Source organism: Phascolarctos cinereus, unplaced genomic scaffold (genome assembly GCF_003287225.1).
Source record: "Phascolarctos cinereus isolate Bilbo 61053 unplaced genomic scaffold, phaCin_HiC Scaffold_5;HRSCAF=322, whole genome shotgun sequence".
NCBI lineage: Eukaryota > Metazoa > Chordata > Mammalia > Diprotodontia > Phascolarctidae > Phascolarctos > Phascolarctos cinereus.
Genome location: NW_027555958.1, coordinates 260,055,772 through 260,127,860, shown reverse-complemented (window position 1 = coordinate 260,127,860; position 72,089 = coordinate 260,055,772). Strand labels below are relative to the sequence as shown.

Here is a 72,089-nt window from a genome sequence, read left to right as displayed (position 1 = left end):
GAGCCTTAGAAATCATGTTGTTCAAAGCCAAGTTTATAAATAAAGACAAGGATGCCAGAAGAGCTTGGGTAATCAGCTGGTGGTCACACACACAGTGGCAGAGTTGGGACTAGAAACTTGGTCTTGACATCTAGTCCAATGTTCTTTTTACTTACTAGACCATACTGTTTCTCATCATTATTATCACCATGGAATGGAAGAGCATTCATTAAGCATTTACCCTGTGATAAATGTTATTGAGACAAAGCCAGACAATCACTTCTCTTAAAGAGCTCACATTCTATTTGGGAGATGATGCAGGATGAATGGCCTAAAGGTCCTTAGGGTACATCAGTAGGACTCATGGCAAAGCCCAGATCCTTAGAGTACATTTCTGGGAAAGGGAGGTCCTGGTAGAAATCTGGGTGAGTAGAGCTATTAGAGGTTCTCTCATGTTTCAATGGGTTCTTCCCTCCATCACCCAAGGGTGGTTAATTGGGGAAAGTTCACTATTTCTGCACTTATTAGAAAGATAAGCTCTTTGGTGTGTTGCTTCTAGTATCTGTTCAATGCTTTCTTACATTTATTACACAAATAAGAATTACTTTCTATTGTGAATCCTCTGATGATGAGTAAGAATGGCCGCTCTGAACAAAGACTGCCACACTCAGTGCTCCCACTAAAGCCTTTCCTACATTCTTTGTATTTATAGGGTCTCTCTCTGGTGTGGATTCTCCAATGTTCAATAATATTTGAGATTCTCCTAAAGGAAATGCAAGAAAAATGATGATATATCTCTGACAAAACACCTATACTATTCCAGGATGGTTTTACTCCTGTTTTCACAGGTTTATTTCAAATTCGGGACACTGGGAACAATAGGAGACAAAGACCAGAAGCTAGAAGGCATCACATTTTGCCTACTTGGAAGTGTTTGTCTTAGAGAGTAAACTTGAGTAAATATCAGGAACCAAATTCAGCTTTTTTCATTTTTTTTGGGGGGGAGGCACCCCACACACCCATAGCAATATGTATTTATCATTCCACAGTCCATATACCAAATGACATATAGATAACATATAGATGGACTAAAGAATACCAGTAATAGTTGTGACTTTAGTAAAAGATATCATACAAGATTAAATAGATATATTTCTAGGTATTTTAGGCCCATTAAAAAAAAAAAGATGTTAGTTCCTATGTCCTGCAAATAATCTGGCTTTTGAGTCTTTATGGCAAACATTCAGATGGAGAGAGGACAGCACTGTCTTTCAAGCATATATTTAGTTTATGTAGAGAATTAATATAGTTGGTATGGATAACCTGAAGTCAAAGGAAGTTGTCTTGGCATCTCAATATAGCTTGATTATCTTTTTTCTTACTAAAAATCTCTTTAATGAGAATGACTTAAAAGCTTGTCCCACTTATTTCACATACTTTAAAATTCCACTAATTATTTTTCTCAGAACTAATTTAATTAAATTTTCATTGTTTCATTAATACTTGGAGCTCAATTCTCTATATCCCTTTCTCAGTATCTTTCTTATTTATTTTCTCCAATTTTATTTTGTTTCTTTTATTTACTATTGAAATTTGTACCTTATTAACTTAAGAATATAATGCTTTACTGTTGACCTTAGTTATTGGATTTATTCTTGGGGTTTTCCCTTTAACTCTGATAGCTCTGATCTGATTTGTCATCTTACCAAACATGGGGGAAACATCTCTTACCGAATTCTTATACCACAACAAAGTAGAAAGCTGTTCTCCCTTCCCAAACCAGCCCTGAAAAACACTGCCACACTCATTCTGATCTTTTTTTCTCCATCTGGGTAACAAATAAAAGAAACTGCTTCTTTCAGGCAGGATCCTTTCTTCTAGAGTCTCTAACAGAAGACAGGGTTTCAAGTTCTAATATTCACCATTCTCTTATAATGTGTGGGGCTTGGCTCTCTGTAATAATCATATACCATTTCCTTGCAAACGGTTTCCTACCTCTGGAATCTGAGGAAAATTAAATATATTTGGACTTGTTAATAACCACACCTACCTCACGAGGTTGTTGTGAGGACAAAAAAGATAACTGTAAAAGTGCTTAGCACAGTGCCTGATACATAGTAGGTGCTATATAAATAACTAAAGCCAACAGTAAGTTCTCTAATGCAGATACAATCTCTTCACCACTGGAGGGGAAAAGGGTGGATGGGAGGAGGGCATAGTCCTGCAATCAAGTCTGAAGTTCTTTACTATAGTTCTAGCATAGCTCTAGAACAGCTCCAAAAATTGTTCCTTTGTGTGCATCTCTGGCCTCAGCCATTGATGGCAAAGGTCCTGGAGTTGGCTTCGCAAGATTCAAGTGTCTCCTGGTATTAGAATTGCCTGGAGTCTTGAAGAATTTTCTGGGATCCAAGAAGTATCATTTGCCAGTTTGACTATCAGAAGCCCCTTCTGCTCATCTGGACAGTGACTAGCTAAGGCTAGTAGTATTTTGCCCTGGAATTTTTTCCATTCACCTGTGGTCTGTGGTTGGGATATAGATCCTTTGAATCATTCTTCTTTAGGCGTATTCCTAAGAGAAATAAATTCTCCATTTACTCAGAGCAGTATGAAAGATACAATTAAAGAGGAAAAACAAATGCATTTTAATTAGACAGTGACAGTATGAAAGTGACAGCATAAGAGAACAGATCTCAACTGGTCCTTTTAGAAGGAATCTTTGTGCTCCACATATCAAGGTGAGTACCATGAGATAATGGTACTGTTGCAGGGGTCTTCAGTATGAGTGCTGTGTCTATACTGCTAGGAAGGTGTATTGGAGCAAGGAGGAAAATTAATTTTGGGACAGAAAAGATTAAGAGTAGAAAAGCAAGGATAAAAGGAAAACTTGTTCTCTGTTGCTCCTCTGTTGCCCCTAAAGATGTTTGCATTGCTTCTTTTTAGAATAAATTTTAGGATTTATGGCAGCATCAGATTGGGGCCAGGTTATCAGTGCACCTATGATGTCTCTTATTTATTCAAACACTTTTCTGTCTGTGAGTATGTAACTCTTAACTAGTCGCAGCACATGAATTCCAGAGAGAGAGAGAGCAAGGGAGCAAAACTACAGATTGAATTGTATGGAATATAGTTTTGGGCCAGGAAGCTCTGCAGAGAGACAAGTCTTGATACCATGCGAAAAGCTCTCTGAATATGAGGGCCAGAGACTGCCCACGTCTGTAGAAGGAGAGAAGCAGGGAAGCGCCATCCCGGTGCAGTGCAGTCAGGTCACTGCCCCGCTCTCCGAGAGACTATGGAGCTCTGGAGGAGATCCAGAACGACCTAGTTGTCCTTCGTTCTTGAAAAGGACCAAAATGACATCATTATGCTAGAGTCAAGTTTCACCTCCTATCCTAGAGGGCCGGCAGTGGACTGGGGAGCTGCACTCCACAAGACAGGAATACATAGGGAATCCACGGTCCAACAGCATGAAAGCCTGAGGTCAAGCCTAAGCTTAAGGTCAAGATGAACCAGAAAACCCCTCCTTATACTTTTTTCTAGGCTTCCTAGGGGCTTCTTAGGCTTCTGAGCTCTCTGCCTTTCCCTACCACTGCCTGGGTCTTGCAGCCTGTAGACGAGAGGGAGAAGCGGCTTCCCAGGCGGCTGGTCTCCTGCATTGAAATGTAAACTCTTCAGGACCGGAACGGTTTAATTTTTGCCTATATCTCCAGCGTGCAACATCATGTCTGTGACATAGCACTTAATATGACCGAGGGAAGCTGATAAAAAAACCAAACCAAAACAAAAAAACACTGCTTCCTCCCCATTTCCACAGTGTTATTTTGCTCAGTACCACCTGCTCCCCGAGTTTCAGCTAAAGTTGATTAAAAATTTTTTAAAAAATATTTTCAATGCTGAGGTTTTGCCTTATGCCCCTGCCTATTGCCTCCAGGCAGTAGTGTGTGCTGAAGCCAGCTCAGATCAGGGTCTCGTTTGCTAAATTTTCGACGTGAGCATTTACACCTCAGAAATCTGCAAACTACAAATCACGGCTTGATTTATCGTTTTGTCTAGAAAGTGGAGAAAATTTTAGTTCATACTAAACTTAAAAGTGTGTCGTGGTTAGTCATCAATGTCTCCTCACCCCTACCCTCCCACTACTAAGTTGGTTGTTAAACATTTTATCAGCACACCTATGCCTCCAGCATCAGAATAAATTCCTGTTTGGCTTTCAAAGTTCTTAATAACTTGTTTCCTTCCTACCTTTCCAGCCTTCTCACACTCGACTCTTCTCAAGGCACTCTAGGTTCCAGCCAACACTGGCCCTCTTGCAATTCCTCCAACATGACATTCCATCTCCAGGCTTCATGATTGGACACTGTAGTTCCCCCTACACCTAGAATCTAGAATGTTCCACCCCCTTCACATCTGCTTCTTGGTTTGCCTTTCCTTCAAAACTCAGCTCAAATCCCACCTACTCCAGCAGGTCTTTCTGCCTCACCCCCACCACCCTTCGGGATAATGTCTTCTCAGCTTTCCATTTACTCTTTATATATCTTGTATGTACCTAATTGTATATTTGTTGTCTCCACCCCCACCCACTCCCTTAGAATGTAAGCTCCAGGAAGGCAAATTTTATTTTTGCTTATCATTCTATCCCCTAGCACTTACTAGTGTCATGAACACATGCACTTAACACTTAACTTAATCTCCCTAGGAATACTACAGATTTATCCAATAATTTAAGTGACATGCCCATATGAAAATGGAGTTAGGTGCCAAAAACAAGGCTGGAGCTGTAAAATTGTCACACTGTATTGGTAGATTTTATATCTTCTACCACTCAAAGATGGAAGTAGCCTTCTCATGCTATGTGATTCTTCTTTCAGCGTTCCCTAAATTCTCCATAAGGGATACCATGCAAGAGACTGAAAGTTCTCTAGCATTTTTTCCCTTCTTTACCCTATAACTGGACTTGGGATTTTCAGTGGTACAGGAACAATGCAGGTCCACAGCCACTCTAAAATCATATAGCCTTAGACAGTTGCCTGGAGCAATGAAAAGGTTAAGTGACTTGTCCAGGGTGTAGCAACCAAGTGCTGTTCAGTTGTGTCTGACTCTTCATGACCCCATGGACCATACTGTCCATGGGTTTTCTTGGCAAAGATACTAGAGTGGTTTGCCATTTCCTTCTCCACTGGAATAAAGCAAAGGTTAAGTGACTTGTCCAAGGTCACACAGCTAGTGTCTGAGCTCAGATTTGAACTCAGGTTTTTCTCACTCTATCCACTGAGCCATCTAGCTGCCTCCTAACAGCTAGGAGGACTAAAAATAAGGCTTTCCTGTATGGAAAGGCATCTCTCTCTACCTACTATGGTCCTGCTATCCCATCTTGCCTCTCATTTTCTCTGAAAGTCCCCACAATCCCCATCTTTTATGCTATTTCTTGCACTAGTCATTCTTAATGTGTCGTTTGTTTATACCCATGAGCCTTTATACTGTCCCTAATATAATTTGAATTTCAAGCTTTTATAATTTGTAACCATGTAGCATCAAGAGAATATTAACTTTACATATAGAAGAGCTTTTGTGGAAGTATGCAGTTTGGGATAAGTGAAAGCAGTGCCCATGTAATCAGCACAACCTCCTTATCCTCCTCCTGCTCAGTTTTGGGCCTAGCTCACTGATCATTGGAAGTTCTACAAGGCACGTACACTGATTGTCTATTTATTTATTTCTTGGTGAGGCAATTGGGGTTAAGTGACTTGCCTAGGGTCACACACCTAGTTCACTGATTGATTATTCAGCTGGTCCCAATCAGCTCCATGTTTGCCTCTGGATAAGATGCATTTTTTGCTTACTCTTTAGGGATATGGATGGTTAGACTCGGTCATTACTATGTATTTTATCAAGAAAGCAGTTCAGAAACTTTGGTACAATTAAGACAATGTCATCTGGGAAGAGAAAACAGAGAACCTTGGTAATAATGAATCTTTTCATGTGGACAGTATTTTCATAATGGCAGACACCATCTTTTGGTGTCAACTAATAGGGGATTGCTGAACTAACATATCTCAGTTAAATCTGTCAAATTCTTGAAGGATTTTTTTTTCCTTTTCACCCCCCCACATTTCTTTAATGATTTTGATGTGCACCTAGGAGGAAAAAAAAAAAACAAACCTTAGAACCTTTAAGATGACATTTTGCTCTGATTTAAATATTTTATTCAAATCAGTAAAAAATGGAGGATCTTGTATTCTCTACACAGCTCAGCTGTTTGTGTGAAAGTCATTATGTTGGTTCAAACCCATTCTGACTAGAAGTTTCTGAAATGTTTTCATTTTCTGAAATGAAACACTATAGGTCTTGTGAAGCTTGAATTTAACTCTGTATGTACTGTATATGTAAAAGACCATCGTGAAGTCATGTCTTCATGAGCCTCCAAAATAAGAGGACTAAATGTAGCTATTTTTTATCAGTATACTAAAACTTACACCAAAGCCCTACTCTAATGCTTCAATAAAAGGTGGAGGTAACTCTTGGTTCCCAAGGCTTTAACAACAAAATGCAAGCTCTGTCATGTCTTTATCAAAGAAAGGTTTTGAGTATGGGCCTCATAGTGTACTGCCCATTGTCTGGAGTCCAATCAGATTACGTTTAGAGAGGCGTCACAACCAGGTGATTTTTTTTTTCCTGTAATAGCAACTTAGGCTTCAAGGTAAAATCCAAGAAAAAAGATCCTAAGAAGCAGAATGGCAGTGAGAGATGAAAAATGTAATAGAAGAAAGACAGACTACCAAACACTTTGAGCTGTGTGGTAAGTATTATTTAGGCTCTTTGCACAGACTGGAAAGATGGATGCTCTGAAGAAGCAACTGTCAGCACTCCAATAAGTGATAATGAGGTTCCACAAGAAGATTATCCATTGAGAGTAAGGGAAAAAAGATGAGTACCAATGGTTTGTAATCTGAGTGTCAAGGCAGTTATTTGTCCACTTAACACTAAAAATAGTGAGATCTACTCTTTTAGTAAGGCAAGTAAATGGTGTATGAGGTGAGCACTTCCCAAGATTTGTGATTCATGAGGACAAATAACAGTATTAGAAGGAAGTTATATAAAAAAGCATTGCTAGGGAGTATTAAGTACAGAGCATGAAAGTGTTAGGAGCAGATATGGTATTATCTACTACTAACTAATGCCAGAAGCTTTGGAAGGAAAGGCATGTTTGGAAAGAGAGTTGGTTTGGTAAATGATGTCTAAAAACAGGATTTGGGTTTTTTACATCACAGCTTAAAACACAGGAATCATAAATTTAGAACTAGAAGAGCCCTGAGAGTCCATCTAGTCTCCCCTACCTTATTTTATAAACAAGGAGGTTGAGACTTGCCCAAGGTCACATAGGTAATAAGGAGAACACAGATTCAAACCAAGATTTTCCTACTCCAAATACAACACTCTTTCCATCACACCATGCTGCCTCTTTGATGGACTCTTAGGCAGTGACTGATGTAATGAATAAGGGCTGGTTAAAAAAAAAAAAAAAGAAAGCTTTTGCCTAGGATCTTACAATTCCTATCAAGAGCTGAATAAGCTCTTCAATAAGCTGGAAAAGAGGAAAAAGGACAAAACTTCCTACAGCTATCCAGCAAGCCAGATAGCACTAAGGACTGTATCTACTAAATAGAAAGGATAGAAATACTTGGTAATTAACAGGAGACAAAAATCTATAAATACCCTAGAAATAAAATCCTTGTCTTTGACACAACAAAATCCATGGTACAAAGTACAAGCAAACTAGAGAAATTTTACTTCATTAGATATCCCTGAGATTTTGTGAAACAGGACTTATGACTGGAACATAGTTCTAAAAGGGTATACTTTAGTGAAAAGATAAAGGAAAGTGGCATAGAAATATGATATTAAAGAAATACATTCATAAGAAAAAATCCAGGAATCATATTAGGGAAATATAATGGAAAAGCATTTGGCTGAAGATGAGCAGAGGGAAAACCAGAAGCAATATTGTTATAGTTGTACACTACAGGCCACCAGGACAGATGAAGGAAACAGATAAGCTTTTTAGGAACAAATCAGAATTCTGTTACAGATACACGATTAAGTAGTGAGAGAGGATACCTGCTAAAGAGTTCTCTCTGCCAAAAAAAAAAAAGCAGTCATTTTAATATTTTCATCCTTTTGAAGCTAGAATAAGAAGAACTGCTGTTCTTGAATTAATTCTGGCCAGTGAAAAGGAATTGGTCTTGAAATAGAAGTAATAACAATAGCCAGCATTTACACAGTACTTCAAAGACTGCATAGTGCTGTACATGTTACCTCATTTGATCCTCATGAACAACCCTATGAAGTAGGTACTATCCTTTTCTCTACTTTTTCCAGTGAGAAAAATGAGGCTGAAAAGTTAAGTGACCTGCCCAGGATCACACAGCTAGTGTCTGAGGTAAAATTTGAACTCCGGTCTTCATGACTCCAAATCCAACACTTTAGCCTACTGTACCATCTACCTGCTTACAATAAAAAAAAAATGGGATTCTTAGAGTGGTCACTTCTCTATCAGAATCTGTGATAGAGAATAAAGTTGGGCAACACCTGGCATATACCTTATATTCTGAGAGAGCAGCTTTCAGAGGATTCAGGGAAAGGATATATAAGATTTTCTGGGCCTAAAAGTCTTTACGGTGAATTTGTCCAGGAGGGATACTTATCTCAGGCAGCAAACCCCCTATTAGTTGTTTAGGGTTTTTTAAAATTTATTTTAAAAAATTATATTGGGAGAAAAAGGATGATCAAAATGGAATGGGACCTCTGCTTGGGGTGGGTGGGATGATAAGTTGCAACAGAGAAAAAACAGAGCTTCCCAATTCTTATAATGCATCTGTTTTCTCACCCAAAAAAGATGGCCTTTATCCTGGATTTAACAGAACAAAAATGGCTAACAGGGTGTTGCTACCTGAGATAAGTAAAGAAGAGTAAGAAAAAGGCTTTCTTCGATGAATTAAAATCATCTGGCCTAGATGAATTACATCCTCAGCTCCTGAAAGTATTGGGAGATGTGACTACTGAGCCATTATCAGTGATAAGGAGCTTGGAAAACAGAAGAGGTACCACAAGATTGGAAAAAGGGCAAATGCACCCATTTTCTTTCTTTTTTTTTTTTTGGTGAGGCAATTGGGGCTAAGTGACTTGCTGTGGGTCACACAGCTAGTGAGTGTCAAGTGTCTGGTCTGAGACTGGATTTGAACTCAGGTCCTCCTGACTCCAGGGCCAGTGCTCTATCCACTGAGCCACCTCGCTGCCCCAAATACACCCATTTTCAAAAAAAGGAAAGAGACTAGAATCTACAAACTATAGGTCAGTAATACTGAATTCCTGAAGAAATCCCAAAGGAGATCATTTAAGAGATAATCAGCAAACATAGAAATAGAAGGGGTGATTTCATGAACAGGCCATGTCAGATTAACCTCATTTCCTTTCTTGACAAGATTAATACTAAACTATCAGCTAAGGGGAATGTTGTAAATATTATTTACTTAGATTGTATTAAAATTATTGATAAAAAAAATCTCCTATTATTCTTGTAAAGAGGAAAGAGAGATGTAGACTGGATGGCCAGACTCAAAGAGTCTATCATTAACATGACAGAAGGCCTCTAGGTAGAATATGCTAGGGATTTGACCTTGGCTATCTGCTGTTTGACAATTAAATCAATGACTCCAATAAAGTATAGATGGCATATTCATTAACTTTGCTGACAGAAAGCAAGGAGGGCTAGTTGACATTAATAAAATGGATGACAAAACTGGTATCCAAAAAAATCCTGACAGGCTAAAACAGGGGTCTTCAAACTCCAGCCTGCAGCCTGTTTTTTAAAAACTGAAGCTAAGAATGGTTTAAAAAGTTTAAATATAATCAAACTTCATTCAAAAATGTAAAAACCATTTTTAGCTCCCCCTTTACAAATAGCTGACCCCTGGGCTATAGCACTGAACTGAATCTAATAAGATGAAATTTAACAGGGGACTAAAAGTTGCAAAGAGGCCAGTTTTTTATTTGTGTGAGGAAAAACTTCTAACAATTAAAGCTTACCGAAAGTGGAACAGACTACCCATAGAGTGGTGTGTTCCTCCTCCTTGGAAGTTCTTAAGCAGAGTATAGATGACTACTTGTCAGGTAAGCTACAGTAGGGATTCCTTTCATGTACAGGTCCCTTTCAACTCTCAAAGTGTGTGGTACTCTAAATGGAAACCTAAGTAGGGTAAGACTAACTTGATTCCTAGAAAAATCATAGATTCGTCTATACACATTTATTATCTCTCCCTCCCATTCCCCCTATCTCCACTGAACAAAAAATTAAACTGTCTTAACAAATTTGCATAGTTCAGCACAAGAAATTTCTGTGTTGGCTATGTTCAAAAATATATGCATAGATCATACTGTTAAAGAGATTTATGAACATCTAGAAAATGAAGTAGCAATCACCAAGAACCAACATGGCTTCATCAAAAAGAGACCATGCTTTAGATAGAGGTGGGCATGGGGTAAGTTGAAGATGTAGGGATGATATATGGAGAATAAAATTAAGGGGTGAGAGAGAATTATACTGGAAGAAGAAGAAAGGGAGAGGTAGAACGGGGTAAATTATCTCACATAAAATGGACAAGAAAAGGCTTTTACATTGGAGGGGAAATGGTGGAAGGCGAGAGTGAATGAGTGAATTTTGTTCTCATCAGATTTGCCTTAAGGAGGGAATACTATACACACTCAATTGGGTACGGAAATCTATCTTACGCTACAGGAAAATAAGGGGAAAGGGGATAAGAGAGCAGAAGGATGATAGAGGGGAGGGCAGACTAGGGGTGGGGGTAATCAGAAGCAAACACTTCTAAGGAGGGACAGGGTCAAAACAGAGAATAGAATTAATGTGGGGGGGGCACCCTGGGATAGGATGAAGGGAAATATAGCTAATTTTTTACATGATTATTAATGGAAGTGTTTTGCATGACTACACATGAATAACTTGTATCAAGTTGCTTGCCTTCTCAATGAGGGTGGGTGGGGAGGGAGAAAATTTGGAACCCAAAGTTTTAAGAACAAATGTCAAAAATTGTTTTCACATGCAACTGGGAAATAAGATATAAAGGCAAAGGGGTACAGAAATCTATCCGGCCCTAGAGGAAAACAGAATAGGAAGGGGATAAGAGAAGGGGGGGAGACAGAAAAGAGGGCAGATAAGGATAAGGGGTATTCAGAATGCACGCCATCTTGGAGGGGGGGAAGGACGAGATGGGGAGAAAATTTGGAACTCAAAATCTTGTGGAAGTGAATGTTGAAAACTAAAAATAAGTAACTTAATTTTTAAAAAGAGACCATGCTTGACTAACCTCATATTTTTTTTGATAGGTCTGCCAGACTGGGAAGATCAGGAGAATCTCCAGGCTTTAATAATGTCTGTGGCAAAAGAGTCTCACACTATCCTTGTAGAAGGGATGGAAAGATGTAGGATAGAGGGATGAAGAACTCATTGAATGACAAGATGGAAAGTTCAGTCATTGATGGCTCGATGTGAACTTGGTCTTTAGGGCAAGGCTCTAAGAATCACTGCTGTCCCTGGCTGCTGATATGCCTATCAGATTTGTATGTAATTAACCTGGCAGAGACAACTAACAGACAAATAACATAATGGACAAGAATTAAAATCCCCAACAATATTAATAGGCTATAACAATGGTTTGAATCTGAGAGAGAGAAAAACCTTAAAAACTGACTTAAGTATGGAACAGAGGTATGACTAAACGGCAATTTACGAAAATGTCTGGAGGGGTTTAAGTACAGTTTAGTTGCAAAGAACAATATAAGTCCACAGTGTTAACAAAGCAGTCCCCAAAACATTATTTTAAGCTGTACTGATACAGTGTCCAGAATTTGAGAGTTGTTAGTTTCACTGTGTTCTGCCCTGGTCAAAACTACATCTGTGTCTAATTCTAGATGTCCCATTGTAGGATGGATCTGGATAAGTTGGGAGTATAATCTGGTTAATAAGGGCTTCATTCCATTTGAGGGATCACATGAAGGATTTAGTATTGTTTATCCATGACAGAGAGAAGTCTTAGGGGTGATATATAAGTCTTCAGTATTTGAAGGGCTTTATAGAGAAGAGGAATTAGATTTGTTTTGCGGAGGCTTAAAGAGAAATGGATGGAAAGCTGCAGTGGAAAGTTTAGACTTGACACAAGGAAAATTTCTTAATAGAGGTGTCCAAAAGTGAAATGGGAGTCCACAGGAGGTACTGAGTTTACTATTACTATAAGTTTTCAAACAGAATGTGGATGAACAATTACTGAGGTTACTGTAGAGGAAATTCTTGGTCAAGTGTGTGTCTCAGATGCTTTCTGTTTGCCCCTGCAAACTCTCGGATTCTGTGATTCTGGAAAAGGAAAAGAGTCTTTTATAGCATTAATTTTTATAACATTTAATACAGTAATTTTTTTTCTGAAGATTTTCCTTATGGCTGACAGAAGATGAAGAAAAAATAGTTGTTAAGATTAAAATGGGTGTTACTTGGAAATACCCGTTCCCTTGCTGAGTTGGAGATACAACCCCAACTTCTAATTGCCACCCATCAGACTTTTTCTACTAAGGAGAATGTGGGTCTGGGGATGTCTCATTCTTAGCCTATGTCAGCTTTCGTGTTGGCAGTTAGAGTGATGAGGAGCACCCTGTGCCACTGACCTACTGGTAATAGACCTCTAGGGTGAAAATCATCAAGATAAATACTGATTCTGATGGTTTAACCAGAAGCTTATCTCATTTATGCAGTGAGGTACACCTGAGATGTAGGTGATGTTAGACAGACTTAGGGCTGAAAGATACTTCAGGATAAAAGAAAAATCAACTTTATTATACCTAGTTCCATTGTTACCTTGACATACACACTACTGAGTGAACTCAAACAAAAGGCTGTTCAATCTCAAAATCTTACAGACCACATGCATATGTAATACACCATTAAAACCAAGAATATGTACTTTTTCTAAAAGCAAACTACAACTGATTCTACTTTTCTTCTGACTTTTACTGATTTTGTATATATCCAGCCTAAGGCCTAACAACCCTATATTCCCAAGTCCCTTAGCATTCCTAATTTAAGCAGAAGTGAACAAGCAATTACTAAGGGATTAGAGAGATTCCTTTTTCTTTTCTTAACCCCTAAATAATCCTTGAGGGTTGATAAATTCTTCACAGATAGGAAGCTTGTGATTTTATATTCTTTTAATCCTTCCTTTCTTATATTGCAGACTGGCTGATTATTTGATCTTATTAGTAAAAACGGATATTGTCTTATGCAGCCAGGCCTTAAAAAATTAGCTTGTATGTATTCCCTAAACACATAATAAGTGGCAGGAACTAATATTGAAGGGGGTAAGAAGAAGCCAAAGATAGCTTAAAAATTCATTGTGGATAATCCATACAGTGAACAATACATGCTTTCATTTAACAAACATTTATTAAATTCCTACGATGTGCTTAGCACTGTACTAGGCACTATAGGATACAAAAGTAAAAGATATTGTCCCCTGCCCACAAAGAGCTTACAATCTAGCTGTAAGACAACACATACAAAGTGAATCTATAGTACTTGCTAGCTCTTATCATTTAGGAAGTATAAGATAATAAAATATAAAGTATGAGTAATCAGTGTAAATAATGTGAGATTAGTTATGGAAAGCTGAGAACAGATGATTTGAGTTCCATCTTAAAATAAGTAATAGACATGGAATGATTTTAGGCTACAGCAATTCCTAAAGCAAGGAAAACAGGATGAACAAAGTATTAATAAAAAAGGCAAATGAACATATGAAAAATGGTCTAAAAAGTCTGAACAAGGTGGAAGCAAAGAGTAACAAGAAATGAGATTAGCTACTTCTGAATAGCAAACTGATAGAGGACTTGGAGGGCAGGCTAAGTTTAAATTAAATCTGATAAATAAGGAATCACTATAGTTCTTTTGGGAAAAGATGCCATGAAAGTAATGTTTAATAATGTGTGCAGAATACATTGGAGGAGGTATAGAAGAGATGGGGAGAGCAACCAAGTGACTTAAAATAATTCATGTATATGATAACGGGCCAATTTGGTGGGAAGAGTGGCTATGGAAATGTAGACTTAAGGTCTGAGACATAATGCTAAATAAGAATCTAAGTAGGTGGCATTGCAGAAGGAGAACAATTCAAAAGAATTACAAGGTTGAGGTATTAGTAGATTTAGAAGATAATGATGCTGTATAGGGTAATGGGGAAATTGAGATGATGCCTTTTTGGGAACAGGGAGAAGAAAGGGAGAGGAACAATGATCATTTAGTTTTCTTTCCAATATATCAAATTTCAGGTGTTGATGTTAGGTATATCCCCTTGAGTCTATGCAGTAGGCAACTAGAAAAGTAATACTGGAAGGAGATGATATCCCTGAAGAAATGGGTATAGAGGGAAAAGAACAGAAGCTTAAAAATTAAGCCCTGATAACCAGAGTTCAAAGGTTGAGGAAAAGACCCACAAAAAAAAAGTGGAACATGTTAGAAGAACCATGGAAATATAGTCATAGAAGAAATTTTAAGGAAGAGGTGGTCATACTTGTTAAGTGGAGTTGTGGCAAAGAAATATGAAAAATGAAAGAGACCTTTTGGTTCAGTCAGGGCATTAGTGATCATTTTTAATGACTATACCTACATAGCAAGAACAGAAGCAAAGTTATAGTTCATGGATTTAGTAAGAAAATGGAAAGAGGAACAGATAACTCATTTGAGAAGGCAGAAAAGGTAGCAAAGAAATGAGGTTATTACCAATTTAAGAAACTAGGAGGCAACTAGGTGGCACAGCAGAAAGAATGCTGGGGCTGATGTCAGGAAGACTTGTTTTCAAAATTGGTCTCAGACATTTACTGCCTATATGACCTTAAGCAGGTCACTTAACCTCTGTCCAACACAGGTTCAGGTTCTTCAACTGTAAAATGTGAATAATAGCACCTACCTCCCAGAATTGTTGTGAAAATCAAGTAAGATATTTGTAAAGCACTTAGCACAGTATCTGACATATAGAAGGCATTTACAAATGTCTGTTTCCTCCATTCCAAGAAGAGTAGAAGAGAAATAGGACTGTAGTTGGAAGAAGTATCTGGATTAAGAGAAAGTTCTTCCTATTTCAGCCAATGGGTAAGCTAGAACTTTTGGCTATTCTTTTTTTTCTCTCTCTCATACTGAGGGACAAAACCTCTACTTTCATTCACTTTGCTCAACATATCTCACTTCCCCTTAACTAAGAGGAACATTAGATGTTTTAAGGTAATTGCTTTATTTATGCAGAGTAACTCTCCTAAACTTCATGTACTATGAGCACAGTATTTTATGCTCTGCATATTTCCCCTTAACGGAGAAAAACAAAATGACAGATTTTTTTTTTCACTTCATCTCCAAATAGACACAAGACTTACCCTAAAAGTAAAACAGAGAAATGTAATTTTTGTTGGGTGGCAAGGCACTTAACCTTTGTGGATCTCAGATTCCTCACTTGTAAAATGAGTAATCCATCCCTTACAGCTTCAAAATATTATGATTTTAATATACTGTAATAAAAAAAAAGTGGTTTTGGAAAAGCAGTTGTACCTCACGAGTATTGGTGGTTGACTGGGGAGGAGAATTGACTTTAAAATTAAAAAGGGAGGGAGAAAACTGCTTAAGTCCTTTTACAAAGCAAAATACCAAAGAGAGCAGCAATTATAACACAAGAAGAATAATTCACAGAAAGCAACATTTAAGCAAAACCCATGGTCTCAAGGTAGGGTTAGGGTCAACTAGAGACCTGAATGAAAGATTTTGTGGCCTGAGACCCATGCCTGGATTATAGTTCTAGAACACTTTACTGAAAAAGAACAGAAGAGATTAAAAGGGTGCAGAGTGGTATTAAACATGAAGAAGATACATTTGTATTAGGAACTCCAAAAACCACAGTGGGAAAAGTTGAGAGCATCTGGGTGAAGATCAGCAGAGGGAGAAACAGCAGTAATCCTGTCATGAGACTATATTACAGACCTGCCTGGACAGGATGAGAACTAGATAAAGAGTTCAAGAAAGAGAACACAGGAACATAATACAGTGATTCAGGATTCTGATTATCCATGTATCTGCTGGAGCTCTCTCACTGCCCAAATAAATTTTTGCTTTGGCATTCATCCTTCTAGAAGCAGGTAGGGGGGGTAAGGAGAGAAGGATACAGAGAGAATGGGACACTATTGGTTTGGACCTGATTCTTATCAACAAAGAAACAATGAGAAGCATTTTAGAATTCATGACAGCAAAGAAGATTGCCAAGTTTAAAATGCACTTTAGATTTTGGCAGATTTTGAAAGGTTCAAAGCAAGAACAGAAAGTGTCCCATGGCCCAAACTGACAGGGTAAGCCCAAAAAGGATGGAAAGGTCTCAAAGAATAAAACTCTGAAGACAGACAGACACAAATTTCAAGGAGTAAGGTGAGTCTAAAGAGGCAAATGTGGACTAGCTTTGGTAGAAAACAGGATGAATAAAAAACATGGCATGATGCTATAAAGTATATAGTCTAGAGGACTAAAGCTCAGAATAAGCTACTAGCTAAACAAGAAATGAAATTTTTGTTTTAGGTTCTGTTGGAGTATCAAAGAAGGGACAGGCCTAGTCTTGGAGTGGATTAGATGACGATGAAAAGGATGGAAAGGATAAATTCATTAATTCTTACTTTGATTTTATTTTCTCTGCCAAGGTGAATAAAGGCTGAATGTCTAATAAGGATTTGACATCCTAAGTAAGAACACAATAAGAAAGCTCCCTAACGTTATGACTTCAAGTCATCTGTTCCAAATATCAGTATCAAAGATACTGGAAAAAACTGCCAGATATGGGTGATGAGTCACTGTTAGTAATCTTTCAAAGATCATGATAACTATCATGAAGTATCTGAAGGGCTGTTAAGTAGAAGAGTCATTAGGCATTTTCTGCTTGGTCTCAGTAGGAAGAACTATGACAATGGTCAGAATCTGCAGATTTAGGCTTGTAACAAGAAAAAGCTTCCAACCAATTAAACCTATCTAAAAGTGGAGTGCCTGTCCAAGAAGGTAGATTACTCATTAGTGGATATCAGTATAGACTGTACAATCTCTTGTTGGGAATGTTTTAAAAAGCACTCTTGGTCAAGAATGTATTGAGGATGGCCCCTGGGTCTTTTCCAACTTTGAAATCCCCTAACTACAACTGTAACATTTTAGAATGTAAGCTCCATGAAGGCAAGTACTGTTTTCTAAATTTTTTTTAATCTCCCCTAGAACCTAGTAAAGAGGTCTCCTTACAGAAGGCACATAATTAATGTCTGCTGAATAAATGAAAAGGGGAGGGATAAGAGACATAACAGAGCCCCCATCAAAGATGTTTATATTGTCCATCAGAAATCTCACCCTAAGGAACAGAACATGTTGGTACACAAAATATGTCCTAAGCAAAGTCTGTATCTTAAGGAAACCAAGGAAGAATAAGAATAAGAAGAACAAAAATCTATAGGTTAGTTAGTAGGCTTGGTTCTGGAATTTTCTAAATCATTACTTAACAAGTATATATGTAAAAGGAGTTTTCTATGGGATTATCTATGGATGGGGATTACAATGGACTAAGAAAAAGGAAGTGAGGAAGGGGGAAGGGCCAAAGTTTTTGATGAGGTATTGGGTGACTACTGGAGAAGGGCCAGTGTAGAAAGCAAGCAATATGAGCTGAAACTAAATATAATATTCAAACACAGTTTGGTGAGGGGAAATTTAATTACGGAAAGGTACCATAAGATGTCACATGGGAGATTTTAGTAGGGGGCAAGGTAAAAAGAGGAGGTTTGATCTACTAAAACATATGACGTATAAAGTGATGAGATTTAAAAAACAAATATATATGAGAATCTGATTTTGTCAGTGTTAAGTAGGGAACTCCTGCTTTGGAAGGGAAAACTCCCTTCCACTACCATAGTTTACAACCCATCTATGATGTAGATAAGTCCAAGGGAACTGATTAAGTCACATATAATTGTTTGTGACTTACCCAGCATCACAAAATTATTGTCAGAAGCAAGATCTGAAGCTAAGTTTTCCTGATTCCAAGTCCAGCATTCTATCTACTATCCTATACTGCTTCTCTTATACCTCTAAATGACTGCTATCCTTTGAAAGTAGTTACATTAGAAGACCTTATAATCATTCCAATCAAGTAATTACTCAAAGCATTCCTTGAGCTTCCTTTGGAACTACATTCAGATACATTCACATGCTTTTTAATATCCTTACAAGTGGAAAATCTTTTGATTGATGGTATCTGGTTTTCAAAGACAACCCAGGAGTCTGTATCCAAGCTACTAATAAAGGGATTATCGAATTGGAAAATACAATTTTAGAAAAAATTTTGAGTTAAAACTATTAGTAATGGGCATGAGTTTCTTGAATGACTTTTAAATTGGCTCTGAAGCTAACTACAAATAAGGAGTTCCAAGGAAATTTTGAGGAGTAACAGCATCACTGGAAAAAGTGTATCGCTTTCTGGTTTCTGGTATGGTAATTTAAAATATCAACCTCATCACTTTATAGTCACACCTCATATTCTGGAAACTTCTGTGAGCAAAGAATTATGATCATCAAGTTCATGGTGTATCCCTGGTGGTTAGTCTGCCTGATGTAGAGTAAAGATGGAGGTCAATATAGTCCAGGAAAGACAGGACCTTTAAAACTGAGGTTATGCCTGGGTTATCAAAATAGATGTCAAAAGCACTGAAGTTAATAGCCAGAAACAAAGCAAAAAACAACAGTATGTACCAGCCGCTTATGTCATCTATAGAGGTTAAATCCAAGGTAGTGACAAACAACCCAGTTAACAAGTTGGATAATAGAGAACATGAGAGACAGCAGAAAAATAATGGTCCAGAAGAAATGTATATTCTTTAGACATATTTTATCTTGAGCCTCTGTTTTTTCCCAATCTGTGGCATCCTTAGTGTTATATGGCACGGGTTTAGCAGGGGGAGCTATAAAATACAGTTATCTGAACTTTGACAGAAAAACTTGGCAAAGTTTCTGCTCACCTATTTTTCTAAATTACTCTTATCATCATTACTTTGCTTTCACTTCCTTTGATGACTTCATCAAAAGTAACAGATATAATATTGTTTGTGTATCCAAAGGAGTCAATAAATAACATGACAAAAAGAAAGACCCTTTGGGTATGGTTTTTAAAATATAGCATTCTGAATTCAAATAGCAATAAAGAATTCACAAACAGTGGAGACCATCACAGAAGCATTTACAATAAAATATGGCTACATTAGCATGATAGGATTAAGTATTTTTCCAAAGTTTTCCTATGTCTTATAAAGCTTGAAGTTTTTCATGAAGCCTCATGATATTCTAAAGTAGTACTATACATCCAATTAGGGACATGACAGTCATTTCAACAAAGAATACATAAAGGAAAACTATGAGAAAGACAAAATGCAGTGGTGAAAGAAGCAGTAGCGGCTCTCAAATCCATAGCCACTTGGCTAAAACCACAGTTAAATTCCTTAGGTGGTAAATAAGCAGCTAACTGAAACACATTTTTCAATTTCAGAGAATAAACAGGCAACTTAGAAGCTCTGTCCCATTACATAAAGGAACAAAATATCAGTAAATTTTGCCCAACTTGTTCTGAAGAGCTAGTATAATGTGGCTATACCATGTGGAACCTACGATACTAGATAATAGATACGGTTATAACAGTGACTAACTTTTCACTCATTTACTACAATGATAGGGACTCTCTCCAGTGTAGTTTCAATTCAAATTCAACAAACATTTATTAAGCACCCTACTAGTTGCAAAGCACTCTTCTAGGCTCTGAGGGATGGCATCTAATTCTCTAATGGCTGAATAATGCCTGAATTGTGATTGAAAGCTTTCATACATATTATGTAGATTCAGATTTTTCTGCACTGTGTATTCTCTGATGTCGAATAAGACTCGACCTTTGAATAAAGGCCTTTCCACATGCACCACACTGATAAGGTTTCTCCCCAGTATGGATTCTTAGATGTTGAATAAGGCCTGTGTTTCCATTGAAAGCTTTCCCACATTCTTTACATTTATAGGGTCTCTCTCCTGTGTGGATTCTTTGATGTTCAATAAGGCCTGACTTCTGACTGAATGCTCTCCCACATTCACCACACTTGTAGGGTTTCTCCCCAGTGTGGCTTCTCTGATGGCCAATGAGGTGTGAGCTCCTCCTGAAAGTTTTTCCACACTCATCACATTCATAGGGTTTCTCCCCAGTGTGGATTCTCTGATGTCCAATAAGGTGAGAACTATGACTAAAAGCTTTTCCACATTCATTACATTCATAGGGTTTTTCCCCACTGTGGATTCTCTGATGTAGAATTAGGCCTGCACTCTGACTAAAAGCCTTCCCACACTGATTACATTCATAGGGCTTTTCCCCAGTATGGATTCTCTGATGTAGAATAAGTCCTGTGTTCTGACTAAAGGCTTTCCCACACTCCTTACAATGATAGCGTTTTACTTTGTTGTGGATATCCTGATGTGAAAGAAGGGCTGACCTGTAACTGAAGGCTTTACCACACACATTACACTGATATGGTTTTTCCCCAGTGTGGATTCTCCAATGTCGTACGAGGCCTGAGCTCTGGGCAAAGCTCTTCCCACATTCCTCACATTTATGTCGTCTTTCTCCGGTGGTGGGGTTTCCTCGGCGTCGGTCTAACCTGCCTGCATATTCACTAGCTTGTCCATGGTCTCTCTCAGGAACATTCCCATTGCGTTTGGCAGTTCTCTCTCCATTTGGTTCCATTTCAGCAGATATTACCTGTTTTTGAGTTAAATCCCTGTTCTCACTCCTGGTCTCACCACCTGAAACAAACCACAGAAAGCAAATAACATCTATCCCCTTAGACGGCAGAGAAGAGATTATTAGAAGATAAATAGGAAAATCTGAATGGCACATATATTAGGAGTCCAGGGCTTCACAGCAAAATGGTAACACAATACAGGAAACGAAGTACCAGGGTTCAAGTAAAAATACAGGAGACAACAGTGATGTAGAGTTAGCAGACAGAGAGGACAAAGCTCCCAGTCAGAGTTAATCAAAGAAAATGACAAAAGTAATTCTTTGTATTTACCCACTCCTAATGCTTCATCTAGATGTTATCTCTCTCATCTTAGCATGAAAGGGATAGGGGACAATGGGAAAAGCCTAGAAGAATGAAAGATGCTCTGTTAATGTGTACTGTTTAAGAATGTTTTCTAACTGTAAGTTGGAATCTAATAAACCACTCCCTTGAAAAGAACAGGGGATAGATGGTGGCAAAAGGTATATTCAGTATGCTCGGAGCAATGTAGCCAGTTGTGGTCTGAAGTCTTTAAGTATCAGGTGTTCAAAGGCTCTTGGAAGAATCTACCATCTGATTCTTGCCAATAAGCAGGGAGCTAGGGTCAGGCCACCAAAAAAGGTATATGATCAGACTAATAGAGATCATCAGTCTAGGAGGAAAGCTCAAAGTGGAAGCCCAGAAAGGGAATGGAGGTTTTCCCTTGTGACTCTGACTTCTGGAAGCACAGCGACTGGTGCCAAACTAGTGCAAAAGGTATAAAGTCAATATAACTATGTAGGACAAAACCAGTTACTACAATGCAACTTGGTAAGTCTAATGTGAGAAAAACCTGGGCCCATGAAGATAAGCTGAACTGGGGAGACTAGTCCTTGGTTTCTATTCTCACACCTGAAGGTTGAAAGAAGCAGATTGGAGAGGCTGACCTATAAACCAGACCTGCAAGATCAAACCCACAAACAAAGAGAACTAGAATTAACTTTTCATTAAGAACAAGGCCTGACACATGCCATTCCATAAGGAAGAGGAAGAAAAGGGAAACTAAAAGAAGATCCTATTTCTCATAGCTGGCATATAGGGGAAGGATTCATTCATTCTTAAGAGCTCTGTGAGTTTCCTCTTTAAAGTAGTATTGTATGTCTCCTCTAGTGTCTAATCATAAACTCTTTTAAAATAATAAACCCTGAAGAAATGTTGGGTGCTATTTTCCAAAAGCAACACAAAGGAGTAAGGAAAATGGCTGTTATAAAGAAAAGATACTTGGATTTGAGTCACTTGAGTTATGTGACTCTGGGTAATTCACTTCATTTCCTTGGACCTCAGTTTCCTTAACCTATAAAATGAGGGAATAAGCTAGACAATCTCAGAGATCCTTTTCAGAACCCACAATTAAGCTGAACAATGAGAAAAGGTACTAGGTAGTACCAGTGAGCCAAATAATGGAACTTGGGCACAGAATCAACAGAGGTTGAATGGATTGTAAAGGTAATCAGAGTCATCTAGGCCAAGCCCTTAGTTTTATAGATAAGGTGAGGAAAGGAAGAAATTATTTAATCCAAGGTTAGGTGATGCAGTGGTTAGAGCACTGGAGGTGCAATCAGAAAGATCTGAATTCAAATCCAGCCTCAGACACGTACCAGCTGTGTGACCCTGGTCAAGTCAATCAACCTGCCTGCCTCACCTTTTACAGATGAAAAAGGAATATAACAGCACCTTCCTCACAGGCTTATTGTGAGAACCAAAGTGAATGGTTCATTGTCTGACACATAGTAGGCACTTAATAAGTGCTTATTTCCTTGCTTCAATGTCACACAGGTAATTTAGCAGAGCCAGAATTCAAACCCAGGTCACCTGACTCAAAATGCAGCATCTTTTTTACTCCATCATCTTACAATTTTTTTTTTTTACCCCATAAGCTTATGGAGTGACTTGGCTTCCCTATTTTCCAGTCTTTCTTAACCCTGATCCCAATGGGAGGCAGAATGTTGTAGAAAAAAGAAAATTATTTTTGTAGTAAAATTCCAGCTATTATTTGTGTGACCTTGGGCAAGTCATTTAACTTCTCTTGGCCTCAGTTTCCTCATCTATAAAATTATAGAATTAAATTAGATTACCTCAAGCCCCTCTTCATTTTAAATCTATGATCTTCACACTTGTAAAAGGCTCAAGAGAGAAAAAGTGTAAGTTGGACTTTGGTATGAATAATGAATGGAGGAAGAGTATCAAGGAGAATTAAAGGAATGAAAGGAGAGTTGCTAAGTGAAATCCTATGGGTTATTTATGGTAAGAAGATCTAGCAAAGGTAGTAAGAATGGGAAAATGTCAAGACTGGTTAAAAAAAAGTTAAAAAGGACAAACAACAGTAAATAAAATTTGAAATCTGCATATCAGATATCTATCAGGGAACTGGGAAGATGGGTAAGGTGAGAACTAAGGAAAAAACAGAAATTTATTTGTTTCCAACCAAAAGTAACAAAATATCCTTTGGAATAAGAGAACAAGAACATGTTGCAGGAGCTCTTTTTATGGTGGCCAAGAACTGGAAAATGAGGGGATGCCCACCAATTAGGGAATGGCTGAACAAGTTGTTGCATATGAATGTAATGGAATAGTATTGTTCCATAAGAAATAATAAGCAGAAAGACTTCAGGAAAACCTGAAAAGACTTACATGAACTGATGCTGAGTGAAGTGAGCAGAACCAGCACACAGTACACAGTAATAGCAGCACTGTGCGATAACTAATTTTCATAAGCTTACCTCTTCTTAGCAATGCAAGGATCTAAGAAAATTCCAAAAGACTCATGATGGAAAATGCTATCCACACCCAGAAAAAGAACTATGGAGTCTGAATGCAGATTGAAGCATATTATCTGCTCTCTCTCTTTTTTCTGTTTCTTCTTTGTCGTGGTTCCTCCCATTGGTTCTAATTCTTTTTTACAACATGACTATTGTGAAAATATGTTTAATATGAATGTATATGTAAAGCCTATATCAGATTGCACACTATCTTGTTGTGGGGAGAGTGGAGGGAGGGGGAGAAAATTTAAAACTCAAAATCTTATGAAAGTGAATGTTGAAAATTAAAAATAAATTAATTAAAAAAAAAAACAAACATGTTGCAGGCAAGGTAGGCAGTGACTAAAAGTACTGGACTTGAGATTCAGAAAAACCTGAGTTCAAATCCTGCTTCAAACTCTTACTAGCTATGTGACTCATGGCAAGTCTCTTAATCTTCTTAACTTGCTTCTTTATCTGTAAAATGGGAATAATACCACCTACTTCAAAAGCTGTTGTGAATAACAAATGAGATAACATATTATTTCAAGGTCTTAACATTTTAGTTACCTGAGCCTAAACTCAATGGAGTCATTCTAACACTTCATGGCTACTATCCTATGAATAAGTCAATAAATTTTTAAAAAATGCTAATCCTCTATTGGCACTTACCCAAGGAGTACATGTGGCCATAACTGTCCGGCCTGCCATCGCTACAGAGGTCCTTCTGTGCTGGATCAAGAAGTCCCCACTCCTCCTGGATAAGAGACACTGCCATGTCCTCGATCTTCACCAAAGTCTGGAACAACACAAAATCCCCACTGAGGCCTGCTGCCCCAAAAGGTATAGTCCCACTACTATAACCCAGAGTAAGGAAATGAACCAGCAGAATCAGTGTAGAACAAAAAGGAAGACAGTATATTTGATGAAATGGGTAGAGTGTTAGGTTGAAATGGGGAGAAAAACAGAAAAAGTGATCAACAGAAAACCAGAATGGATCTCTCCGGGAATAAGTATTTAGGGTAAATACTCTAGGTAGAATCCACTAGAAGCTTCACGATGAAGACAAAGAATCAAGTAGCAGCTACACTGTCTTAATGAGGAGTACAGCAGACCACAGCTCACCTGGAACCCAGCTGTAAGAAGTGCAGCTGCCATCTCCTGGTCTCGTGGGTTTCCCTTCTGAGACGAAGCAGGAACCTGGGGAATGGGCAGAACTAAGAGAAAAGAAAAGAAGGCATGAATAGTATTAGCCTTGTCCTCAGGCCTCTCCTCATTAGGAGCTTGTGGGATTTTGAATTAACTACCCATCAATTTCAAACCTGTCTCTTATATTTCTAAAATGTACAATGAAGTTTTATATTTCAGGCTTCTTCCATTCTATACTTATTACAGAACTTACTTTATACTTTAAATGAGACTCTCTTTTCAATTTCTCCATTACTATTAATAGCATGACCAAGTGTGAAAAGTATCCCCCTACTGCTTGTGTCTCAATGTAATATCTCTTGGATCCAGATCTTTGATCAACTGTCCAATTGACCAGGGAACCTACCTGCAGAACTAATTTAATTAATGCTTTCTCTGATGTCTCCTTTAACCTCCAGTGCCCACTTTCTATCAATCAACACAGATCTACCCAGTTTAGAGTTTCAAGCTTCAGAGCTTTTGCTATGAAAGTTCACATTTAGTAGTCTGAGTAGGAATGAAAGCGTAAACTAAGTGAAATCACACGGTTCCATGGTGAAAAGATCTAACAAAAGTAATGCATAAATGGTAAACATGCTCTACTGTAGAAGCAGAGGAACGTGAACAGATGAGGTGAGATCCTTGTGGTATTCTTACTGCCTTTTTGAACTCAGTGGGTTACTAACCTTCCCTAATACATGTGATTTTATTTACATACATACACACACACACGCGCACACACACACACACACACACACACACACACACACACACACGACTGTCGGTAGGCTAGACAGAGATGCAATGTATTTATCTTCAGGTTCTTCTTCACTGCAATCTTCTCAGAAGTATGAAAGAAAGGTACTGGGCTCCTCTCTGTGGCATAAAAAAAACATTAGGAGTTTATTATTATATCTGTCAGGGTTAGAACTCTTCAGTTCTACTTCCTTTTCCCACAAATTATTCAAATAAAAGCTGTCATGTTTCCTTTGTTCTTAGTAAACTAAATAGTTTAAGCTCATCTAGGAAATGAAGTGGTGATCACAAAGATGGACTAAATGACAGTATAATGAGAAAACTTCAGAACTAGTTGAATAGCTTGACTCAAAGAGTTGGTTCCATGTCAATCCAGAAGAGTTCTGGCTTGGTTCTGTGCTGCTGAACGTTTTCATAAGTAATTTTGGTAAAGTTATAGATAATAAATATCATAGATTTGGAGGTAGGATCCAACATCTCCATTTTATAGAAAAGGAAACTGGGACCTAAAAATGTTAAGTGAATTGTCTGAGGTCACATAAGTAGCAAGTGGCAGAGCCAGGATTTGTATCAAGGTCTCAGACTCCAAATCCAGTGCTCTCTTATCCAATGAGCAGACAATGTAAAGCTGGAAAGAATACCTAATAGATTGGATGATATTTAGGATCTAAAAAGATCTTGACAGATAAACTTTGAAATCTAAAACAAATTAAATTAAGATAAATCTTAAGTTAAAAAAAACCTTCAAAAATGTATGCTTGGGGAGGCATGATTAGACAACAGTCTATCTAAATAAGATCCAGGGGTTTTAGTGGACTATTGTTGTTTCTCGTCCTTTGGGGACCATAAGATCAGGGAGGTGATGCCATGACACCCAAGTGAATTGGATTTAAATGAGGGAGGGCTCTACAAAGTCACCAGCTTCTCTTTCTCCTCAGGAGCCATCTGGACAATGAAGGACAAACAACCTGTTTGAGTAGTAGGAGCTGCCCCACTGCAGACCCAGCTGGAACTTCCTAACTTCCTTCCTTCCTTCCCTGGGGGTGCTTTGCCCAAAGGAATTAAATTTTGATCTCTGAAATCTCACAAGATTTTACCAGCTAGATTTCTTTCTTAAGGTCCAAGCCTTAAACCCAAATCACTGGCTCTCATTGATTGGTCAACAATAGGCCCCAAGCCAAGCCCCACTTGGCCATTGTCTGGGCCTGGATTGGCTCTGAGTGAATGTAAATAGCAATTGTTTCTATTTTGGCCAGAAACTCTGAGGGTCTTCCCCTCCCAGACTGATTTTTTTTTTTTTGGAACTAGGTAAAAGAGGCCATTTTTTGCATCCTTTCTTACCTAGCCTTAATCACTGAACGGGCACTGTCTCAGTCAAACTGAGATCTATTAAAGATCTAAGCTTAAAAAGGCGAAGGTCTCCCACTGTATCCAGGGCCATCTCCAGTCATCCTGATCTAGAGGACTATAAGCTGAATATGACCCAACAATATGACAGGGCAGTCAAAAAAGTCACTACGATCATGGACTGCATTGTTAGACACTGCTTCTAGGAATAAGGAAATGATGCTCTGATTTAGTCAGACTATATTCGGTTTTGGGAACATCAGTTAAGGAAGAACATGGACAAGCTGGTGAGCATGCAGTGGAAACCAGTAAGAATAGTGAAGGGCCTTGAGTTCATTCCATATTGGTTAAAGGAACTGAGAATGTTTTGCCTAGAGATAACATGATCTATGACTTCAACTACATGAAAAAGGAATATGACTTATTCTAGGAGAAACGGGAAGTTACAAAAAAGCAAATTTAGGCTTGGCATAATGAAAAACTTCCCCAAAATGCAAAAATGGAATAGCTAACTAGGCAGGAAGTAGGGTTCCCCTCATCAAAGGTCCTGAAGCAAAGGTCAAATGGCAAGTATTTATGCTGTGGTGGGCATTCTTTTTCAGGATAGGGTTGGGCTAGATGGTCACTCAATTTCTCTCCAATTCTGAAATTCTGTAATTATGATTTCATACCTTATCAATAAGGTCTGTACCTGATAAGTTACTGTTTAATCAAAGTATTTCCGGTTCTTCAATTGAATCAACTCTTTCCACCAAGTTAATGTAGTACCTTTCTACCGGTCTCAAGGTATAGACAGAAAGCAACAGTTCAATGTTATTTGTTTCAGGTACTAGATGCTTGTTTTATTCCATAAATTAAAAAATAAAAAAAGAATGCTTTTCTTAAGATAGGACTTAAAAAAAAAACTATCTAAAGAGCTTCCCTGCCACCACTATTCCTGTGTCAGGCCTTAGTTACAATAGCTCCTCAAAAAGTCTATATTATAGTCTAATTCCAGTCTTATTTATACCCCAGTTTTAGGCTGAGCTGTCCCAGTATGCTCCTGTTGCTCAAGAGAGTCTTCTAATTTTTCAGTTTCTGTTGCTGGCTTAGTCTGAGCTGATATTCCTGTTCTTTCAAGGAGTAGTTTTATTATGACCCCAGCTTCTACTCAACTCCCTAATTCGTTCCTCTTCTCTTTACTATTTAAATCAGGATGTAGCATGTGTTCAGGGAAGATTTGTACCTCTGGTGTGAGAGCTGCTGAGCCCTTTTCATAGCTACTTTCCACCTTTGGTGTCAACCTGATCCACATAACTCTCACAAGGGGCTCCAAGAAGCTGTAGCACGTACAGCAGCCATGCCCTGGTAAACTGTTTCAGCAAATGGGTTAAACAAAGTTGAGGATAACCAAGGGGTCTTCAAATCAGTAAGTGAATTAGTCTACCCCAATGTGAAGACTACTCTTGGTGGAATGGGCAGATGGAAACAATTTGTTCCAACGGCCATGAATACAGCTGAAGCTGGTGCTGTGAAGTGCTTAGAGCCTGGTTAGATATCAAAGACACCAAGGTCATCTACTGTAGCTTGAGCCCTCACTAGTTGTCTTGACTTTGTCATGCCACTGGACTGTGATGATTCTGTATCAGAGAGTGAGGCCAATGACTTCATGCAACTCTGCCTCACTTAAATCCAATTTATGCACAAACCAAAAGACATAACCCATATAATTTTACCACTGTTAGCTATTTCAAAGTCTTGTGGTGACAGGCCAGTGACTAGCAGCAGGTGTGGATACATTGGGAGTTGTACTCACAACTCTGCACACAGGTGGCCCAGGCCATAGGGTCTTCTTCTCATGGAAGCAGCAATGGGATTTGGCAGTCCCCTTGGGTGTCTGAGCATCCTTTTAAGGATCACACTGCTCACCTTCTAATATGAGGAAAGGGTGCCCTAAAAATTGTCTTTTTACCCAACCCTGGTTTGATTACCAAGACAGGTGGGGATTTCACCCTGAGGTCAAAACACAAAACTTCTACAAAGATGACTCCACTCACCATCAGTATATGGAATGTGTGCACACTTACAGACAACACAAAATCCAGTAGACCTGAAAGACAAACAGCTCCTGTTGCAAGGGAATTCAGCAGGTATCACATCCAAATAGCAGCTCTAAGTGAAACAAGGCTGGCAAATGAAGGCCAGATTACTGAAGACGGAGCTGGATATATGTTTTTCTGGAGTGGCTACAGTAAGAGGGAGCACTGTGAAGTTGGTGTAGGTTTTGCGATCAAAACTAATCTAGTCAACAAGCTTGCATGTCCTACTGAAAGGAATGAACGACAGGCTCATGACAATGTGATTGCCACTTGCAGGAAAACTACATGCCACTATCATTAGTGCCTATGCTCCCTGATGACGTCAAAGAAAAATTTTATGAAGACCCAGAGACCGTTATCATCAATGTGACAAAAGAGGACAAGCTTATAATTCTGGATGACTTTAATGCTAGAGTAGGCTTAGACTACCAGACATGGCAGGGAGTCTTTAGGAGGAATGGAGTTAGAAGCAGCAACAGCAATGGTCATTTACTACTGAAGACTTGTACATCTCATAACCTTCTCATCATCGGTACTGTCTTCCATTTACCTAAATGCAATAAAACTGCACGGACGCATCCTCGCAGCAAACATTGGCATTTAATAGACTATGTGATTGTAAGGAGAAGAGACAGACAGGATGTGAGAGTGACAAAGGCAATGTGCGGCACAGAGTACTGGACTGATCACAGACTTATGCTCTCCAAGCTAAATATTCACATTCAACAAAAGCAGTGGACCCAAGGCAAAATGATTACCAGAAGAATTAATGTCAATATATATTAGAGCATTTCTGAGCAGGAACAGTTTGTTTCTAACTTGGAGGGAAAGTTGAGCTAACCCTCAGTTGGCAACAGTGGAGCAAAATAGGAGTGGGCAGCTTTCAGAGATTTGGTGTAGAGCACTGTATTTGATCATCTGGGTCAGAACACTCACGTACTTCAAAACTGGTTTGACAAAAATGATGGGGAAATTCAGAAGCTTCAAAGTGAAAAACGGACTCCACAGAGTTTACCAGCAGGATACTTCATCCATCTCTAAGAAGGCAGCATTTAATTCCATCAAAAATAAATTACAAGTAAAGGTTAGAGACATGCAAGATTCTTAGCTCAATAAGACAGATGAAATTGTTTTATGCTAACAGTAACAATTGGAAGTGCTTTTATGATGCCCTGAAGGCTATTTATAGGCCAAAGACCTATGGTACTGATGGAGCACTACTCAGCACTGATGGAGCCACATTGATTAGTGATTAGAACATGATCCTAGACAGACGGGCTGAACAATTCCATAGTGTTCTCAACACACCAGAGATCAATGCTGAAGCCATTGATGTTTACTTCAGGTTGAAGTCAATCTCTACCTAGCTGAAGTTCCAATTGAAAAAGAGGTTTTGAATGCCATTAGGCTCCTTTCGTGTTGCAAAGCCCCTCGTGCTGATTCTATTCCAGCTGAGATTGACAAGGTAGGGGACCACTGCTCATACAAAAGCTGACTGAAATTTTCTGGATTATACGGCAAGAGGAGAGACTGTCCCCGAGAAGTTTACTGTCCATCGCTATAAAGGTAAAGGAAATAGACTGTCCTGTGACAATCACAGGGGGACCTCTCTCTCAGTCACTACAGGCAAGATTCTTGCCAGAGTCCTCCTTCACTTGGAAGATGGTCATCTACCTGAGAGCCAGTGTGGCTTCAGAAATGGTTTGTTGCCTGACAACTCCAGGAAAAATGCCAAGAGCAGAACAGAAGTCTGTATACAATGTTTGTAAATCTGATCAAAGCCTGTCAGTCACAAGAGCTTATGGAAAATTGTCAAAATTTGGTTGCATGGAGAAGTTCATCAGTATTGTACATCAATTTCATGATGGCATGCTTGCCTGAGTTCTTCATAATGGACAATGCTCTTGAACCTTCCTGGTCATCCATGCAGTGAAACAAGGCTGTGTGCCTGCTCTCAAGCTTTTTAGCATGATGTTTTCAACCATGTTATCAAATGCCTTCAATGAGGATAAACCTAGCATTAAGGTCAGCTACCACATTGATGATAAATTCTTCAACTTGAGATGGCAACAAGCCAAGACCAGAGTGGAGGGAGTGTTGGTGCATGATTTTTTGTTTGCAGATGACTGTGTACTCAATGCAGCCTCTGAAGCTGAGATGCAATAAAGTATTTCTCTGCTGCCTGTGCTAATTTTGGCCTAACAATTAACACCAAGAAAACACAGGTGCTCCATCAGCCAGCACCACACCATCCATACTGGAACCATTAGTTACAGCAAATGGAGAAGTACTGAATACTGTGGATAAGTTCACTTACCTTGGCAGTATACTTTCTAGGGATGTACACATTGATAATGAGGTTGACACAACCCATTGCCAAAACTAGCTCAGTGTTTGGGAGGCTCTGAAGGAAAGTGTGAGAGAGAAGAGGCATTAGACTGACTACCAACTGAAGGTCTACAGATCCACTGTGCTGACCTCATTGTTGTAAGCCTGTGAAATCTGGAGAGTCTACCAGATCCATGGCCAGGAAACTGAATCACTTCCATTTGAATTGTCTTAGGAAGATTCTGAAGATCACCTAGTGGGATAAGATACTAGACACTGAGGTCCTTTCTGGAACTAAATTGCCAAGCATTCAAACTCTATTTCAGAGAGCACAACTCCAATGGGCTGGCCACGTTGTTTGAATGCCAAATGTACACTTGCCAAAAAGACTATTTTATAGAGAACTGACACAGGGCACTCACATGGTGGTCAGAAAAACTGATACAAGGTCACTCTAAAGGTCTCTCTTAAGAACTCTGGAACTGACTGTGTAATATGGGAGACACTGGCATAGGCCTCCCCAGCATAGTGTGCCCTCATCAGAGAAGGTGCTGTGCTCTATGAGCTAAGTAGAATTGAAATAACTCAAAAGAAATCCAAGATGCACAAATTTAGAGAACCCATCCCAAATATTCATGTGGACTATTTGTGCCCAACCTGTGCTAGAGCATTCTGAGATTGTATTGGTCTGATCAGCCAGTCGGACGCACTGTAACTTGATTCTAACATAGCAATGTTGTTTTGGTTCTCTTCAAAAATGAAGGACAACAAACAAGCAACCAATTATTTAAGTCACAGTTGTCAGAACATCTCTTTCTTACTCCAATGAACATTAATTTATTTTTCAGCATTCATTTTAGTTTTGCTTATTTTTTAAAAAAATGTTTCACATATAGCTTTTTAAAACATTACAGTCATTTCTAGATATAACTCCTTGCCCCAAACAAAATGCACTGAGCACTCTCTTATAAAGAACAAAAAAGTTGAGCAAAACTAACTGACAGGAACTGATTAGATAGTATATACAAGTTTCTGCTTCTATTCTGAAAGGAGGGACATGCATTTCATTGTCTTCAATGTTCATTTCAAAGAATTTAGATTTCTGAGAGGAAATTATACAACAGAATGTGACTGGTTTTCAGTAATCAAGTAACTTTTCAATATGTTAGACAGCACAGCTATTCAAAGAGTAACACATCAAAAAGTTATCACACATACAAAGGACTTAGTTATATTGATCCCAGCTTTGTAACTTCACAGTAGCATTCAATTCTTCTCCTTATCTCTACCCCACAATACTCAATTTCAAAGATTTTTCCTTTAAGATGATCATATGAATTGAGTCTTTCATTTTCATATCCACAACTATAATATATATATAATCACTGCCCTCTAGAAGATCTCTTACTTCTAATCTCTCCACATTTCAATTCATATTCACCTGGCTGGGGGAACAATCTTATTCATATACTATTTTTATGATACCACACTTCAGTCAGAAGCCTATAATATGCTTTCAAGGCCTAAATTCCCTAGTTTTCTATTGTTGATACTAAATAAAGTTATTCTATGTAGTTGATTAAACATTTTACAGCACTTCAGTTCATTTATACAACAGCTGTTTGCGTTTTCTACTTTTATCATGTTCTATTCAGTGTAGCTGTTCTTCGTTAAACATAGTTCAATGATAGTACACTACGCAAATTTAGTTATATTAAAAGCTGATTAATGTTCCATATACATAATATCTTACATGAATTTTTCCTCACCTCTAAAGTTAGGTTATGAAGTAGATACAATATTATTCAATTTTTCCTATATATCCACACTTAAGGAGTCAACAAGAGAGCTGGTAGTATTGCCAGTTTCAAACACTTAGGAAATTTCTAACATAGGCCAAAATGAAAGCACATGGAGAGACAGTCATATGAGAGTTATATTATACAGATACCTATTTTTTCAAATTACATGTAACTAGGGATGACTATAAAGAGAGGTTTTCATGAGTAAAACCACTAGCAGCTTTTAAAGCAGGGTCTCTTGAACTCAGATCAGAGCAAGCATGAACAGTAAATGGGAAGCATATTTTAAGAGTAGCTAGGGAAAGTCATAAAAACAGGGGAGTTCAATTTTAGCAGGTATAGAGGGCAATAAAAATGATCTTTGATTCAGAGCTCATATCACAGAATCTCAGTTAGAAGGAATAGGGGCTTTCCAACATGTACTTGAACAACAATCTAGAATATACCCAACAAGTGACTACAAAGCCCCTGCTTGAAGACCTCCAATAGCACTCTGAACTCAATTCCACTGACATATGCAGGAGAAGGCAGCAGGAAAATAGAAAGTCCTTTTACTTCTTCTCTAGACAGAGAATAGATGTAAACCTTACCAAGAGTTTAAGTATATTCTAGAGGGAAATCATTTAGGTGTGAACTAAATAATATGGTCCAGAACTCTATTGCTCTGATCTTGAATATTAGACCAATGTAGTAGCTCATCTAAGATTTTTCGACCTGCCCCTCTTCACAGGGATGGCTGGCTGCTCAACACACTCCTCCTCCTCTTTGTCCTTTCTTTAAGCTGTGTACAGTAAAAATTGTCCTTACTGTATTTTTAGTTCTTTGGTAATGTAACAAACATGATGGTGCCTTCTCTTAATACATCATTCCAGTCTCACTGATGATTTTGCACCAAAAATAACAAAAAACAAAAAACAACCAAACAAAAAAACCCCAAACCATAACCTCCAACTTTCTATTTTTTAATAGCTCTAACTGGTAGGAAGGTGTCTTCCTTATATCAAGCCTAAAACTGCTTCTGCAACCATAACCCATTATCTATAGGAAGGAAGACAAAGGTAAAAAATACACTAGGGAGACAGGTAGTTAGGAAATAGATAGAAGAACCTGATCCTGAAGAAGAAAGGCAAAAGGACCTCTGAGCAATGGAATTATTTAATAGGTGTGAGATTCTGGCCATGGAAGGCAAATCTGTTTCTGTTGAGGAGGAAGCAGATTCTTGTAATTCACAGAAAAATAAGGGGGATTATCCATTCCTGGCCCCAGAAATAAGAAATGTGTCTTGATAGTAAATGACTTCTTCCTAAGAGGTACAGTCATGACCCTGACATGACTAATGAGAAAGTATGCTTTCTATTTGGAATGTGCCTTCAGGAAGTGACAGTCTCAGGAGAATTATCAAACCTGAAGAACAGTGATTCATATGGGAACAAGTGATATTGCCAGTAGGAATCTAGAAACACTCTAGAGATTATGAAGTCCTGGGCAGAAAAATGAAAGAATAATGGGTAATGCTTTTATCCCCATTGCCAAATGAAAATAAGGGCCTGTATTAAAAGGGAAAAACTAGTTAGTGAAGGAGTCACTAAGAAGATAATCTCAGGAAATGAGATTCAACTTTCTGGACTATGGTATCAAATATATTTGACCAGGAGTATATCTAATAAGGTCCATGAAGAATTTCTTTGCTATATTGTTTTTCTAACTGGCTAAGAGAGCTATCAAGGGTTAGATGAGTTTCTCCTAAGAACCAGTCATGGTTTCTGAGTCAAAATTAGTATATATCTCATATGCTAAGAAAGATTATTTGAAAATGATTTATTTTTATGACTCTATGACCCTCATTATTAGATGCCTTAGAGATCACAGGTAACCTCTAAAATGCTTATTATATAGCCCTCCAATTCTCACCTTGTTCAAAAACACTGTGGTACTTCTAAGTCATACATCTAAATCAATTTCTTAGCAAAATTTTGGTGAGATTTATAGGCCAAATAAAATGGTAAAATGACAAAAGAAGGGTGTGGGGATAGGAAGAATTTTTATATCTGAAGACTTGATAATCGTATTAAGAGACCTTAAACTGAAAGTGGGAAAGAATGGAGAAAAGTACCCAGATACAACTGCTAAACCGAATACTCTAGAGAAGAAAAGATATGACACAGGAAGAACTGCAAGTAAAGGTGCTTAGTAAATCACAGGAGACAATGACCATAACTGGGTAGAGATGGAGAAATTATACTAGAGTACAGATATTTTTACTTCAATATGTGGAAGGTAAGCAATAGATTTTAAATAAGAAGATATAAATATGATCTAAGTATCACTCAGACTTGATTGGGTGGAATTAGAATTTGGGAACGGAGAGGTGCCTCTTGTGTGGAAACTCATAAACCTAAGGAGAAAAGCAGCATGGTAGAGAGCATTTGTATTAAGATGCAAGTAGGACAAAACAGGCCAGATATAATATAATGAGTGGCAGAATCATAATATGGGCTATCAGGAAAATCTTGACTCTTTGATGAACCAGTTCAACTCTATACCATCTTCTACTTTTAAATCTTACCTGTGATCATACCTTGCCAAACCCCAAATGTGGATTATTCCCAGCATTCACCTCATTTCCCTCTTATTCACAAGTTGTTAAATGGAAAAAGTCATGAAACCATACTGATCAGGCTCACCACAGTAGCAAGGCTTCACAGTAGCAAACCTTACTCTTCTCAAATTGATTCTATACCACTCATCATAGCAGCTATTCCAAACCTTCTCATCTCTCTTCAAACCTTCCATGACACCAACTCCCCCAGTGTTCTCTGCTGAGGACCTACCCTCGTATTTCATAGAAAAAAATGAGGCCATGCACCAAGAGTTCCTGGTCCTCTCTTTCTCATCTAACACCACTTCAGATGTGTTCCCACACTACACCCTCATTCCCCACCGTCTCACATGAAGAAACGGCCCTTCTTTCCAAGGCAAACCTCTACCTCACTAAATCTACCCTAGATGCCATCCTCTTCATGTCTTCTCCAGCAGACTGTCCTATTATTATCCCCACTCACTCTCTAATCTTCAGTCTCTCTCTAATTACTAGCTCCTTCCCTGCTGCCTAAAAACAGACACAGGTCTCTTAATGTCTTAACGTCTTAGAACTCGGCCAAAAATCAAAGTCAAGCTTACCAGCTTATATTTGGTAGACTCCATTCTCTTTTCTTTTTTGAGAATAGGATGTGTTTGTAGAAAGCAGGGAAATAAACAGTAGCTAGGAAAAGGTTAAAGATAAGTGAGAGAGTGGGGAGGATGGAAGGGACAATCTGCTAGAGAAGATAGCATAGAATGGGATTGCTGTGAATGTTCCCCTTTAATATATGTCAGTTTTTTGTTATCTCCTTAATACTCACTGAGCTGGGGTTAGTGGTAGAGGGCTAAGTTTTACTATTTTCTCAGTTTGTTAACATAAAGCACACTGCCTCCATAGTGTCAGGAGTCCTATGATGGGCTAGCTGGTTGAGGGCCATGGCACCACCTTCCAGGTAGGAGATAATCCTACCTATTTTTTGCTGGGGATGGCAAAATAAGTAAAATGAGTGTTAGTGAGGAGCCTTGGTGACTTCTTGATGGTAACAGAATGTTGAAATGTTCTTTTCTCAGTTCAACAACAAAGGGCAAGAAGTTTTTTTCTGATAATGGGCCAAAATCTAACTCCTGTGCTGACTTATAGTGACTAGCTCCTCTTTCCTCATTTTATGAGCTACCCCTTGATATATATTTAAAATATATTTTATATATGCATTGTATGTTGTTTGCATGCACATGTATATACATACATGCTACACACATACAGAAAGTTAGAATATTTTGGAATTTTGCAAGGAATTGATGTCCAGCTTACTATCCTTTTTTTTTCTTTTTCCCCCAGCCAAAGATAAAGTTTATTAGAACATCCGTCATATTGGGCATATTCTTAAAGAATCTGAACATCTGTGAGCTATTGGCTAGACTATAAGAATCTGAGCACCTTAATGGAGACAAGATGGACCTTAAATACAGAAAGACTGTGGGAGAAATCTGAGTGGCCAAGTAGTGGGGGCAGAAAGGAGAGGAGGAGACTTTGAAGTAACAGAATGCCAAGGACCCAGACCATGTGGCCAAGGTAGAATGGAGCCTAGCTAGGATTAAGGGTGGGAAGTGGCTGGAGGCCATAGAGAGGTAAAATAATGGGAGGTTAAGGGGAACAGATTGGGCACAGGCACAATGAAAGGCCAGTTGTTGGGATTACAGCCTCAGGCAAAAGCCAGAGATTTGGCCATGTGGGAAAGTCCAGGGTTTTTCCTTTTTGGGGGGTCTAGATCTTATCTTCATCATTCCCCCTCAAACAAATAGGACCCAAATTCTTTTGGGGTAAGGGGCAAAGGTCTTGGCTTTTGAAACGGCTTCCGCTGGCAAGAGGCATAGAGTTGTGCCTGCCTTAAGGGGGTCCCAAAGAGTAGGTTGACTGGAACCTAGCACAGGCTGCATCCAGGGACCAACGGGGAGACACTGGCTGTCTCCCAAACCCACTATTCATTACCAACTGCAGGTGACTAGGCTGTAAGCTGGAAGACACAAATCTGACAGAAAAGACTGCAGGGCCCAGATATGACAAGATAAAACATCCTTAGCTCTGTTTGGATTCAGATAATTCAGTTTTCCAACCACGCAGTATCAAATCCACCTCAAAGAAAGACTCAGGAATAGCCAGGTGGATCACATTCCTTTTTAAAGGAACATAATGGGGAAACTGAGCCAGGAGGATCCCATCTTAGACTAAGGCTCAAGTTGTCCTCTCAGCTTTTCCCGATGTTGACTTCCCACCAGTATCACATTCTCTGAGTAGCTTGTGGCATTTCTCTTAGATGGTGGATTACTGATTATCGATGAATTATTATGATCCATCAGACAACTCAAAATAAAATCCTATGAGCTTTTACCTCACAAGGCAAGTTTCACTAATCACAACTCAGGAAAAACTCTTCCAGGATTTACATCTGAAACTTAAATTTGTCCTAGTGTAAAAGGCCAATCATTAGAGATTTCTATACACTTGCAAATTCTCAGCAAGCCATAACCCAAACAAGCCTTTTGGCTAGTTTACACATTAAAACAATAACCAACAATAGCCAAATTATTTTATTTTATTTTATTTTTTGGCTAGGCAATGGGGTTAAGTGACTTGCCTAGGGTCATACAGCTAGTAAGTGTTATGTGTCTGAGGCCAGATTTGAACTCAGGTCCTCCTGAATCCAGGGCTGGTGCTCTATCCACTGCGCCAACTAGCTGCCCCCCAAATTATTTCAGTGATAACCAAATTATGAAAAATTGCTTGACATAACTGATACAAAAAGTTCACCCCAATTTGAAACTTCAAAGAAGTCATTACCAATCAGGTGACTTCAATTTTATTAAATTCATTTACAAATTACTTTACACAGAGAATCAATATCTCATCATGAACAGTTAAAACCACAAATTTAAAAGAGTGTGCTTACCCAAGTTCAGAGGCTAGCTTCTTCACCTTGAGCAGGATGTGCTGAACCTGGGTGATACTTCCAGGCAAAGGTTGCCTTAGGACCCAAGGCCATTGCCAGGGGGGCCTATGCTGTAGCTGCTGCCCCTCTCCCCTCCTTCCTTTCCCAGGTGGGGGAGGGCAAAATCAAAGGGGTAAAGGATGAAACTCTCTTCTATGAAAGGGGTTAACATATACCCTCTTGACTCAAGGGAAGGGAATGGGAGAAAGGAGTGACCAGGGTTCTAAGGAGGAGTTCCAAAACTCCTCAATGATCAATCACAAAACCTCCAGAATCTGCCAAGATAGTTTTAGCTGTTCTAACTTTTCCCTGTAATCTCCATAAAGGAGGATTCAGGGGTGTAGAGGGAAGGGAGTAAGTAAGCCTCAGGGAACCAAAAAGCAACTACAGTTTCCCCCAATTCCTTAGTGCCGAGACAATTAACAGAACTGGACACACACTTCCAGATAGGGCATCTGTCCTTGTCCTCTATGCTGTGGAAGGTGTACCCAGGTCCATGGCCTTGAACTGACCCAGTGAACTGGGAGCCTGAGAGCATAAGGGTGAGTGCAAGACAGTCTCGTAACTTTCTGCCCGAAAAGCACCTCCAAGCCTTGGTGCATTGGAGAGCGACCCCAACTACAGAGCAAGAAAGGAGGGGAGGGAAGGCTTACACACCTTCTTGTCTTGGCTGGAGAAGAACTTGGGGTTAGGCAGTTTCCCCATATGAGCCACCAAAATGTTGAGATTTAGGGATTTAGAGGTGCTGGGACCCCAAAATCACAACACGTGGGTCCTGTCTAAAAGAATTCGATGCAAGCCTTCTTTTGGCCAGGCATAGTTTATTAAAACACCCATCATATTGGGTAGACTCTTAAGGAGTCTGAACATTAGTGAGCTACTGACCAGAGTATAAGAATCTGAGCAGTGGCTAGATTTTAAGAATCTGAGCTTACTATCCTTTTCTTAAAATGAATCTGTGCCTTCTCCTTTTTGAAAATTAGGACAAAGGCACAAAGCATAAGTACCACAAGTAAATAACATTAAAGAGGCAAAACATTCACTTGATCTATCCATCTCTGGTAATTATCATCCTATATCTCTTCTCCCTTGTCTGGCTAAACTCCTTGAGGTCGTCTGTAGGGGTAACCTACTTCTTTTCCTCTCACTATCTTCTTAATTCTCTGCAGGCTTAGTTTCTGACTTTATCATTCAAATGAAATGCCTCTGACCAATTTTACAGATGAAGAAGCTGAGGTAGACAGGTTAAGTGACTTGTCCAAGGCCAAATTATAGTATCTCAGGCTAGATTTGGAGTCAGTCTTCCTGACTACAAGCTCAGTGCTCTATTCACTGTGCCACCTACAACCTCTGGAAACAAAGAGGAATCTAACTATAGAATGGAGGTTTCAGGTGTAATAATGCAAGAGAATGGCAAAGAGGAAGAGAGGGACTGGTATCAGCAGGCTTTTGGCCTAAGCAGAGAATGATTTTGAGTTATTGATATAAAGGAGATAAAGAGGTGGAAGTGTTAAGCCATAGGACGGGGTAATACTAATTGATATGACTCAGCATTCAGAGTCCTACTATAACAGTGGGTGGTAAAAGCCCGTCTTCTCTCAGATGCCAATGAACATGGGATAGAAGCAGTCTGGAAGACTGGGCTGTGCATTCTGGTTGGTAAATACCTGATAACTATGTTGCTAGGTCTGACTGAATTCAAAATTAATGCCAGTTCCTTTGCCTCACCCCAAGAGGCACACCCAGAAGATACTGTACCTGTGGGAAAATGTACTATAAAATATTCCTGACGTCTAAAGGCCTGGTCCTAGACTGGTCCTGGAGGCAAGAAGCCTTGTCTGGATGTTTGTTAGGGATGGCTGAAGCATTGTTTTTTTCAGATGACTTGATAAAGCTGGCCATGTGGCAAAACGTTCTAATGGCAGTTCACCTTTCTGGGTACAGTAATGATAAATAAAGGCTGGAGTAGGTTCTGCTGGGCTTTAGGTATCAACAGTGTCTCTACCTATCTGGGTGCTTTGTGATTGAAGAGTGCTGAGGCACCGCTGATTTGCCCGGCAGTAATGAAAGGGATAGGGCAGAGTAAGTCTAATCAATCACTTAATCAATAAACATCTTCTAAGCACCTACAAAGTGCCAGGAACTATACTAAGCACTGGGGATACAAAAAGGGGCAAAAGACAATCTCTTTCTTCAAGAAACTTAAAATCTGGCTGATTCTTAAAATCTGGTCTGCTTGCATTAGCAATACAAATACTTAAGATTCCTTCAGAGTCTGGCTAATACGGCAGACTTTTAATAAACCTTGTCTTTGACTGAAAGAAGGCGTGAGTCGAATTCATTTGGGCAGGACCTGCATATTTCTATTTTGGGGTCCCAGCGCCCCTAAACCTCAACATATGGTTCCCTGAACCTCAACATTTTGGTTGCCCATACAGGGAACCAAATCTCAAGCTCTTCTCCAGCCAAGACAGGAAGGTATGTAAGCCTCCCCCCTTCTCCCTATCTCCTTCAGTGGGGTTGCTCTCCAAGCACCTAGGTAGGCTTGGACACGCTTTTTGGGCAGACAGTTATGAGGCTGTCTCACACTCTGCCTGACACTCTCAGGGTCCTGGTCCAGTGGTTCAGGTTGAGGCCATGGGCACATCTTCTGTAGCACAGAAGACAAGGACAGATGACCTATCCATAACTATATGCCCTATTCTGTCAATTCTCTCAGTGCTAGGAAACTAGGAAAACTGCAGATGCTTTTTGGTTCCCTGAGGCTTATTCCCTTCCCTCTCCACCCCTGGATCCTCCTTCTAGGAGGCTATAGGGAAAAGTTAGAACAGCTAAAAACATTTTAGCAGATTCTGGACATTTTGTGACTGATCATTAAGGAGTTTTGAAACTCCTCTTTATAACCTGATCACTCCCTTCCCCCACTTCCTTCCCTGGAGCCAAGAGGGTTAACTCCTCTCATTCCAAATCAGACTAGGAGAAGAGAGTTTCACCCTCCCCCCCATCACCCTTCCCCACCTAGTGAGAGGAAAGAGGGGGGAGGGGCAGCAGCTACAGCATGGGCGTCACTGGCAACGGCCTTGGGCTCTAGGGCAACCTTAGCCGGGAAGCACCACCCAGGTTTGGCACATCCTGATCACCTACACCCTGCCCCTCTTTCAACCCCCGGCAACCCTGGGGAGAGAGGGAAGGGGGACGGGTCAAGGTAAGCTAGCCAACCTCTGCGTAAGCCCTCTCTTTTAAAGTTGTAGTTTTTGTTTGTTTGTTTGTTTGTTTTTTTGGCTAGGCAATGGGGTTAAGTGATTTGCCCAGGGTCACAGAACTAGTAAGTGTTATGTGTTTGAAGGGGAATTTGAACTCAGGTCCTCCTGACTATCCACTGCACCACCTAGCTGCCCCCTTAAAGTTTTAGTTTTAACATGTTAATGATGAGATGCCGATTCTCAGTGTAAAATAATTTGGAAATGCATTTAACAAAACTGAAGTCACCTGACCGATATAAGTTTCAGATTGGTAAACTTTTTGTATCAGTTACGTCAAGTAACTTTTCATAATTTGGTTACAGTTAAAACAATTTGGCTATTGTTGGTTATTGTTTTAATGTGTAAATTTGCCAAAAAGCCTTATTTGGGTTATGCTTGCTGAGAATTTGCAAGTACATAGAAATAATCTCTAACGATTGGCTTTTTACACCAGCACAAATTTATATTTGAGATGTAAATTCTGGAAAAGTTTTTCCTAAGCTGTGATTAGTGAAACTTCCTGTTTGAGTAAAAGCTTATGGGACTGTAAATGATCTTATTTTGAGTTGTCTGATGGATCATAAAAGTCCATCATTAATTAATAATCCATCATCTGAGACAAATACCACAAGTTACTCAGAGAGAATATGACACTGGTGGAAAGTCTGCATTGGGAAAAGCTGAGAGGACAACTTGAGCCTCAGTCTAAGACAGGATTCTCCTGGCTCAGTTTCAAGGAACATAATGGTTCCTTTGAAAAGCAATGTGACCCACCTGGCTATTCTTGAGTCTGGCTATGAGGTGGATTTAATACTGCATGCTTGGAAAACTGAATTATCTGAATCCAAACCGAGCTAAGGATATTTTATCCTGTCATTTGGGCCTTAAATCTCATCCCTGCTTTATATACACTTTTATAGCAAATTTCTATAGTCAGAGCAAATAGACAGTAAAAGATATAAGCACAATGCAAATGTGTGAGATATTGCTGTTTTGACCTGAATGTGTAGTCACTTCATTCTCCAAATTACTGAAATTAAATCACAAACATCTTCAGTTCTGTGTGGGGAGAAGAATTTCAGTGCAGTCAACTCAATTCTCTCAGAGCATGGTAACCTATTTGGCCTAATCATTACTTAAGGGTCCTCTCAAGTCTTTTGTTATAACTGAAGTAAAAGTCAGTCTATGGCAAATTCATTTGTATAACTACTGAACTCCGGGTGGAAAACTTCAACCCACTTACTTAAACTTTTGAGAAAGTAACAATATCAGATAATCCTGTAGGTCAAATGTAAATGATTTTCATGTGGCTCTCGAACTTTTACTTCTCCCCATATCTGGGCCCTGCAGTCTGTCAGATCTGTGTCTTCCAGACTACAGGCCACACACCTACAGTTGGTACCAAACAGTAGGTACTTATATCCCCCTCATCGTCCCCCGGAAGCAGTGTTCCCTGGATGCAGCCTGTGCTCCATCCCAATCAACCTCCTCTTTGAGACTCCCTCAAGGAAGGAACAGCTCTACCTCCCAGGGTTGTTGTGAAGATAAAATAAGAATAAATTTGTAAAGCACTTTGCAAACCCTAAAGCAGTATACAAATGCTGGCTGTTATTATCATCCTACTTTCCTCTCTCTTTCCATCTGTTTGTGCTAACAGAAATATATAAATCAATGTAGAAATAAGCTAATGGAAAATGCCTCCCTTGGTAAGACACTACAATGCTTTGCTATTGGGGGTAAAGGAGTAGGGAAAAGGGAATTTTCACTGAAATGTATATTAGGCCTGAACATATACCAACATAGACAATATTATGCTAAGACTAACAAATTCAGGAAGTGCTGAGCTTGGATGCTAAGAATAACTGTTGAACCTTGAGAGCTAAGGAAAAAAAATGTGTGAAGCATCATTCTGCCACAAAAGAAAGAAAACGAGGGAGTTCTTTCCTATAATAAAAATCAAGTCACTTGGACATCTGGATAAAAGAGGACCCCAAGAGGGAGGAATGGTCATGATAAAGACTATAGATAAGAAACCTAAACCCCTGATGGAAAAAGCATGCCCCAATGCAACCACTCAAATTGCAGCAAGGAGGAATTAGCCAGGCTGCCCATAAAACATAGGATAAACACAGATAATGATCTAAAAGGATCTTAATAGGCTTGGCTATTACACTGAATCTAATAAAATGAAATTCATTAAAGATAAAGGTAAAGTCTTGCACTTAGTCACACACACACACACACACACACACACACACACACACACACATCAACTTCACAAATATATCACAAGTCCTAATAATTTTACCCCCACAAAATCTCTCAATCTATTCCCTTCTCTCCATTCACATAGCCATCAACCTGGTTCAGGCTCTTATCACCTCTCACCTGGACCGCTGCAATGGTCTCCTGACTGATCTCCCTGCCCCAAGTTTCCTCCTTTTCTCCAACTATCCTCCACAGAGCAGACAGACTGAAACTCCTAAAACAAAGGTTTGACCATGTCACTCTCCTGCTGAAGAAGCTTCAATAACTCCCTTTATCTCCAAGATAAAATATAAACTTTTCCATCTGGCTGCCTTCTGAGAGTATGGTATAGTGGATAAAGAATAACTCTTGCCAGCAGAATGGCCTGAAGTCATCTCAGCTCTGACACATACTATCTGTGTGACCATAGGCAAGTTATATCCTCTCAGTATTTTAAGCAACTCTCTAAAAGTTACCAAAAATGCAAGGTCTTTTAGAGTGGAAACTTTTTTTTTAATCTTTGTGTAGCACCTAACAGTACCTAGCAAACAGCTCATTGAATTAATGAATTGAATTGACTAGTTTACCTACTAGCTCATGATGTCTAACTACAACTAGATCCTCACTGTTACATGGCAATCGTTTTATTCTTCTGACTGATTCTTGCACAATATATTCCCGGTAGTAGCTGTTCTTTTTCTCTCCTCAAATCTCTGTTCTTCCTTCTCAGCAGAGGACTTCACCCACTACTTTTCAAGAACATGCGACCATCTGTTGTGGCCTTTCTCCTCTTCCCTAACTCCATTACTCAAAACCCTTCAACATCATCTCATTTTTTTCCTCCTTTGCTTCAGTTTTTGAGAAAGAAATGGCCCTTCTCCTTATTAAGGACAACCCCTCTATTTCTGCCTTTGACACTCGATTTCTGCCTTTTAATTCTCCTTTCCCATGATTCCCAGAAGTCATTTCCTCTTCTCTCATCTTTAATCTCCATTCCTTCAATCTCTTGTCTCCTTTTCCATTGCCTACAAGCATGTTTAGGACTTTTCCATGCATAAAAACACATGAAAACTTTCAATTGGCCCTTTCATTTTCTACCAGCTGATTTGATAACACTTCTGTCTTAGCACAAGCCCAGAAAAAGTCAGCTAACATTTATCACTTCCATTTTAATCTCTCTCTTACTTCTCATTCCTTTATAATTCAGTTTCTACACTGAAGTGATCTTGTTTTCTCTAAGGTTTCCAACTGTCTCTTAAGTACTCATCTGATGGCTTTTTCTCAGTCCTCATTCTACTATGGTCCACAATTTTTGTCACTCTGACCACCCCTTCTTAATGGATACTCTGCTCCATGTGTTTCTCAAACACTGTAATATCTATCCCCTCAGCAGACCTCATCAATAGTACTGTCTTCAGTCCTGGGTGTCATGATTTAAGGAAACAGGGAAACTAGAGTGTCCAGAAGAAAGAACTACTAGAATGACGAAGGACCTCATTGAGTTGATGCTGTAGAAACAAAATATTTATAAATAAATGAAATTAAGTAATGCATGAAGCTTAACTAAAAGTTATTAAACCTTTACATTTACAAGCTAAAATTATAATTTACATTGGAAGCAGTAGATGCAATGGGCCTGGAGTCCAGTAAGATGTGAGCTCAAATTCAGTCTCAGATACTTACTAGCTGTGTGACCCTGGGCAAGTCACCTGCCCAGTTAGACACGAGTTAGACATGACAGGACAAAACCAAAAGTTTTTAATTAAAACAAAATAGCCTACATGGAAATTCCAGAATTCATTATAAGTTATCAGAAGACACTAACATTTTATACACATAAGAGATAATTTGATTTATTCTCATTAATATTCATGAAATAACGATTGTTAGATTATGTGGGAACACGTGTATTTTGTACGTGGGAATATTTTTAACTCATCCTGAAAGTCTCTGAAGCAATGATACTATGATTTAAAATCAGGAAATGTAACTTCAAGCTGCTTTCCCTTTTTGATAAACACTCTGTTTCTAGATTGTAACTATGATTATGTAATACTCTCTCTTAATTCTCCTCCTGCTTCTCTGATTGCTCCTTCTTAGTTTCCTTTATTGGATCATAATCCATCTACTACCTAAGTGCAGGTGTTCCCAAAGGCTCTCTCCTGGGTCCTCTTCTCTTCTCTTTTGATCTTATCAACTCCTGGGAATTCAATTTTCTCTATAGAGATGATGCTCAAACCCATATATCAAACCCTAATTTATCTCTAGTCTCACACCACCAACTCTCTTCTGGACATCTACAACTGAATCTTCTTGCATTTTAAAACAGAAATAAGTAAACTCATACTTTTCTCTAAATCTACTCCTCCTTCAATCATCTCTATTATGTCAGCCATCTAATTTCATAACCTAAGAGTTATCCTTACACCTTTCCAGAGCTTAGCTCCAGCATATACTAGCCACTTAATAAATATTTACTAACTTGACTTGACTCCTCTCATCCTCATATCTAAGTAGCTGCCTCATCTGGTGAGTTTTACATCCATAATATGCATAGAAGCTTTTGACTTTTCTTCACTCAGAATGTCACTACCTTGATTTGGTCCTTATCACTTCTTGCCCAGAACACTGTAATAGCCTCTTAGATGATCTCAACGCCTACAACATCTCTCCCTCTACAGCTCCACCTCCACAAAACGCTCAAAATAATTTTGAGTGACTGTGTCACTCCCCTGCTTAAAAATTTTCTACGGTTCCTTTGACTTTAGAATAAAAGCTCTTTAGCCTGGTACTTAAAAGCCCTGTGTGTACTCTGGCCCCAAAGTACTTTCTAGATTCCATATTGCTCCATATTCCAGATAAACTGGCATACTTGTTTTTCAAACAGTATTCCATCTTCCATCTTCATGCCTTCACATAGATTGACTCACCCACCCACACTCCTCATTTATATTTCTTAAATACTAATCTTTCAAGATTCATCTCAGATGCCACCTCCTATGCAAACTAATTCCATGATCTTCCCAGTTGTTAGAGCATTCTCTTCTTCTAATTACCTGGTACTTATTTAGGTACATACTATATCTCACCAGTAGACTAACTTATTGAGGTCAAGAACTGTTTCATTTTTGTTGGTTTCTTTAGCATATAGTAATATTTTAAAAATGTTTGCTGAGTTGACTTATTCCTGCTTGCTCTGATTCTCTCACTTGTTTTCTGTCCTTCGCAACTCTTATCCCTCAATCATTCCACTTCTACCAGAGTTATGAGCCCCTATTTTTTGCCTCCTTACTCAGCTTGGATCCTGTGGTCAGTCATTTCAACTATACTTTTACTAACACCCTAGAATTGCTTGCCCCTTTGACTTTTTGCTGTACGTGCTTTACCAATTCCAAAACTTGGATAAACTCCACCATCTATCTCTTACATCTCAGACTTCTAAGATCTGTTACTGAAAACCACATAAGTATGCTAAATAACTCTATTATATGTTTAATATCTAAACTTATGTGTACCTTCACTATCTTGCACTATCCTTTTATTCATCATTTACTGGCTCCCAATTATATTCACCAAAACAGCTATCTCATAATACTATACTATAAGTTCCTTGGAGGCACAGATTATATTTTATCCATCTTTTACATATTCCATATTACACAGAATGGTGCCTTATAAAAAATCAAAAATCATTTGTGGAACTGAAATGACAGACAAAGAAGTTAACAGATTGAGTTAAAGATTAAGAAGCTAAGAGTGTAGCACTGGACTTTTAGGTTAAAAATACCAACAGATTCAAAGAGTAATTTATTGATACCATAATCTAATGAGTTAAGGGAAAGCTAAGGATGTCAGAAATATATCATGCAAGGAAGTACCCATGATCTTCACAAAATATCCTTGAGAATCACCATCCTCTTAGAATCCTTTGCTTTCCTCAAAACTCAACTAATGATCTAGAGAAAGTCTATCCAGATTCCCTTCAGTTTCCAATTGCTAATATCCTCAACCTTGGAAATTACTTTGTATACAATTTTGCATTTAATTTACAGAATTGTTTCCACTCAATAGGAATGTAAGTTCCTAAAGGGTAAGGACTATTTAGTTTTTGTCTGTATACCTCCAGTGCCCAGGTGTTTAATAAATTTTACTGAATTTAATTCAACTGAATCCTCATTTTAGAGATGAAGAAATTGAAGCTCAGAGAGGTTAACTGACGTGCTTATGGTCACAAAATTAGTACGTGTCAGAAGCCAGACTTAAATCCAAGTGTCTGGCATTCTTCCTACTATACCATGCTGCTTCTCATAAGTATACAAATACACACATCTGGGCAGATCTATTCCATGTATTCAGACCTGAAGAATATGTTTCCTGAGTTAAATAATACTGAACACACAATAATTTCTTTGTGTAACAAAATTTCTTGGTAAAAACATAACAGTCTAATACCACATGGTGTGCCCTTGGTTATCAATGCTAGCCAAGCTAGGGACACTAAATAAATAGCTCTCTCCCTAAAAAAAGCACTTTGTCTCCTTTCCAGTACTTTCTTCCTCAAATAAGAAAAAGCTCAAAGGAAAAAGGTTCAGATGGGATGAGATATAACCTGACCTGTTCTGAGAAATGAACTGTATTTTGGCAAAGTCATAACCTAGGGTATAAACTGTGTGGCTGTAAAGATAGATTGAAATCTTATAGTTCTCTAGAATTGATATCTAAGACTAATCACACTTAAAGTGGAATTTCAGCCCCAGTTTGTAAGTACATAATTCTTTAGATCAGCAAAAGCTATAATCATAGTTTCTGGAACTGGCCCATAAATAGTGATTTTATGTCTTGCTTCTTCAAACATGGAGCGACTAATACAGAAGAAAAAAATCACAGCTGTTCCAACTCCTCTGTAAATATTTATCACTACTCTCTTCCTGAATAAAATTCCATTCCTTACCTCTTTCTTGCAGAATCTGGGGATCTGAAGAGTCACACTTAAGTCCCATAGGCTGTGGCTGGATACTTGGTGGCTCTTGTACTCCCAGAGTTGTTCTCTCTTCCCAGGGCATTCCACTGGCATGAGCTGGGACCTGGAGATATTAGGTTCAGATAGACTCATAAGAGTTAATCACTTTGAGAGTTGGATATATATCTTCATTAGAAATTATAGGGATTATTCCCAAGAACACTAAACAGATATAAGAGCAGATGAAAATTTATATAACCCTATAAAAATCCTAAGATGCCTCATCATAATATGGAAAAGACTCTGGGTTCCTGGAGACTATATAAGCATAATGACCTTGAAGCTAAGGAGGTAGCCATCAATTAGAGAATGGATTAAAAAAAACATGGCATATGATTTCAATTCTATATAATTGTTTTATAAGAACTGATGAAGGACAGTTTGAGAGAAACCTGGTAAGACTCACATGAAGTGATGCAAAGTAAAGTGAGTAGAACAGGAAAACAACTTATGCAATAACAACACCATAAAAACAAACAATTTTGATCAGAATTGATCAATGCAGTGATCAACCAGGATTCCAGTGGGCTGATAATGAGAGAGCTGATAGATTAAACACGTAGAATAAGAAGCATATTTTTGGATGTAGACAATATGGGAATTTGTTTACATGATTATGAATATTGGTTACAGGCGTTTTTTTTTTTCTTTTTTTTGGGGGGAGGACAGAACAGGGGAGGAAGAAAACATATGCCTGTTAATTGAAAAAAAATAATTAGAAAAAGGAATACCAAGTTACACATTTTAAAATGAAAGCAAGTTGTATTCAAAAGGGATTGAAGTTTCATATACAGTCTCTTTTTTCTCTTCTACTATGCATGGAAATACTCATCGTATTGGATGCCTAAGTTCACAACAAAACAAAACATGAAGTTAATTAGATCTTAACAGGTTGGTTTCTAATTCTGAAGTTATTGTCAAATTGGCAAAACTTCACATATTCAAAGCACTTACCAGAATCAACACTATATACAGAAAGAAATATATAAACAAGAAAGTACAATTAAAACAGTTGCAAAGAGGCAAAATATACTTCACACAGCTCATCTCAATCTAAGACACATCAAATAAGTAGTCTTACTGAAAACCATGTGACTAATATATACTCCCCTTACCCCTATATAACATAAAGGAGAATGAAGTTAGCCACTTCTGAATGAAGTAGAGTTTACTTCCTCACAGTTTAAGTCACTAACTCTCCCAAAAGTTAGCATTTAGGCCACAGGCATTCTAAATGTTTTTTCACTAAAAAATAGGATACTGTCAGAGAATCAAAGTGGAAGAACACTGATAGTTGTTTCTTCAAATGTTAGATATTTTTATAACTCATCAATCTGGCAAGTGAAATAGATCCCACATCATCTGAAGTTTAGTCCAAAAATTTCCTGTTCGCAATAACACCAGAAAAGGTCCCATGGATTTCTAGAATCATCTGTTGGACTATAAGATCCAGCTAGCTTTCTAGAACATTAGGAATTTTTATTTTATAACCTCCTTTATAGATCTCATCGCCTTCAGATGTTTCCTCAGGAAAGCATGGGCACCAATATCTTTTTTGGCAATAATCCTGTACAACGGGATTACTTTTTGCACTGCTGCCTTTACCAGAGGGAGATTCCCATTTCTTGTAATAGATAATCATCTGGGTCTCTAGCAGTAAGTATAAACTTTGAAGGACCAGAGCATCCAAAAGCACCTAGTACCTGGCTATATCACTTACCACCCTGGAGGCAGAAAAAACAAATACAAAGGAATAAAAGGAGTTAAACACTGAGGAATGCTGTCTTAATGAAAAGACTAAAGATAATGGAGTGCTATGACAAGGAGAAACAAATTGAGGTGCAGAAGAAAATCTAAATGTTCAACACTTCTGGCAATTTTGGGGTATAATTCCAAACTGCTTTACAGAGTGGTTGCACAATTTCAAAGCTCCACCAGAAGTGCATGCCTGCTCCCTCCAAAAATTGTAATTTTTTTTCCCGTCTTTGCCAATCTTATGGGTGAGGTAGAACCTCAGAGTGATTTAATTTACATTTTGTTATTATTGGCCATTTGGAGCATATTTTCATATGGCTGATAGTTTGTCTTGCATTCCTCTGAGGCTTGTCCATGTTCTCTTGGGAAATGGGTATTGTTATATTTGCAATGATTCCTTAAATATCTTGGAGATCAGAGCTTCATCAGAAAAATGTTACATAGCTTTCCCCAGTTAACTGTGTCCTTTGTAATTCTAGTACTGATTTAGGTTCTACAAAAACTCTTCAGTTGTATGTAAAAAAACCATCCATTCTATCTCATGAGACCTCTGTATTATCTTGTTTGGTCAAGAACTCTTCCCCTATCCATACTGATGAAAGACATCTCCTTTCAAATCTGGCCTCAAACACCTGACACTTACTAATTGTGTGACCCTAGGCAAGTCACTTAATCCTAACTGACTCACCAAAAAGCAAAAAAAAAAAAAAAAGACATCTGCACTACTCATTCTAATTTGTTTTTGTGGCATATGGTGTGAAAATAGTGGTCTAAATCTGTTTTGCCAGACTGCTTTCTAATTTTCCCTGAAGTTTTTGTCTAACAGTCCTTATACCAGTGGTTGGGAGCACTTGAGTTTCTAATACACTATGCTATTAGGTTCAATTACTTCTGGGTCTTGTGTACCTAATCTGTTCCACTGATCAACTTTTCTACTTTTCACCAGTAATAAAGAGTCTTGATGATTACTACTTTGTACTATACTGTTAATGATCTACTTTTGCTAGACCTCATTCCTTCCAACTTTTTTTCTTTGTCATTGTTTCACTTGGGATTAGCAGCACACAGCCTGGCACATAAGAAGTACTTAAATGAACACTGACTAACCAGGATTCTTGACCTTTTGGTTCTTCCATATAAAGTTTGTTATTTTGCATAGTTCTATAGAGTAACTTTTTGATAATCTGACTGGTGAATCTAAAAATTAATTTAAATAGTATTGTCATTGTTTTATTATATTAGCATTACCCAACAAAGTAATTAATATCTATCCATTTATTTAGGTCTTTGATAGGATTAATGCTTACCAGCACCACTTCCTCTCCCCACCAGGTAGAACAGCTAGTTCTTTGCCTAAAAAGAAGTTGTGGATAGAGCACTGGCCCTGGAGTCAGGAGGATCTGAGTTCAGATCCGACCTCAGACACATAACACTTCACTAGCTGTGTGACTCTGGGCAAGTCATTTAACCCTAATTGCCCTCACCAAAAAAAAATAAAAAATTTAAAAAAATTTAAAAAATAAAAGGAAGTTGTCCCCAAGACTCAATTGGTTCAAACTCAAGCCCCACAGGTGCCAAGTCATAGACCCAGCTTCCCAGTGGCCTCAGGCCATGCTGACATGGCTTTCTGGTTACCCTAGGCCCCACCTATATGCAGCTGAGGCCCTTCAGAGTTGGTGGATGTCACAAGGTCTCACAAATTACCATACCCTGAATTTGCTGACCAGACATATTTCAGTATGGAGACAATGAAGGATGATCTATCTGATGAAACTGCTGTACCTCCTTCTTAAGAATCCTTTGTATGCTATGCAATTCTCCCTGGAATTCTCTCCCTCCTCATCTTTATCTCACAGCTTCCTTCAGGTTCTAGTTAAAATCTGACCTTCTATAAGGCTCTGCCTTTCTTAATTTCCCTTAATGCTAGTGCCCTCCACCTGATAATTATCTTCAGTTTATCCTACATATATCTTGCTTGTACACAGTTGTTTTCATGTTGTCCTTCCATTAGAATGTGACCTCCTTGAGAAGAGAGAATGGGGTTTTTTGCCTTTATTTGTATCCCCAGCACTTAACACTGTTAGGCACATAGTAAGTAGGTGCTTAATACATGCTTGTCGATTGACAAAGTCTCATTTTGTTCTAATATCAGACGTAAACTCTCAGGGGACCAGTCTGAGTTAGGTCCAGCCCCCAATGTATCATATAGTCAGTCACTGGAATATACTGGCATCAGACAATACAAATATGGAGAAGTGATCAAACAGCCAGCTACAGTAATGAGGCATCCTATAGCAAGGAATCTTCTGGTAATGTAGAGAATGTAACAGAGAAAAAGACACCACTTATGTGGCATAATTAGCTCTGTTGGTGCTGAGAAGGCTGACAATAAAGGTAAAGAAAGCAACAAAGACTTCTGAATAATAATAATACAGCCTGAAAAGACACAGCCAGCCCAGATCCCACATATCTACTTCAACAAAACCCTAGAAATGACCCCATACCAAACAATTTTCAAGAAACATAATGAGTAACTACAGTAACTAATTTATTCTACCTCAGAAATGCATAAAAAGTTAGCCAGAGGACCACAGACAATTGGAAACATGGCCCAGAAGAAAAGTTAGCACAGGCAACAAAGTCAGAAGCCACTGAGAGGGCCAGAGTAATTTCAGAAGTTTCACCTTTCTTTTCTCATTTTTGCAATTTATGTAATGTCAGAATTTTTTCTTTCTGGTACCTTATATTTTCTTCTATTTTTTTCATCTTTTGACCTTATTCCACTATTTCTTGTTGTTAAATTCTATTTGCACCATGCTACCAATCTGGATGAGGTGGCTGGTATTAAGCCATTAGGCCTTAATCTGAGCCTCCTGTTTCAGTATCCTGGTGAGTCACAGCTAATTCTGGATTTGACCAGTTTCTGTCTTCTTACACAATCTCCAATCCATGCCTTGCTATGGCCCTGACAAATCCCAAAGGGGAGTCTGAGATCATACTTGTCTCAAGTCATTTCCCCCACACAACAGTGCTCATGTACTGTTAGCCCTTCCTTCTACAAAGTGTACTCCATTGCAGTGACCTATATATGAGTACTAGTTCTGTCACTTATTTATGTTCTGACAGGCTATGATCTAGCTCCATAACTAATTACTGAGCTTGCACAGGCTTGTGATCCATCCCCTTCAGTGTACTGGTTGGCTTCAGGTCTATTTATAAAAGCTCATGCCTTGTCTTTAAAACATATTCAAATGAAAAGTGCAGAGCTTACAAGACTCCAACTGTGCACATTGATTGTTGAGTATAAAAAACCATTTCATTTGGTAAAACAAATCTTCAAGGTTCCTCTTCCGAAAATGGAGCTCCTATGCATATGTCAAAGTCAAAAAGGTTCTCTGAAAGATGCAGTGACAGAAATAATACTGAACCTCTGATTACTAATACCAAGTGAAAGAAAGCTGGGAGATATAGGCTTGCCCAATGTGTTTGCCAGTGCCAAAGAAGATGTTCAAATGGAAGCAGCATTCCTTACAGACGATGAGGTACTCCTGATGACTCTATTTGTAGATGATATTTTACTTATTACACCAAGCCAAGAGCACTGCAGAGCCTCCTAGATGAGATCCAAAAATATTTGAGAGTTGAACTATACAAAATAGGAAAAACCAAGTGGACAAAAAACCTCCTATTTTCCAGACAGTTACACAGAAAATCCATAGATCTGATTCATCAGTATATACAGGGTATAAAAATGTTAGTGGAGTTTTAAGTTTGACTGAATCTAAATAAGCTCAAAACTGCACCAAGACTCTTGGGACACCTTGTATATCTTGGATAGACACTACAGCTAGACAATTAACTTGACCAAGAATTGAATAGGAAGAAAGTAGACCAGACTGCATTTGGGAAATTGCCATCCTTTTAATGATACCAAGCTTCTCCCTGGGACAAAACAAAGGCCCAAACACTTTAGCTCCAATATTTTCCTAGTGATGCTACATGGCTACAAATCATGAAATACCACAGTCACTCAAGAACTAATGCTGCAGATCACCCAGAACACAATGGAGAGATATATATTAGATAAGAATGAGCTGCTATATATTAAAAAGCAGCATAAAATTAATTGAAAAAATGTAACAATGGAAGAGGAAGTCAATCAATCACATAAGAAATGATAGCAGACAGCTAGCCAATATGCTCCACTGGTATTCATATAATGTCAAGAGATGTCAAACAAAGTTCTCGAGAATGTTAGGTGAACTTTCTGTGAAGGACTTGTAAGAGAACGTGGAAAAGAACTGCAAAGAATGAAAAGGTATGGATAGGTTACAATCTATACCCAACAACATGTCCTAGGGCAGTGAGGAAGTTAAGTAAGAGACAAAGACTAAACATTTCAGCCCAGCCCAGGATAGATTAAATCCCACTGCTTTGGTAGTGTCCTGTTTTTGGGAATAAAATAAGAAAGTAAAGGCAGCAGTTTTATGAAAAGAGTACTTGATTGGTGATCAAGAAAAATTGATTTTACTCTTAGATTTAGCATTAACTAGAAATGGGAGCCTAGGAAAATCAATTAGCCTCTTAGTATGTCTGCTCATTTGTCAAGGTGGGGAAACAGCTTCACAGGGATCCTATAAAGTTAAAAATAATATGACATTTACTTTGACAAAGTTTAAAGCATTATACATTATGTATATGCATATACATATATACAGTCACACACATATATACACAAGGCAGCTGGTGTTAGAGTGAATAGAGTACTGGGTCTGAAGTCAGGAAGGCCTAATTTTAAATCTGACGTCAGACACTTACTAGTTATGACCTTGAGAAAGTCACTTGACCTTTGTGCCTCAATTTCCTCATCTGTTAAACACGGATTAATTAATTAATTAATAATGGGGATTAATAACACTTCAGAGAGTTGTTATGAGGATCAAATAAGGTAATATTTCTAAAAAGTACTAAGCACAGTTTCTGGCACATAGCAGGCATTACATAAAATACTTATTCTCTTTCCCTTCTACTGTGTGTGTGTGTGAGCGTGCAGTACTATATTATTATTACTATCTGCAGCCCAGCACATAGGAGACTAACATTTAGCCATTCTCAACTTGCTCAATTCGTTCAAAGTTCCATGGTCCCTTACTTACAAAAACACAATTCCTTCTACTTACCTCTTGTCCTAGTATATTAATATGTCTCTCCAAATCCTCCAACACTGTTACCACCTCCTCTCCACTTTCTAGATGATGCTCCTGAACCAATGTCTGAAGTTCCCCAGGTAGGATGGACAGGAATTGCTCTAGCACCAGCAGTTCCAGGATCTGCTCCTTTGTGTGCAAATCTGGTCTCAGCCACTGATGGCAAAGGGCTCGAAGCTGGATCAAAGCTTCCCGGGGCCCCAGTGTCTCCCTGTAGCAGAACTGTCTGAAGCGCTGGCGGAAGACCTCCTGGCCATGAGGGTTAGGCTCATGGAAGCTGGATTCCTGGTCCCAGTGGTGGTCTTCCTCCTCTACTTTTACTATCACAAGACCTTCCTCTGGAGCCTGTACCAGAGGAGATAGGCCTACCGTCTCCCTTGATTCTACAGCCATCTGGAGCTGGAAGAGCTTGGGAGAAAGCTTACTTTAATTGGGTTCTTTTCAAGGACAGATCCTCTTGAAATTCTTCTCACAGGATGTTGTTTCTGAGGTATAAGAAAATGATATGTTGCTATTTAAAGTTAGTCAGAAAACAATTACAACACCAATTTAACAAAGCTCATTACCCAGTCTAGCCTTTTTGGTCAGTCATTTCAAGGATGCCCTCATTATCACTGAGAATCACTCACCTCCCTGAACTCTCATTATGTCAATCTCTAACCCTTAACATCTACTTTCCCAGATTAACAGGTTACCATACACTTGTAGAAAAATTAATACTGTACTAATTTGATCCACTACAAATTTCTGTTATATAGTCTAAAATGGGACATCATTGCTTCTCAGCAAACTTTTTTAACCTGTGTGACTTGGATCTCTTTCATATTTCCCACAAAAGCTGACCCAAAGTTTTTTCACACTGACTAGATAAAGGTCCATCAATATGAGCTTCAACTTACTTCTTTCCCTTCTGACTTGGAGAAAAGAATGTATCTTCTCCCTTTCATCTCATTAATCCTTCTGGATAGCCATCCCCAAGCTTGAGGTTTATGGAGGAAGGTCTAAGGCTTGGGAACATAGAATTTCATGGGGAGAAAGGAGGAAGAAAAATGAAAGACTGAAGGGTAGTGCTTTCAGCTGGGGTGAAGAGGGTGGTTAGTAAGGCAAAAGATCCATCTTAGAGGTAATGTGTTTTTAGGAGACTGAGGATAGAGAAGCCAAAATTGTTGTGGCTTTACCAGTGCCAGTGGTCTAAGGTCAAGCACAGGATGGGGGATACTGGGTCCTTGTATCCACAGAGCCTCTAAGAGTTATGATGATCTACCTCTGGGAAGCCACATTTATTTATTTTTTATAGTATTTTATTTTTTATAACTACATATGGACAAATTTTAACATTCATTTAAAAACTGAGTTCCTAATTTTCTTCTTCCCTTTCTAAGATGGTAAGCAATCTGATATAGGTTATGTATGTGCAATTATGTAAAATCTATTTCCATATTAGTAATGTTGTAAAAGAAGACCAAAAGAAAAAAACACGAAAAAAATATAAAATGAAAATAGTAGGCTTCAATTAACATTGAGACTCCATCAGTTCTTTCACCAGATGTGAATAGCATTTTTCCTCATGAGATCTTTGGAAGAACTGTCTTGGATCACTGTATTGCTAGGAATAGCTAAGTCATTCATAGCACAATGTCGCTGTTACTCTGTACAATGGTTTCATTCATGGAAGTCTTTCCAGGTTTTTCTGAAATTGGCCTGCTCATCATTTCTTATAGCACAATAGCATTCCAATATATTCATATACCACAACCACAATCCACTCCCCAACGGAAAGGTATCCCCTCAATTTCCAATTTTTGCTAACACAAAAAGAGCTGTTATAAATATTTTTGAACAAGTAGGTCCTTTTCCATTCTTTTTTTTCTCTTTAGGATACAGACCTAGTAGCTGGATCAAAGGCTGTGGTCGTGTGTGGTTAGTCTGTCCTTCTCAAAGAGGACAAGGACATCAGGGAGATGATGACATGACTTGCAAATGACTTCGATTTGAGGGAGGGAGGGCTGCGCAGTCACCAGCCTCACTTTCTCCTCCAGAGCCATCTGAGTCCAGTGGCCAGATATCCATCAGGATGACTAGAGATGGCTCAGGATGCAATGGGAGACCTCAGTCCTTTTAAATGGTCTTTTTAGGTTCTCACTCTGAATGAGGCAAAGCCCATGTTGTGAATAGGCCTCTTTAAGCACTGAATCGAGGGATGGCCCATTTAATTAAAAAAAAAAAATCAAACTGGGAAGGGAAGATCCTCAGGGCTGCTGGTCAAAAGAGAAACACTATCTACATCCACTCTGAGCCAGGAGGGCTCAGATCAAAGGGTATACACAATTTGATTGTCCTTTGGGTACAGTTCTAAATCGCTCTCCAGAATGATAGGAGCAGTTTACAACTCTACTAACAGTGCATTAGAGTCCCAATTTTCCCGCATCCCCTCCAACATTTATCATTTTCCTTTTCTATCATATTAGGCAATCTGATAGGGATGAAATGGTACCTCAGAGTTGTTTTAATTTGCATTTCTCTAATCAATGGTGATTTAGAGTATTTTTTCATATGTCTATAGACAGCTTTGATTTCTTCTGAAAACTGCCTGTTCAATGACTTGTATTCTTATAAATTTGACTCTGTTCTCTATATATTTTAGGCCTTTAACAGAGACATTTGCTGAAAAAAAATTTTGGGAAGCCACAATTAGCACTTATTAGAACTGAGAGCCAGATAGTAGAACAAACTTTTATTTTGAAGATGCCGTAGGTAACAACACTGATTGATATTACATTGATTTTAGTATTTACGTAGTAGCGTTTTGCTTAATTAAATTGAGTGTATAAAGTTTACAGGTAAGTTTGCAACTTATATTTCAATCAGCAAATTCAGTTGACTTCTTAAACTAGAGAATTATAATTTATATATATTTAACATCTCTGTCCTTAGATGACTTAGATCCAGAGTAGGTGATTTGCTTGGCTGGTTTACAGTTTAATGGACCTCTAATAAATTTGAGAGTATAAATCAAAACTTAAAACACATCTATTCTTTGCCAGTAGAATGTGAAAGAAGAAGGTATTTGGATTTTGTCTCTACATCCCCAGCTTCCAGCATAATGCCTTAGGTGCTTAATAAATGCTGAATTAAGTTGAATCCCCTGAAGTCTTATGCAGTCCATTATACCTTTTCTCACTCATGTTTTTAATCTTTTTCTCTACTGGCTCTGCCTATAAACATAATAATAAATTATATTTATTCAGCATTTCATAGTTAAAAAGCATTTATTATTACTATTTTTACTCTTAGTATTATTCCAAAGAAGCTCAGGTCTTATCCTAAATTCAGAAACCTTCCCTTGACCTTCATACCTTTCAAACAGTTGTCATCTCTCTCAGCCTTCTTTTACCACCAAATTTCTCATGACAACAAACTACACAAACTACCTCACTACCCACTCATTCCTTAAACCTGTGCAATCTGGTTTCTGCTTCCAACACACTACAGCAACTGCTTTCTTTTTAAAGTTACCAATAATCTTCTAACCTCTAAAATCAACTACTTCCCTTTTGACTTCTCTATAGCATTTGGGACTGCAATATTTAACATACTCATTCCGTGGCTTCTTTTATTTTCTTTGTTTTCCTAACTTCTCCTCAGGAAATGCCCTTTGAAATATCATTCATTCCAAAGACAAAGTAGATTTGCTGGTGCTCAAACATAACCTGTACTGCCTAGCCTTTGCCCCTTGGATGCCATTTCCCCCTCCAAAAGCCTCCTTTTTCCTAATCTCCATTATTCAGAATTCCACTAATCCTTCAAGGCCTAGCTCAGATTCTACCTCCTCCATGATTGCCCTGATTACCTTAGAAGATTTTTGCCTTGAATTTCTACAGCATACATTTCAATTTTTACAGATAAAATCTTGATTTTATGGTACTAATCACGAACTGTTTTTTAAAAATGAGTTATCTGTACATATAGCTCCTCTACCAGATGGTATGCTTCTTTAGAAAAGAAACTGATTCCTCTTCAGATACTCTTACAGAGGCATTTAAATGCCTACAAACATAATAAATTATATTTACACAGCAACATAAATGTATTCTATATATTTTACATAAACATATTTTTCTACTTTAAATGGTCTTGTAGTAGAATGAATAAATGAAAGCTGTGTAAAGTGATCAACAGTTAAGAAATTAAATTTCTTTGTGGACTGTAGGTCTGTTTCTTTTCAGCATTTGGCACTTGAGGAAATCAGGTTAACAACCCCAGGAATACACTTACTACTCTCTGCAGAGAAGGAGACGACACTAAGAACTGACTTTATTGGGAGCAGTGCAAAGTAGGGGTGCTAAGTAGAATGTGGTGGTGGGGGGAAGAGTAAAGTTGAGTAAGAGGCAGTGATTACTGCAGGTACCCCAAAAGAAAAATTGGAGTGATGTAGGTTTAAATAAAATCGGGGAAGAGGGAAAATTTCTGCAGAAGGGTAGATCTGAAGTAGGGGCAAGAATGCTGGAGTAATATGTTGTTTTATTATTTTTTAATTAAAAAACAAATTTTCAAGTTAGTATTAAATTTTCTTAACACATTTTTGTAAGCAAAATGCCAAGATTATGCAATTGAAGTTAAAACAAGCTAAAATTCAAAGATCATGATGGAATAAGGTCACCCAGTAATTTAATAGTATTTGAAATATTATGTACTGAAACTTTCAAGAAGTTTTATAAATATAGCAGATACATTATCTTCAGCTAATTTCTTGCTAATATTTTCAACAGTCACAATAGAATAAGGATCAATATTTAACTTCTGAAAAACTAGTTTCTCCATAATACCCACTACAAAATATGTCAGAACTAAGTCTAAATAAAGAACTCTGATGATGCTATCGTAAAGGACTTGGACAAACCATTTGAAATTACAATTAATTACCAAATCCTGTCATCAGTATAGGCCCTCATCACCAGCCAAGCTAAGCTTTCCCCCTCCAATACATTAATCTTCTTAAAATGCCATTTTCATCATTTTACAGCCCAATTTCAAAAACTTACAATGGTGTTCTATTCCATATTGGATCAAGGTCAAAAATCTCAAATCCAGGCTACATTTAACCCTCAACTAGCTACACATTGTGTTCCATTACTAGCCAAATACAAACCTGCTCCAGTTATGCCACCACTTCCTCTGACCCTTCTATATACTCCAATCATTCAAAACTATGCTCTGCTTAATATTTTAACTAACCAAGAAGCCCTTTCTAAATTCTCTGCTTAAGGTGGAAGGTCCCTTGCTCAAGTCTATGACCTTCACAAAATATCTCACGACCTACTAATTCACTCCACCCTTCACCATCATCTGTAAGTGTTCCAGTTCCCTAAACAAAAACTACTTCTAATCAAAAATATCCTTCTATTTTACTGTAGTCTCCTATTATTCCATTTCACCTTTCTAAACCTATTTCTTATCTTCCTAAACCTATTCTTTACTGTCATCATGATCTTCAATCCCATCACTCCACAGAACTTCCTTAGGCTTTGACTTTACTCTCCTTTTCCAATGTCAACCCTAAATGCACACCAATTCATCTCTATGCTGTGTTCTACTCTTAAATCTCTCACCACTCTGTCCCTATCATTGCTTATCCCTTTCAAAATTTCATCCCTGAGTTACTCCTGCCATCTGGCCTCCTCTGGTCTAATGTACTGCTGAATGGAGCTAGAGGTCACACAACTGTTTTAACTGGGTACATTATGAATTCATACTATACAACTTCAACTAGGCTCTCACTACAGCAAAGAAATCCTTTTATTCCTCTCCTATAACTCATGCTCCGTCCCAATCCCCAAAGAAGTTATTCCAAACCTCTCCTCAAGTTTCTCCACAGAGGCACCTGGTAGCACAGTTGATAGAGGGCTGAGTCTGGAGTAAGGAAGACCTGAGTTCCAATGTGATCTCAAACACTTCCTAGTTGACCCTAGACAAGTCACTTAATTTCTGTGTTTTTTTTTCCCAGTTTCCTCAACTACAAAATGGGGATAATAACAGCACCTGTCTTGAAGGGCTGCTGTGAGGATCAAATGAGAATCAAAACACTTAGCATAGTGCCATACAGATTCTTGTTCTCTTCCCCACCCCTCGCCCCTTTGCTACTTCTTCCAGTGGCCCTTCTCCTTGTCCAAGCCAACTCCTCATCATGTGCCCTTGATCCCACCCCTTCTAGTCTTCTCCAACAGATTGCAACCTCAATCATTCTCTTGGTTCCTTCCTTATGGCCTTCAAACATACCCTAAAAACTCTTCATTAGATCCTACCATTTCCTTAAATCTTTTCTCTCTCAAACAAACTCTTAGAAAAAGCCGTATAAGGTTACAGTGGATAGAGCACTGAGCTTGGAACTCATCTTCATGAGTTCAAATCTGGCCTTATTAGCTATGTGACTTGGGCAAGTCATTTAACCCTATTTGCCTCAGTTCCCATCTGTAAAATGAAGGAAATGGCAAACCACTCCAGTATCTGCCAAGAAAAACCCAAGTTGGGTCACAGAGTCTGATACTATTGAAAAATGACTGAACAACAACACACATTACCTTTCCAATTTTCTTACACCTTATTCCCCACTTTCATCCAGTGATACTTGCTGGGCCTTAAACAAGATATGCCATCTTACAGCTCTGGACATTATCTCTGGCTCTCCCCCATGCCAGGAATTCTCTCTCTCCTCACATTCACATACTTGCTCCCCTTGCTTCCTTCAAGTTCCAACTAAAATTCCATCTTCTACGGGTTGCCTTTGCAAATCCCTCTTAATTCTGGTTCTTTCTTTCTTATAATTATTTTCTATTTTTCCTGTATATAGCTTATTCACACATATTTGTTTGATTGTTGTATCCCCTATTCAATTTCGAGCTTCTTGAGGTCACAGACTGCCTTTTGCCTCTTTTTTGGCTCCCCAACACTTAGTACGGTGCCTGGCAAATAGCAGGCATTTAATAAATGTTTACTGACTGACAACTTCCATTTCTTCTTTTCTCATTCACTCCACAATCCCTTGCAGTTTGGCTTCCAACCTCATCATTCAACTGAGACTGTTCTCTGCAAAGTTACTAAGGATTTCTTAACTGGTGTTTTCTCAGTTCTCATCCTTCTCACCCTAGCTACTGCATTCCACATTGTTTATTGTCCGTGAACTTAGACAGGAAAAAAAAAATTACACCTTCATTTTCAATAACTTCTGATTAAAACTGAGTATGTATTTCAATTACACATATTTTTAAAAAGCCATTATTCTGGGAGGGGCTTATAGGCTTCACTAGGCTGTCAAAGGGATCTATGACACAAGTACAAAAACTCACCCTCTGGGTTTTTGGTGACACTACTTTTTCCTGGTCCTCCTCCTCCCTATCAATCTCATTTGTTGATTGATCATCTACATCATTCCCTCTTACTCCTTCTACACTGGACCATTACAAATTAGCACACTGTAATAAAATTGTTTTACATGTTTGAAAAAGCAGTCTGAGGTAGTAGCTAGGTCCTTAAATCCATATATGTGGGTAGATATATATGCATATAGGTGTGTATATGTGCATATGTATATATGTATGTATGTATACATACACATACACACCAAAATAGATTATAAACTTAAATAATTGTGTAACTATGAAAGTCACATACATCCCAGCTTTTAAAAGCATTACCTTTTCTACAATTACAGAAATATTACCTACTTTGAGCTAATTATAAATTGAGTCCAATAAATTGAGAAAATATTTAGAAGTGGAAAAATATAAATTATCTTTCTTTTTCAGACTATGAATAAACAGAAAGCAAAGACCAAGTTGCAATATTTCAAATTTCTCATATTGACTAAATTGAATTAATCTTTGGTTATTGCTTTTAAAAACAGCAACTATTCCCTGAAACTGACAGATTTCACATCTATGAACGTGAAAAAAATTTTAAAACATATATCCTTTATACTACCAATAAAGTCCAGCTGTAAGAGACAGAAAGAGAAATTCCATTTAAAAAAACTATAGACAATATAAAATACTTGGGGGTCTACCTGCAATGACAAACCCAAGAACTACAAGAACAGAACAATAAAACACTTTTCACACAAAAAAATCAGATCTCAACAACCGGGAAAATATTAATTGCTCGTGGGTAGGCTGAGTCAATATAATAAAATTGATAATTCTATCCAAATTAATCTCTTTATTCAATGCCATACCAACCTATCAAAAAATTATTTTATAGAGCTAGAAAAAATAATAACAAAATTCATCTGGAAGAACAAAAAGTTCAGAATATCAAGGGAATTAATGAAAAGAAATGCAAAGGATGGTGGTCTAGCCATACTAGATCTTAAATTGTATTATAAAGCAGAAATCACCAAAACTACTTGGTATGGGCTAAGAAACAGAGTGGTGGATCAGTGGAATAGATTAGGAACACAAGATAGTAGTCAATGACTATAGTAACCTACTGTTTGATAAATCCAAAGACCCCAGCTTCTGGGATAAGAACTCATTATTTAACAAAAACTGCTGGAAAACAGTTAGACCAACATCTCACACAGTACAACAAGATAAAGTCAAAATGGGTACACAATTTAGATATAAAGGCTGATACTATAAGCAAACTAGAAGAGCAAGGAATAATTTATCTGTCAGATTTACGGAGAACGGAAGAATTTATGACCAAACAAGAGACAGAGAACATTATGAAATGCAAAATGAATTACTTTGATTACATTAAATTGGAAAGTTCTTGCACAAATAAAGCCAATGCAACCAAGATTAAAAAGGAAGCAGAAAGCTGGGAAACAATTTTACAGCTACTGTCTCTGATAAAGGCCTCATTTCTAAAATATAGAGAGAATAGAGTCAAATTTATAAGAATACTCCCCCAGTTGATAATTGGTCAAAATATAAGACCAGGCAGATGAAGAAATTAAAGTTATCTACAGTCACATGAAAAAATGTTCCAAATCATTATTAATTAGAAAAATGCAAATCAAAACAACTCTGAGGTACCACATCACACCTATCAGATTGTCTAATATAACAAAAAAGGAAAATGATAAATGTTGGAGATGAGGGAAAATTCGAACACTAATGCATTGTTGGTGGAATTGTGAACTGATCCAACCATTCTGGAGAGCAATTTGGGAACTATGTCCAAAGAGCTACAAAACTGTGCATACCCTTTGATCCAGCAATACCACTGCTAGGTTCATATCCCAAAGACATCACAAAAAGGGAAAATAATCTATTTGTACAAAAATATTTATAGCAGCTCTTTTTGTGGTGGCTAAGAGTTGGAAATCAAAGGGATGCCCATCAACTGGGGAATGGCTAAACAAGCTGTGATATATGATTTGTAATGGAATATTATTGTGCTATAAGAAATGACAAGCAGGATGATTTCAGAAAAACCTGGAAAGACTTACACAAACTGATGCATAGTGAAGTGAACAGAAGCAGGAGAACACTGTACACAGTAACAATATTGTTCGATGACTTAAATGACTTAGCTACTCTCAGCAATACAATGATCCAAGACAATCCCAAAGGACTAATGATGAAGCACACTATCCATCTCCAGAGAAACAACTGATACTGATTGAATACAAACTGAAGCATGCTATCTTTCACTTTCTTTCATTTTTTTCTTTTATTCGAGTGTTCTTGTACAAAATGACTAATAAAGAAATGTTTTACATAATTGCACATGTATAACCTATCTGATTGCTTACCATCTCAGGGAGGGGAGAGGTGAGAGAGGGATAGAATTTGGAACTCAGAACTTTAAATAAAAACGTTAAAAAATTGGAAAATTTTTAATATATGTGTATATGTATCTATATATGTAGATATGTATTTGTGTCTGTGTATATCCTTGGCTTTTTAAAATAACCATACATGACACTGAAGAATATTGTAATGATTCAGGGAATTAAACAATTTAAATATCTGCAGGCTCTTGCTGGACATAGTTGTCCTACTACCCTAAGAGAAAAACAATGCTCAAACATCCATGATTACCTATTAAATTAAGGGTGGTTCACCTCTTAATAATGTCACATTTCTTGTTAGTTTTGATCCATTTGGGGGGGGGAAGGAGGGAATGTAGGAAACCTGTGATTTCATTTTTATAAGGAACTACCAACGAAGGCAGGGCCTCCAGCTGGTACTTGTTCTATATTTTTGGTTCTTCTTTGTTCACTTTGCATTATTTTACATAGATCTTAATATATTTCTTATGTTTGGTTTAATCACCATGTTACAGGAAATTTCTAGATGAGGAAACTTATTCTATCAAGAGCAATGAGAGATTAAGTGATTTGTTCAAGGTCATACAGCCAGTATATGTCAAGAGTTAAGACCTGAATCCATATCTTCTGGCTCTGAGGCCAGCTCTCTATTACTAGAGGTCACTGCCTCTCTTCTATTGATAACAGCATAATTTATTTCACCATTCCCTAATTGCTGCACATTTGCGTTGTGTGTCTATGACACTAGTCTCAGATGCCCCACCTCTAAAACAGGGATAACAACACATACAGTAACTATCTTACTGGATGATGTGACAATAAAATGAGATAATATATGTAAAGTGCTCTGCAAAACCATATAGTATAATTCTGACAAACATTTGCCTGTGGCTGTCAGGATAGTACCTGAAAATTGTTTTAATTTGATTTTTTTTATTACTGAAGTTGAATATTATTTTGGTTGATTATCTACAATTTGTAATTCATATGCTTTGACTTTGGGAATTGAGTTTTTCCTAAATGTGTCAATTCCTCATTGTAGAGTTGACTACATCTACATAGAAAGAAAATGTATATAAAATAGAGCTAAATATACCCCCAGCTCTTAGCACAGTGCCTGGCACATAGAAGCCACATAACAATGGTTTTACTTATTGAAAAAAAAAATTAAAAGAACTGATAACTTGTTATTGATATTTTCATTTTTACTCAAATATAAACAGGTATAAAGTATGTTCAATTGATTTTGTTGATACTGTTCTTAATGTTATTTTAAAAAATAGCCAGAAAGATGTATCAGCATAGCATGCCAACTGTTTGTAAAGTTAAAAATACTGTAAAAAAAAAATTTTGGATATGAGGTTTGACCTGTGGGGAAAACAAGTGAGGGCAAAAATGCAGTTTATTAGCATAACACTGATCTCTATTCAGTACCAGTGAGGTTCAATATTCCCCGGAGAGGGGCAGCTGAACCCCTCAAGTACAGAAGAACCCTATTCGGAAAATCTGAGCCACTTACTAGCACCTTTTCCAAGTCACTTAAATTATAGCTCTCTGCTTCAGTTTACCCACCTGGCTACTTTGTTATTAGGATCGAAATCATAATCACAAACACTTTAAAAGCTGATGCCCTAAATAAATGTTTCTCAACGTCCAAAGGCGCCAACCAGGAAAAGTGGAGCCGATCCCTGCGCCAGAGACGGGCCTCGTCTGCCCAAAGAGAGGCGGGTGCGTCCTCCGAAGCCCCCGCACTTCAGTATGGGCTTTCCCAGAGCCCCTCTCTCCGAGGAGAGGGCACTTCTGCAGCCTCCAAGGCTGGCGATGGAGAGAGATGGGCTCCTCCGCAACCCGCCCAGGACGGCCTCTGTCTGGCTACAAAGCCCGTTCCCCTGGCTAGCCCCCGCACCCGACTCACCGTGAACTCCAGGCCCAGCCGGAATTGTGTGGAGGCGGTAAGGGGGAGAGCGGGAGAAGGGAAGGTGACTGACCGGGAAACCGTTCCCAAAAGAGAACCTAAAAACAGAAAGAGGCCGCAAAACACCTATGGCCGCACCCGGGAGTGGATCACAAGCAGTCGACCCCTAGAGAGCACTTCCGGAGACTTTCTCTAGGAACCTTGGGAGGCTTAGGCATCTCTATGATTTCCGTTTTAACGACCGGGGGGGGGGGGGGGGAAGAGGAAGCGAATCCAGTTCTCGACCTCATTTTTTTTTCTTGTCTGTTTCACACACTAACACACAGACACACTCTCAAGTTCTGTGCCCCTCTCCCGGCGTCTGTCTCTGTCTCTCTCATTTCCAACACTTCTTAAGCTTTCACTTAATTATTTCTTATTTACCTGCAAATATAGCTGTGCTTGGACATATTTACTTCTTGTCTCCATTTGATCGTGGGCTCCTTGATATGGCACAAGCTGTCTTTTGCCCCTTTTTGTATCTCCAGCACTTAGCACCGTGCCTGACATAGTAGGCGTTTAATAAATGTTGATAGACTGCCTGCTTGACTCACACCTGTTTTTGTCTCTGTCTCCTCACCCTTCCCCCCAATTAATGGTGTGACTGTCATTTAATAATAAAATCACATTTAAACAGCGTTTTACCGATAAAAGCCAATAAATATGTAAAAATCACTGATGGTGAAATCCACACCATATCTACACACTGACAAATGTACAGGTTCAGATGCTGTCATATTTACAGACTAGTCTTTAGAATTACATGTTTTCTAACTGCCATGTGTTGAAGTTAATTTAAAACATCTAATTTTCCTAGTGAATTGCATTCTTTTAGTCTAGTGATGATCCCATCTATAATATCACATCAGGGTTTGATTGCCATTATTTTTGCACACACACAGAACTATATAACTCTCTTCCCTCAATATAACTTACACTGAACTATTTATTATTTTCTGGTGTCCACAGCTAACTGGCCTAATCTTAGATATTTTCTGCTCAAGGTATTCAAGAACATGTCCAAGTTGTACAAAAGTGAATTTGTAAATACTGGGAGGGTGAGGATTGAATTTTGAAGGTTCCAAATGGGGAGACAGCCAAAATATGATATGCAAACCTGAGGATCATCCCCATTAAGCAATTTTTCCAGTACGTCCAGTGAGAATCATCTCCACAATGCCAAGAAGTATGTGTTGTTTGAGTAAGATTCTCTGCCAGTGTCCACAGGAAAATGAAGGAAACTGGTGGAGAAAGGAACTACTCTGAGTGACAGAAATGATATGGTACTAGAAATAATAATGTAAGAGTTGAAGGAGTTAAGTAGATTTACTCTGGAGAACAGCTGTCCATATAGAAGAGGAAGACTAGTTCTAAGTTGTTCCAACAAGTAATCTAGGTGTAGAATGGGTAAGAAAAAAGATACAGCTAATATTGTTGCTAATATAAAGAGCTTTATCATTTGTAAGTAATTCATTATCTTACTTTTTATCCTCACAACAACACTGTGAGAAAAGTCAATCAATGGTCAATAAACATTTATTAAGAACCTATTGTATGTCAAGCACTGTGCTAAGTGCCAGCGTTCCGAAGAAAGGCAAAAAAACAGTTCCTGCTATCAAGAAGCTCAGTTCTATGGGAGAAACAACCCGATACATACATACATACACACACATAATAACTTTCTACATAAATAGGATAAATTATAAATTATCACAGAAGGAAGGCACTAAAAGATTAAGGAGGGCTGGGAAAAGCTTCTTGTAGAAGCTGGACCCAGACAGTTTGAATTCAATGCTTTTCCTACCACTATCAATTTTGATAGCTCCTGAAGTTTTATGATATTAAAAGTGTGTGTTCAAAAAAAAGGTGTGTGTTTTATAAAATGGATTACATTGCCAGAATGAATAAAAATAGTGGAAAGAACAACGGACAATTACTAGCTAGCTGTGCCACTTTGGATAGAGCCCTTAAACTCTATGGGCTTCAATTCTTTCATCTGCAGGAGGAAATTATTAGTAAGATTAATAGTTAGCATTTTATATAGCACTTTAAGTTCTGTAAAGCCCTTTAAAAATATTATCTAATTTGCTCTTCACAACAATGCTGGGAAGTAGATATTATTATTATCCACATTACAGAAATTAAGGAATCTAAGGCAGGCAATGGTTAACTTCCAGTGCTCTAATTGCCTCCATTTAGATGAGTTAGAATTAGACTAGTATTACTCCCTTCCACCACTAAGGTTCTATGATTCTACCTCCAGGCATTCCAAAAACATTTATTTGGCTATGTTGTAGGCTGTATATATGTAATGATAATAGATAACCCAGTGATATCCACCATGCTTATTCAGTTCTTGTTCTATCTATGATTATCAATACAAACAGCATTTTTAACTGCATTTAAGTTATTATCTCTATTTTCCAAGTGAGAAAATTGAGGATTAGAGAAGTTAAAGAGCAGAACTCAGATTTCAACTGAGGTCTTCTGATTCTAAATCAATTGATACCATAATGCACAGGCAGATTTCATGTCAACATGAAAAATTATAATAGAGTGGGTCTAACAACAGATAAGTGAACTCCTTGCTACTGAAAATGTACGCAGAAACTACGTAACTATCTGGATTGTTATAGAAGGATTTTCTACATGAGAGAAGCAATGACCTCTAAGGGTCTTTCCTCTTGCCCCAGCAAATGTAATATTCTGATTTACTGTCCCCTCATACTGCTCCATATCTACTGGCTCATTTCCTACTACCTACAAACATGCTCATGTCTTCCCATCCTACAAAACAAAACAAAACCCTCTCTTGATCTTTCCATCCCCATTATCATCCTATATCTCTTCTGCCCTTTGTGGCTAAACTGCTCTAAAAGGCCATCTAACAAAAAGGCACCTCAACTTTCTCTCTTCTTAACCCCATATAATCCAGCTTCTGACTCTATCTTTCTATTGAAACTGTTCTTTCCAGTGTTATAAAGGATCTCTTAATTGCCGATTCTAATGATTTTTTCTCAATCTTTCTTCTCCTTGAACTTTCTGTAGCCTTTGACATTGTTGATCATTCTTTCCTCCTTGATACTCTCATCTCTCCAGGTTTTCTCTCCTAGTTCTTCTCCTACTTACCCGATCACTCCTGTCTTCTTTGCTGGATCATCCTCCAGATTATGCCCTCAGCATATGTTACGTGTTCCTCAGCATTCTGTCCTGGGGCCTCTTCTCTCTCCACACTACATCTGGTGATCCCATTAGCTCTCATGGATTTCATTACCATATCTATGTTGTTGATTCTCAAATCTGTTTACCCTGCGCCAGTCTCTCTGTTGTCTTCCAATCTCACATCTCCAACTGCCTTTTATATATCTCAAACTGGATGTCCAGTAGACACCTTAAACTCAATATGTTCAAAAGAGAATTCATCTTTCCCCTTAAAACTTCCCATTTCCTACCTTCCCTGTTACTGTAAAAGGCAGCACCACCCTCCCATCCCTCAGGTTCACAACCTAGCTATAATTCTGGATTCCTCATAATCCTCACCCTCCATTTCCAATCTTTTTCTAAGGTGTGTTGATTTTACCTTTTATACTGCCAAAATTTACACTTTATTTACTATACTGCCGCCATGCTAGTGCAGGCCCTCACTATGCCTGGACTATTGCAATAGTCTGCTGGTGGGTCTGTCTGCCTCAAGTCTCTCTGAAGAGGTCTAGGACTTTTGGGGTGCTGCTGGGGTCACCCCAAGATTGTGATACTGGGCCCTGCCTGAATGAATTCACCTCAAATTTTCTTCAAGCCAGAGAAAAAGTTTATTAGTGATAAATCACATAGGTCAGGTGATGCCCCTAAGGACAAGCCTGCATGAGAAAGGCTCAGCCTTTTGAGCATGAAGTTCTTAGCATCTGAATGGGGGCCAAGGTGGATCTTAAATACTAAAGTGACTTTGGGTGGCCAGAGAAGGGGGCTGGGAAAAGGGTCTAGGTAAGAATTCTAATTGGGAAGGTCTGAGAGATTGAATAGACAATGGGAATAGCTAATGGAGGGAACAGGAAGTCTTTTATGGGGCCTGTAATGAAGGGAACTGGAAGGCATCTGAGTAAGGTCAAAAGGTGAAGGCTAAGGCTTCCAAAGGGAGATAAGGGGAGTTGATA

At 38.4% G+C, this 72,089-nt stretch overlaps 1 protein-coding gene across 1 annotated transcript; it reads right to left on the bottom strand.

The window, feature by feature from the left end:
• Window positions 1-12,843: 12,843 nt before the first annotated feature.
• LOC110193901 (zinc finger protein with KRAB and SCAN domains 8-like) lies at window positions 12,844-68,095 on the bottom strand. Its single transcript, XM_020965946.2, is given in 7 exon segments — window positions 12,844-19,967; window positions 19,970-20,920; window positions 24,348-24,474; window positions 24,801-24,892; window positions 49,182-49,314; window positions 56,186-56,697; window positions 67,900-68,095. Coding segments are annotated over 6 exon segments (1,782 nt in total). The 5' UTR covers window positions 56,606-56,697; window positions 67,900-68,095; the 3' UTR covers window positions 12,844-19,908.
• Window positions 68,096-72,089: the final 3,994 nt, after the last annotated feature.